The sequence below is a fragment of the Nylanderia fulva genome, unplaced genomic scaffold, assembly GCF_048542155.1.
Source record: "Nylanderia fulva isolate GAGA-0341 unplaced genomic scaffold, ASM4854215v1 Scaffold636, whole genome shotgun sequence".
Classification (NCBI taxonomy): domain Eukaryota; kingdom Metazoa; phylum Arthropoda; class Insecta; order Hymenoptera; family Formicidae; genus Nylanderia; species Nylanderia fulva.
In genome coordinates, this window is record NW_028190738.1 from 1 (window position 1) to 59,125 (window position 59,125).

Here is a 59,125-nt window from a genome sequence, read left to right on the forward strand (position 1 = left end):
AAAAAAAAATAAAAAAATTCTCATCCCCACCTTTCGGGGCCAGTCGCCATTTTTTTTTCCCCAACACCCTCTCCCCCTACACCCACACTCGGAAAAACCAGACGCCGGTGGTGGGGGAAAGATAAGATAAGACTCGGCGCCAGACGGGTCGGTGGTGGGGGTTTGTTATGACGGGCCATAGTGCCCACTATACTACTGTCACGGTTATATATAGATAAATGAATAGAAAAAAATATTTATAAATATGGATACTTACGTTGAAATTTATCTTCTTCCATTTCTTTTAAAACTGCAGGCTGTGGATTGTTAGTAACCACCTCAGGTTGTATATTTTCAACAGCCACCTCAGGTTGTGGATTATTATTAACAGTCACTTCAGGTTGTAGTGGCTGTTTGGCCAAAGCAGCGGTCAGTTGCCGTTGCAACTCCCGTAGTACCTTTGTGTTCAATATATCATTTTCGGCATTAAAATCTTCGCTACCGTTATTCTAAAAATAGATAAATTAATAGATTAATCATTTTCTCTCTCTCTCTCTTTCTCTTTAACACACACAAACACACATGTCTATCTTTTTCTCTCTCTTTCTCTTTTACTATCCCTCCCCCCTCTCTCTCTCCCCCTCTCCCCCTTCCTCACTCTCTCTCTCTTTCTTTAAGACACACGCTCTCTCTCTCTCTTTAAGACACTCTCTCTCTCTCTTTAAGACACACACGCTCTCTCTCTCTTTAAGACACGCTCTCTCTCTCTTTCTCTCTTTAAAACACACGCTCTTTCTCTCTCTCTCTCTCTCTCTCTCTCTCTCTCTCTCTCTCTCTCTCTCTCTCTCTCTCTCTCTCTCTCTCTCTCTCTCTCTCTCTCTCTCTAAGAAACGCGCTCTCTCTCTTTCTCTCTCTCTTTAAGACACACGCTCTCTCTCTCTTTCTCTCTCTTTCTCTCTCTCCCTCTTTCTTTCTTTAAGACACACGCTCTCTCTCTCTCTCTTTCTTTAAGACACACGCTCTCTCTCTCTCTCTCTCTCTAAAATTAAAATCTACTTACATTATGCTGATTTGAACTGCATGCATTTTCGCTGCTCTCTTTAGACATGTTGGTTAAGCCGTATTATGTGTCACATTGATTTAAAAAAAGTTGAAGGAAATGTATATATAAAATAAGAATATTGAATTTAAATGTTACTATGGTCAAGGCATATAAATTAAAGGTTTATTTACACGAATTGCACACATAATCACAAACACGTACACAAATTTTTTTTAAATTACTTCTTGGTGTGACCAAGTCAATAAATGCGTATGCACATGGGTGCATGGGTGGATAAATAGGATGATAAAAATTTGTTAAAATCATAGTAGCCATCCCCGACAAAGTTTGAGTACAAATTTCGAAAAAATCTGTGAATAAATGTGTGAATGCGTGGGTGGAGGTGTAACACTTGAAAAACCACATCGTCACCATCTCCACAAAATTTGCAACATTTTGGTACCAATTTAAGAAAAATCGGTTCATAAATATGCGATTGCGTAAGTGGGTGTGTGGGTGGAGGCGTAAACTTAAAAAAATAAAACAGCAGTTTTCTCAGAAAAATTTGCAACATTTTGGTACTAATTTCGTGAAAATTGGTCCATAAATGCGCATGCGTGTGGGTGCGTGGGTGGGGGTGTAACACTTGAAAAAACCGCATCGTCGCATCTCCAAACAATTTGCAACATTTTGATACCATGTGTTCAGAAATATTGCAAAAAAAGAAACATACCCTCCTCTGAGGAAAAAAAGAAATTAAAAAATTAAAAAAAAAACCCACAGCAGCCACCCCCGAAAAATTTGCAACATTTTGGTACCAGTTTCACGAAAATCGGTCCACAAATGCGGAAGTAGTTCGCGTACATACATACAGACAGACGGTGCTTATATATAAAGATAGGAATATATGTATATGTTGACAACTTTTCCGCTCCGCATTGAATGTACCCATGTGCTACCGGCTTTAAAGTGGAATAAATTAATATAGAATTTATTTATTAACATTATTATTTAGATTAATTTATATTAATACTATTATTTAAGTAATACTATTATTTATTATTGAAAAAATCAATATTGTTTTAAAATATTAATTTTTTAAATGTATATTATAATTGTTATCTAAATATATTTATATTTAAATATTTTGGTTTTAGATAACAATTATAATATACATTTAAAAAATTAATATTTTAAAACAATATTGATTTTTTCAATAATAAATAATAGTATTAATTAAATAATAGTATTAATATAAATTAATCTAAATAATAGTGTTAATAAATAAATTCTATATTAATTTATTCCACTTTAAAGCCGGTAGCAGTATTTAAATATATAAATTGCTAAGCCGTATTTTCTTCAGTATATTGATCTGATTAATAATGTAATAATAAATATTTTACATAAAGGTTCAAGTTTTAAAAATACTTACGATTAGTAATATTTTGACTTTCCATTGGAGAGCGATCATTATCTGTTAAATATAAGGAAAATTAGTTTTTGAAAATAAAATGAATTCTTACTAGAAAAGTATTTATCTTATACCGTGTCTCTTGCCAGAAAGTGGTAATGTAGGGTATGTGTTGCTATCTTCATCAGATATCGATTCATAAGATTTATCAGTATCTGAGTAATCCTTATGTCCTTTACTTTTGCCTTGTCCCCGCTTATGTATTTTATTATTCTTTTTCGTTAAAATCTCCGTATGTGATGAAAGATCATCTGTACGTTGGGCTTTAATTGCCTTTCTTTTAGCAAGTTTTAAATCACCTAAATAAACATTACTTATTATATATCCAATAACAAAGAATATAACTACCATATTGTTGTACATTATAGAATTGCATATTAAATAAATGTGTGGTACAAAATAACAATGTAATTATTATAAGTTTATGATAATTACAAATAAAAGAAGATATTCCATGATTAATAACAGTGTGTGTGTGTGTGTGTATATAATTCTTTATACATATATTAATAAATTAATAATTTTTTTTATAAAAATGTTATACAATTTTATATAATATAAACAATAACATATTTACCATATGTGCCTAAAATAATTGCTCCGTATTTCATCCAGTTTGAATCAGGACTATATTCATTTTTTATAGCTGCTTTAATAGCTGTAGTATCATAATTTTGTGGTGGCCAATAGCATGCAGATTCTTTTAACAAAAACCATTTTTTCGGTATTGCCTCAACAGTGTCATCCTCTTTGAATCGAACGACAAGCCAAGTCATCTATATACACATATTAATCAATTCTTAAAAATTCCTAAAACTCAAATTCAATTATTAAAAACTTCTCTAGTAGACAATGAAATAAACAAATAGAGATATGTCATTTGAGAAAAACTATGATTTAACAAATAGATCAAGATCACTTAAAGAATAAAATAAATATCATAACTGACTCTTCTTTGAAATCTTTTTCGTTACTTTTATTCTCAACGTGCTAATTTTTTATTTTAAAATTTTTATGGGCTACAGATATTCAGATTTAATTACTTGATAACCTGATAGTAATCAATTTCGGATCTCAATCTAAACTGAACTTTTATCTATCAACGAATAAATATATCTCAACGAATAAAATTCAGTGAAAAAAAATTAGTTATAAAATTTACACAATTTAACAAGAGGGTTTTTTAAAATATAATTATTGAAAGACTAGAGAAAAGGAATATTTTTTTAAACAAATAAAATACATATGTAATAAAAAAATTAATAAAAAATAAAAAATTCAATGCAAAACCGATCAATTAATTATTATATTATAATACATCTGAATTAAGTATATTTTGAGACTTTATACTAATTAAATAAGAAAAATAACTTATAACATTCACTTTTCGTTAGCTTGTATGTTATTTTTCTTTTCTAGCTAGTATAAAGTTTCCAAATATTTAAATTAAAAATTATCAAATATTTTATGTTTAACTAACTATTGAAAAATGTGATCGATTATTATTTATTATAAAATTATTTTAGACAATTATAAATGCAGTAGAGGATATGCAATATATTGATCATTATATGGTAAAACTAGTAATTTTCTTTTGATCTTGTCAAATCTCCACATTTGAAATATAGTATTATATTTTATAATAACTTTAATATCAAATAATGAAGAAAAACATGGTTTTGAATAAAAATCTTTGTGAGGAATATACTTGATACCTATTAAAAATATTTCATTTTGATATGATGCAAAATTTAGTATTTCAACGATAGTTGAATCGGTCAATTCGACAAATCGATCAGCTACTTTTAAAATATTTAAGCAATAATTAATCGTTTTAAGTTTCCTGTACTGCGGAGAAGTGCAATTATTTATTAATGGACCATTAAAATGTTCTTGCAATAATGTTATGGAATTATCATTTACAAATTGTATTGGTTGCAAAAAATTATTATCCTCACTAACTCTACACACAACTTGTTGGAGCTGCTGCGAATGTCTACGGATATACTTTTTCAACTTTTGCATATATGATTTTCAAATGCAAAAGCACTGAATTCATCAAGTGAACCAAATAAACGTACACAATCACTTAAATGCAATAGACTATGTATGTTGTGTGAAATAAAATCGGGTCCATAAATTTTAATTGAATTCTTAATAAAATATTTTATTAGGTCTTCGGCATATGAAATATAATTTTCAAATTTTGTGTACTGATTACTTATCAATATTGAGCTAGCTAAACTTAGCATAAGAAAATTATTATACTCTTTTAATGGTATTACTTTCTTCAAAACTATTGGGCCTGTATATAATAGAAAAAGTCTAAATTCGGTCGCCTTAAATCTTTTACATTCGTTTATTGGCCGAGTTTTTCTTACAAATTCACAAGGAATATATTTTTTTTAAACCTGAAGATTATTGTTAATTTTATTAATATTTAAAGCACGTAATTTATGAGGAGGCTTGCCAAATATCCATCCATAACGCTTACAACATAACAACCTTTTTGTTGCACCCAATAGAAGATTATGCATATAATCTAAAGGTACATTATCAATCATATTAAAATTGGGAATTTGAAGCCAAAGTGTTTCTCCTGTGTGGTGTTCGATTTGAAGGGTATTTCTAAATGAATGATCTGTTCTTTTTTTTAAATTTTCAGTTTCAACGAAGCATAAAACGTTATTAACCATATCCCCTTCCTGATCACACTTCGTACATGAGAAATAACCTGAATGACTTTTAATAGATAAAATGTGAGATTTGGCCGGGGTATCACAAATTAACATTGAAATTTTGAATTTACATAAAACAGATTGTATCATTATTCCATTTGATAATTTTATACATTCTTCTACAAAATCCTTTAAAAATTCATTGGCTTTAGGTTTTTCATTTCCATAATGTAAAGCTATTATAAATACTTGATTTTTTAGATTTTTAATTGATTTAACTGTACCCAAAATTGGCCAAAAGGAACTTGATGTGCTTTTTGTTAAAGGCAGCCCGTCAATATTAATTGCAAGAAAAAATTCTGTATTTTGATCGACAGTTATATTATGTTTCAAAGATAAAAAATTTAGTGACTTGCGTATACCAAAATAATGATATGAATTATTTAAAGAATTAGATTTGCGGGGTGTTTTCAAAATAGTACGTGGATCAGCTGGCAAGATATTAATTAATGATGGTTCTTCGCGTAGTATATCTAATAACTGTTTAAATGCAGTTAAACTAACATTTCTGTCAATAGACCATTTTCCTAATTTTGTGGAAAGAGATTCCTTAGGCTTAGCAAATAATGGAGGTGAAATATTAGTATCATTACGTTGCTGTAAATCATTAAGAAAAGAATAATCATTCTGTTCCAAATTATTGCTTTGATTATTTAATAAAATGTTATCATCATTTAAAAAATCATTATCATTATTATCATTATTATCATTATTATCATTAAAATCATTATTATCAATAACAATTTCATCAACACTATTATATAATTTTTTACAATTCTGATTATAATATTCATCTAAGAATATTTCATTGTTTGCTAATTGATCCGTTTCACTAATTGTTGCTAATGACAGATAAAGTTTTTCATTAACTTTCCGACATAATTTTTCTCTTTGACTTTTTTTATTAGGCATTTTGAATTATATTCAGAGAGACACAAGAAAATTAAATAGATAAAAAGTGCAATAAAGATTTATTAGATCCGAATGATTGAATCGAAGTTGAACGTAATATCCAAAAATATAAAATAATTTATAAAGAACCTTTATACTTTATAAGATAGCTGAAACAAACAATATTAGAAAGAAAATTAAAACTTTATATATAGCAAATTGTTTGAATATGTTTAAACTTATACTATTTATAAACTATAAATAACCAATATATATAGATTTTATTCATCACTTACATGTAATGCAAATGTATATTATAGAACTATATATTTTATATTAACAAATTTGCCCATACAGCTTGCATATTGAAAAGACGTTCAGAAGATATCTTCGGAATATCTTCTAAACGTCTTTTGAATATGCATGTTGTATGAGTAAATTTATTTATATAAAATGCATAATTCTATTGCTTTTAAAAAGTTGTACTAACTTCTCAATTTTTGTACAAATATATATTATTTTCAATTCTGTTTAGGTCCAATTTTTAAGTTATTTTATTTCTTAAATTTATTATTTCTAATTTAGTACCCTAAAGATATCCCGAAGATATCTTCTGAATGTCTTTTGAATAAGCATGCTGAGTGGACATATACTAAATTGAAATTTATTAAATAAAATAACTTCAAAATTGAACCTAAACAAAATTGAAAATAATATTATATTTATATAAAAATTGAAAAGTTAGTATAGCTTTTTAAAAGCAATAGATTTATGCATTTTATATTAACCAAATTTATTCATGCAGCATACATATTTAAAAGACATTCAGAAGATATCCCGAAGATATCTTCTGGATGTCTTTTGAATGAGCGTGCTGTATATATAAGTACTATAAATTAAAATTTAAAAAATAAAATAACTGAAAAATTGGACCAAAACAGGATTGAAAATAATATTATATTTATATAAAAATTGAAAAAATTAAATTTATAAAAAAATTGAAAAGTTAGTACAGCTTTTTAAAAGCAATAGATTTATGCATTTTATATTAACCAATTTACTCATACAGCATACATATTCAAAAGACGTTCAGAAAATATTCCGAAGATATTTTCTGCATGTCTTTCGGATGTGTTGTGCTGCTAGATTATATTAATTAAATTATTGGACTAGCATGTTATATTAGTTTAAGAAATAAACATATGAAGAAAAAGTTTATTGTAACTATGCTTAATTATAAATAAAATAGTAAATAAAATAATATAAGACATATATACGAGACTTACCGCTTTAATATTAATAAAACTATATGTACTGCCTGCTGCTACTCCACGAAATGTTGTTTTCACACAACGCACAATCACTTTAGACAAATTAAAACGTCGCAAGTCGATTTCTAGATTTTTCAAAGCGTGGTGTACTGCATGAAAGATGAACAAGAAATGAGACAGTAATGATGAGAGCCAAGAAGAGCAGTGAAGACAAATGAAAAATGTCTAGCCGCAGTGTCGCACAACTCACGCAGTGCAATCAACTTATCTACCATTAGTGGAGTATGCATTGTAATTGATTTATAATTTTTAAGATGCCAAAATTAAAAGAATATTATTAGCGTTATTAGCGCATAGTTCGCTCCAATACTATACTCAACGTATATTACTTTTTAATATTTGCAAAATATTTAATATTTGCAATATATATATATATATTGGCAACAAGCGCAGAAGCTATTAATTCTATATTTTTTGCAAATATTAAAAAGTAATATACGATCAGTATAGTATTGGAGCGAACTATGCGCTAATAACGCTAATAATATTCTTTTAATTTTGGCATCTTAAAAATTATAAATCAATTACGATGCATATACTCCACTATAATGGTAGATAAGTATATATATATATATATATATATACACATATATCAGCACAAAATATAAATGTTTTCAAAAATATTTCTAAATATTTCTATAAAATATTGCATAAAAGCATTTTAAAATGGTTTTAGGAATATTTTAAAATAATTAAAAAATTTTTTGTGATAACATTTTAAAAAACTTTTAAAAATATTTTCAAAAATGTTCTTTTTATCGTTCAGATAATATTTTCTTAAATACAATATTTGATACATATTTTTGAATATTAGTTTAAAATGTATATTCAAAATATATTTCTGAAAATATTTTTAAACATCAAAAAGCGGACATAAAAACATTTTAAAAATATTTTCAAGAATTATTTTATCTTTTAAAAAATATTTTAAAAAGATTTAAAAAATTTTGTGTATATATGATAAATTTTGTCAAATATATTAAATGCGTATGTATATTAGATGTACAATAGATATTCAATATTCGTATATCCGTTTTTGTATATCCTATGTATAAACGTTTTTGGAGTTCCTAAGAATATCCATTGTGTATGTACATAAGATGTACTATAAATATTTAATATTTGTATATCCGTTTTTGTATATCTTATATGCGTATGTATATTAGATGTTTTTGGAGTTCCTAAAAATATCCATTACGTATGTACATAAGATGTGCTATAGATATTCAATATTCGTATAAACGTTTTTATATATCTTATGTGTACACGTTTTTAGAGTTTTTAAGAATATCCATTGCGTATGTATATAAGATGTACTATAGATATTCAATATTCGTATATCCGTTTTTGTATATCTTATGTGTACACGTTTTTGGAGTTTCTAAGAATATCCATTGCGTATGTATATAAGATGTACTATAGATATTCAATATTCGTATATCCGTTTTTGTATATCTTATGTGTAAATGTTTTTGGAGTGCCTAAGAACATCCATTGCGTATACATATACATAAGATGTACTTTAGATATTTAATATTCGTATATCCATTTTCGTATATCCTATGTATATGCGTTTTTGGATCTTCTACGTATATCCATATGTATGAACATAAGATATATTACGAATGTTCACTATTTGTATATCCGATTTCATATATTCTATGTATATACGTTTCTGGAAGTTTTGCACCTGTAAAATGCGTATGTATATTGCATGTATTATGGATATCCAATATGGGTATATCCTTTTTTTGTACATTCTACATATATAAGTTTTTGAAGCTTCTATATCCATATTTGTATGTACATAAGATGTGCTACAGACATCTCATTCACGAATATACACTTTTGGATATCCTATGTATATATACGAGATTCGAAAGATGTACTTTGAATCTTACGGATGTCCTATGTACATTCAAGGCGACTTATGTGCTGACTGGGATGATGCTTTTATTTTAAAAAAAATTATGACATTCATTTTTTCATGAAAACATTTTTTTACAAATTTTTCTGTTACATAATAGCCTTGAAACAAATTAATTTGTACAATATAAATTTTTTAATTATCAGAAACGTCTCAAATATCATGCGCACTATTATAATATATATATATATATATATATATATATATATATATATATACGTAACAGAAAAATTTGTAAAAAAATGTTTTCATGAAAAAATGAATGTCATAATTTTTTTTTAAATAAAAGCATCATCCCATATATTATATATATATATATATATATATATATATATATATATATTATAATAGTGCGCATGATATTTGAGACGTTTCTGATAATTAAAAAATTTATATTGTACAAATTAATTTGTTTCAAGGCTATTACGTAACAGAAAAATTTGTAAAAAAATGTTTTCATGAAAAAATGAATGTCATAATTTTTTTTTAAATAAAAGCATCATCCCAGTCAGCACATAAGTCGCCTTGAATGTACATAGGACATCCGTAAGATTCAAAGTACATCTTTCGAATCTCGTATATATACAGCATACATAATACTGTTACATACAGCACAAATACACAAAATATTACATACCTATTTATTATGCACATAAATGTATATAACGATTAGATAGACAAAAAAAAGAAATAGAAGAAAAAAGAAATAAATAGAAAGAGAGCGAACGAGTGAGCCTTTTTATAAACGTCGACAAGCAATATATTATTATGTATGTATACATGTATGTGTGTATGTATATATACATATATATATTGCTTTATGATATATATTTATAATGTAAAGAGGCTAGAGAACTCATACTCACTATCTTTCTCTTTTTTTTTCTTCAGTTTTCTGTATCTGTTAATTTATTCATTATATCCATGTATGTGTATAACAAATAGATGTATATATAATTAATGTTTGTAACGGCGTGTCCGTTACTAACGCCTCGCGGGCCGATCACCCGCCCGCTACTTGAGGCTATGGCGCCTAAGGCGCCCCTAAACACAAAAACATAACTGATACACGGGTCACCCTACCCCAGGGGCGCCCCACTACAACCCCCAGAGGCGCCCCACTACGACGCCGGCATTACCCCGACCACAGCCTCGATGTAGAGTGGGGGAACCGCCGGCAGGGTATATAAGCCGGCTCGACGGATGAGCCGGCACCAGTCCTGTTCCGGACCTCCTAGCCAGGCAACGGGCTTCTCGTTGTTACGCCGGGTTTCCCGGTTTCCAGTCTCTTCCTGCTACACGCCGGGCAACGGGTTTCTCGTTGTTACGCCGGGTTTCCCGGTTTCCGGTCTCTTCCTGCTATACACCGGGTGACGGGTTTCTCGTCATTACGCCGGGTTTCCCGGTTTCCGGTTTCTTCCTGCTATAGGCTATACGCCTCCGTACACCGTATCTCTAAGTTATACCGGGTAATTTGTAAATCTTTTCCGGACACCGCTACAGGCTATACGCCTCCTTATTTTGTTTATACCGAGTAGTCAATAAGTTTCTCTATTTAGGGCTTTATGCCAACAAACATTTCGTTTATACCGAGTAGTCAATAAGTTTCTCTATTTAGGGCTTTATGCCAACAAACATTTCGTTTATACCGAGTAGTCAATAAGTTTCTCTATTTAGGCTTTATGCCAACAATCATTTTGTTTACTTGTTTCTTTTTGAATAAACCAAAGCATTGTTAATAAGGAATAAGCGAGTCTGAATCTCCCCCTTCCTCCCGAATCCTGGAACCGGCAAGCCGATCCGCGGCGTCGGGAAAGGTGAACCGTTACATGGCGCCCGAACAGGGACCTGCCCAGTGGAGATCCCGACTTGCTTAAGCCTATCCAGATGCCCGCGTGGGTAAATCAATTATCAAAATCCGAAGCTATTGCCTTGGCCAAAAGACACGGAATCGATAGCCAAGGAACTTTAGACGAGGTCCGCCGACGCCTCCGCCGATTTGTCGGGCAAAACCCCGCGCTATTTTGAACTCACCTACCTGTGCCCACTATCAACGTCGAAATGGCCACCGGAAGCCCAACCAAAGACGAAGAAGCACCCCGACACCTGTTGAACCGGCCAGGATCATGGATCAGATCCGAAAATGGGGGTGCCACTTCGAGGGCAAGGACCCCCTGGCATTCCTCGAGCGTACGGAAGAGCTGTGCCTGGGCTACAGCTACACCGACGCCCAGATGCTGTTAGGGCTACCCGAACTCTTACGGGGAGACGCCCTGCTGTGGTATCGCAACATCCGCGATACCATAGCCAGCTGGGCCGACTTTCGCCAAGCTGTCCGCCAGCAATACCTGCCAAGCGGGTATGAGAGACAGATGAAAAGGACGATCCAGGGACGTCAACAACGCCCTAAAGAGTCCTTCCAAAAGTACGCCACCGAGGTCCTGACCATGATGCGGCGCGCCGGGGGATATTCACCCCTAGACCAACTGGAACAGCTCTACGAAAACATGGATCCGGAGTACCAATTGTACATCCGTCGGGCGGACGTGCTCAGCGTCGGGGATCTGAGCATCCGAGCCACCGAATACGAAGAGGCCGACCGCCGGAGACAGGAACGACGAAGGGACGTGCCGCAAAGCCACACCCCGGTCGTAGCTTCCGCGGTCTACAGTCGGGAGGAATGTTGCTGGAAGTGCAAGCAACGAGGACATACACGCCTGCACTGCCAGCGACCTCCGAAGAAATTCTGCTCGAGATGTGGCAAGGACGGGGTCCTCACCCGTGACTGCCACCCCCCGACGGGAAACGGGGTGCGGGCCGGAGACGTCGCGGCCGTCGTCCAGCCCGACTCGGCCTAAAATACAACCCGAGACCGCACCTCCGGATCCAGATCGCCGGACAACATTTGTGGGGCCTCCTCGATTCCGGCTCAGAGATCTCATTCGTAAACGCTGAAACGGCCCGCCGAATCAACCGCACACCGTCTAGCCCAGATCTCAAGGCAGCCCAGATACGCCTGACCGACGGGACGCAAGTCCCCATTGCCGAGACCATCGAAGCAACGGTCAGGTTACGAGGAAAATCGTACCGCCACCGCTTCTCCGTACTACCACAACTAGACAACGCCGTACTAATAGGCATAGACCTCTGGGCGAAATTAGGAGTCGAGCTGCGCCCGCCGCCCAGACCTGTCACCGAGACAACAACCAAAGATGGAATCGCGACAGCCAGTATCAGCCCAGGAACTACCAGCAAGGCGCTAAGGCTACAGGCCTTTCTAAATAACGAACTTCCAAAGTTCGAATCGGTCCGCGGCCCGACCGACAAAGCCACGCACCAAATTCGGCTAAAACCGGGGCCGCCCATTAAACAACGATATCGGCCCCGTAATCCGGCCATGCAAGCCGTGATCGACCAAGAGGTCCAAAAGATGGAAGCCGAAGGAGTCATCGAGCCCTCCACCAGCGCCTGGAACTCTCCGATAGTGCTGGCAAAGAAGAAAGACGGGACCTACCGATTTTGTATAGATTTCCGCCGATTAAACGCGGCCTCCGAGAAAGATGCATACCCGCTGCCTCACATTGCCGCCACCTTGGATAAGCTACGAGGCGCACACTACTTGTCCACGTTGGACCTACGCAGCGGGTATTGGCAAGTGCCACTAACTCCGGAGAGCCGCCCCGCAACCGCCTTCACGGTGCCAGGGAGAGGGCTGATGCAGTTCCGCGTCATGCCATTCGGACTGCATTCAGCACCGGCCACCTTCCAACGGCTGCTCGACACCGTGCTAGGACCCGAGTTAGAACCACACGTCCTCGTCTACTTGGACGACATAGTTGTCGCATCCCGTACTTTCGAGGAGCACCTAGGCCACTTGGCCGAAGTCTTTCGCCGCCTCCGTGACGCCCGACTCCGCCTCAACCCAGAAAAGTGTCACTTCTGCCGGCCAAGTCTTCGGTACCTCGGACACGTTATCGATCGGCACGGAATCCGGACGGACCCAGAGAAAGTGCAAGCCATTACCGATTGGCCTGCCCCCACGACCCTCCGCAGGGTTCGGCAATTTCTGGGGGTAGCGTCATGGTACCGCCGATTCATCGCTGACTTCTCCACTATCGCCGCCCCTCTCACTCGACTCACTAAAAAGAGAGCGCGCTGGACCTGGGCAATAGAAGAAGAAACCGCGTTCCGGAAACTCAAACAGGCCTTAACCACCGCACCTGTCCTCGCCTGTCCAGATTTTGCGCGACCATTTCTACTACAAACCGACGCCAGCGCCCACGGGTTAGGGGCCGTATTAACCCAACACCTCGGCGAAGGAGAGCGGGTTATCGCGTACGCCAGCCGGACCCTCAACGCAGCCGAGAAGAATTATAGCGCTACCGAACTAGAGTGCTTGGCTGTCGTGTGGGGTATACGCCGAATGCGGGATTACCTCGAAGGCTACCGATTCACCGTCGTGACCGACCACCAAGCTTTAAAGTGGTTACAACACATCGAGGCCCCTACCGGACGACTAGCCCGCTGGATGTTCGAATTACAACAACATGATTTCGACATCCAGTACCGGCGCGGGACACTTAACCAGGTGGCAGATGCCCTCTCCCGCCTCCCGGAAGCTTTGGCGGTGACCCGGCCGAAATGCCGGTGGTACCACCGTAAACTAGCCGAAGTACGGAGACATCCGACCGATCACCCGGACTATAAAATCCAGGATCAACGATTGTACAGGCATGTACTCCACGATCTGGACTTCCGGGAAACACCAGCCGAGGAGCAATGGAAGCAGTGCGTGCCTACAGACCAACGACCCGCCCTGCTTCAGCGAATGCACGACGACCCGGCCGCCGGGCACCTAGGCATTTCCAAAACATTGGCTCGTGTGGCCCAGCTATATTACTGGCCCGGCATGTTTCGGGAAATTGCCCGGTACGTCCGAGGGTGCGCTAATTGTGCGCGGCACAAGGCCAGTCAACAACGACCGGCTGGTCGGATGATGGCCACCTCCGTCCGCGCACCATGGGAACAAGCCGCCGTAGACCTGATCGGTCCCCTGTCTCGATCCACTAGCGGCCATACCTGGCTATTAACCATACAAGACCGGTTCAGTAAGTGGATCGAGATGGTCCCGCTTAGAAAAGCCACCGCCGTAGCCGTAGCCCGAGCACTCACCGACCGCCTGATATACCGGCACGGGTGTCCGGTCGCCCTGGTGTCCGATAACGGGACTTAGTTCGTCGCGCAACGCATTAAGGCCTTGCTAGCTTCCTACGGGATGCAACATCGGACATCCCCCGTGTACACTCCGCAATGCAATCCGGTAAAGCGAGCGAACCGTACGGTTAAAACAATGATCAGCCAGTACGTAGGCCGGCGGCACAAAGACTGGGACGAGCGAATCCCCGCCTTACAGTTCGCCATCAACACCGCCCGACATGAGGCCACCGGATACACTCCGGCCTACATCCTGCACGGCCGAGAGCTCGCCCGCCCACATCCAGAGGATCGACCAGGAACCGCACCAGCACCAGGACCAAGCACCCGCCAGACCCAGTTGGAGGACGCCTACAAGGTGGTCCGAATCCACCTCGCCCGGGCCTTCCAGCGGCAAGAGAAGCCGTACAACCTGCGGCGACGAGACTGGCGACCGCAGCTGGGCGAACGCGTCTGGAAACGCGACCGCCCCCTGTCCAGCAAGGCCAACGCGTTCAACGCCAAGCTGGCCCCGAAGTACAGCGGACCGATGACTGTCCGGAAGATCGTATCCCCCGTAATTGTTGACCTCAAGGACGCCCGAGGACGATGGCACCGCCACATCCATGTGCAGGACCTCAAGGCGGCATCCGAGGAAGAGGACGAGGAAACCGTCGGAGCGTAGGACAGGGCCAGCCGCCGTGATTCCTCCAGCGCCATACCCCCCACGCCATCTCGCGGCTCCCTGTATCAACCTCCCGACTCGGCCGATAAGATCGCCGGGCGAAGGCCCGAGCCCGCCGCTACGGGCCCCCCAGCGCACCGCGCGCCATCTCGCGGCGCTCCCGCGACTAACCACCGACACAGACGGGCCACGAGGTCCGACCCCCCGCCGCTAGGGTCCGCAGGGGGAATTCGGTTTTCTCGCATTCAAAGACCCCCCGTAGGGGTATATAAGGGGGGCCGGGTCAATGACCCGGCTCATATTGCTGCGATGAGTCAACCGACCATCAAAGCGCTTTTTGGTGATATCTCCTCCTCGGAGGAGAGTGAAGGAACGGCTGACGAGCCAAAGGGGCCGCCTGTCAACCAGGCCCCAGCGGCGTCGGTCCGGCTCCCTCGACCGGGGGTCTCGGTCCAGCGGTCGGACGTGCAGCAGGAGCGCCGAAGGGCTATCCTGCTGACCGCGCCGCCGCCACCGCCGGGTCCACGGCCGAGGGGAGTTCGGGCCGAACTACCGCGGCGTCCCGCCGTTCCTCGGGCGCAGCCAGCCCGGGCCCTCCCCGAGAGGGTGGCGGGGGTGGGCGCCGTCACAGCAGTGGCGGCACCCTCCTCCCAACCACCAGCTCGGGAGGTCCGCAGGCCGCCTCCCGCGTCGCCTGTTGTCATGGTTACCCTTGACGACGGGCACGTGGTGGCGGTCCCGTGGCACTGCGCCCACGCTATTCGGAAGTTCCGAGCCACCTCCCCTACTGGACGGTGGATAATACGGTTCGACCGATTCGGCCGACCACGTACGATCCGCCGTCTAGAGAGGGGGTAGTGTAACGGCGTGTCCGTTACTAACGCCTCGCGGGCCGATCACCCGCCCGCTACTTGAGGCTATGGCGCCTAAGGCGCCCCTAAACACAAAAACATAACTGATACACGGGTCACCCTACCCCAGGGGCGCCCCACTACAACCCCCAGAGGCGCCCCACTACGACGCCGGCATTACCCCCACCACAGCCTCGATGTAGAGTGGGGGAACCGCCGGCAGGGTATATAAGCCGGCTCGACGGATGAGCCGGCACCAGTCCTGTTCCGGACCTCCTAGCCAGGCAACGGGCTTCTCGTTGTTACGCCGGGTTTCCCGGTTTCCGGTCTCTTCCTGCTACACGCCAGGCAACGGGTTTCTCGTTGTTACGCCGGGTTTCCCGGTTTCCGGTCTCTTCCTGCTATACACCGGGTGACGGGTTTCTCGTCATTACGCCGGGTTTCCCGGTTTCCGGTTTCTTCCTGCTATAGGCTATACGCCTCCGTACACCGTATCTCTAAGTTATACCGGGTAATTTGTAAATCTTTTCCGGACACCGCTACTGGCTATACGCCTCCTTATTTTGTTTATACCGAGTAGTCAATAAGTTTCTCTATTTAGGGCTTTATGCCAACAAACATTTCGTTTATACCGAGTAGTCAATAAGTTTCTCTATTTAGGGCTTTATGCCAACAAACATTTCGTTTATACCGAGTAGTCAATAAGTTTCTCTATTTAGGCTTTATGCCAACAATCATTTTGTTTACTTGTTTCTTTTAGAATAAACCAAAGCATTGTTAATAAGGAATAAGCGAGTCTGAATCTCCCCCTTCCTCCCGAATCCTGGAACCGGCGAGCCGATCCACGGCGTCGGGAAAGGTGAACCGTTACATGTTTATATGTACTGTTTATAATGTTATATATATATATATATATATATATATTTCTTTTTCTTTTTGTCTATTTAATCGTTATATACATTTATGTGCATAATAAATAGGTATGTAATATTTTGTGTATTTGTGCTGTATGTAACAGCCCAGATAGCACGAATGTCAGAAAGATCTCAATTAGAAATCTTATCAAAGATTGCTTTCCGAGCTCTCAATATGATTTCTAATAGATTTAAATTTGTAGAAGTCTGTTATAAGATTTCTTTAAGATATCTTGTTTGAGAAATTAATTTTACGAGATCAGTAAGAAATCTTTTTCCAGCTAATTTTATGGATTTCTTATTGAAGACAACAGAACGTTATCTTGTATATGATGTATTTTAGATTTGTTCGCGCGCTTGCGCATTATATTAATATGTATAGTGTGTTCCAGTGTATAGTGTATACTCAATGCTTTCACGTGTTCTTTATATGCAGCTACAATTAACGTATCGTTGTCGTGTTGTCGATTGATTTATGATTCAGGTAAGTTTATGATGTAAATATTAATTAAACAATAAATGCTACAAAAAATACAAGATGTAAAATATTAAAGTAATGAATATAAAACCAATTTTTTGATAATATAATCGATTCCAAAATTAACACAACCAAAAATGTTTAACATATGATCAAATTGCATTTATTATAAATTAATTTTATAATATCAACAAAGAATATGAGATACAAAATATTCATAATAATATATATAATGTATTTATACACATATAAATTATAGGACTGGATATTTTATCAAGAAGAAGAGAGACTAGTCCATAAACTGTCTCAATAAAACTGATTCATTACTGTACGTGGAAACAGAAACTTTTATTGAAAAGATAAAACTTATCGAGACGTTATCGTGTCTGCAGATAAACATATATACATATACAGGTGAGAATAATTTAATAATTATATTTATTTATTTTTTATAGATTTATATGAATTTTTCTGTAGTAAATTTTTAAGTAAAAATTATTGAAATGCAGCAGTAATAAAACACAAACTAATATAATAACAATAAGTGTTATATAATATCCATGTTATAATTTGCCACTCAATTAGTAATATAAAACTGTTTCAGAGATTATGATCAATTCCGGGTAATTGTACAATCTTTGACGTACAAGAAACAATTCAAAAATGGCTACAACATGCAAGTGATCGAGTTCGTTATATAGAAAAAAAACACGCTCAAATATAATTTTAAAATTTTGGCATAAAAATTATATTATTTTTTCTATTTCATAATATTTTATTTTAATATTATTATTTTTTTCATAATAGTTTATTTTTCTTCTTCACATTTTTATTTCTATTAAAGTTTTATTATATTTACGATCTTAATTTAATATATATTAATCTATAAATATATATTAAAAATGTTTATTTTATTATAGATTAATATTTTTTTTATTTAATCAAATAATTTAAAGTTTAATAATCATTTTTTAATTATTATAGTTAATTAAAAATCATAAAAAGCATATTAGCATTTTATATTATAAAAATATATTATATTATATTTTATATATTAATATAAATATAATGTTTAAAAAAGTTTATATTTGTATTTAAGTATTCAAAATACACACACACACACACACATATATATATGTATGTATGTTTATGTATATATAGTAACCCCTAAATGGGCATAATATTATCGTATATTTTTATTTGTGAAGATTTCTCATATAAATAAGAATTTTCCTTTAAGCTTCAATATTTACTCTCAACATATTTAAAATCCCTGGTAAAATATTTAGCAAATAAACTCTCGGAAGAGAAATGTATGTGAATGAAGGATGAATATAATATGAAAGAAAATTAATTGTCTCTTGTCTTTCATCAAAAAATTCCCTTTGGGGATCTTGCTAAATATTTTACCAAAGGCATATTTTTTGTGTCTCGAATGTTTTAGAATAAGTTTTATTGGCATCATCAACATAAACTTCTAAAAAGATCTAATTTAATATATCTTTTTGATTTCTATTACGAGATATCTCAAAAAAGTAATCTTTTTGATTTCTATTACAAGATATCTCAAAAAAGTAATCTTTTTGATTTCTATTACAAGATATCTCAAAAAAGTAATCTTTTTGATTTGTTTTATAAGATATCTCAAAAAAGTAATCTTTTCGGTGACTTCAGAAGAAATCTTTTTTTTCTCTAAATACGACGCATAAGAGCTCTTTCTGATCTCATTATGTTGGCTTTCGAAACCAATTTTTGGATGTCCAAATCTTGAAGAAGAAAACTTTAAGAATTCTTTCTGATATTAATTGGCTATCTGGGATGCTCCCTTTCTACTCAATCTGCGACCAGATAGGGGCAAACGTTTATTTTTGTTTGCACCCATTATACACTATATATTTAATAAATATAAAAATATCACTTTTAAAATATCACAGTATGTCTATCTATCACAATATTCGACACGTTATCACACGTTATAACGGTCGAGTCGCGCACTGCGTGTAAGCACGTATAGTACGTACCGCGTCACAAGTGAACCATCCCGCGCAAATATATGTCATTGCGCGCACACGATTTTGTTTACAAATATGTATATATAGGGTGTCTACATGCTACATTTTTAGCATGTACCCAATTTTTGTTATATTTCGCAAAATTATAATTACACAATTATTTAATATAATTATATATAAAAAATTTTTTCCCGGGTTGTATGTGTCGTAAGAAAATATATGTATAATTGATCGTTTGCATTGAATGTCACTATTTTCTGAAAAGTAAAAAAGAGAGCTCTCTCTCTCTCTCTCTCTCTCTCTTTCTTGATCCTTTATGCTTATTGTTAGTATTCTATCAATTAGTAATCAATGCAATCAATCATATCGTTTTACGGCAACAGCCAGTTACTTGTTCACTCACTCATTCATTCTTTTAAAATATGTCCATTTTTATACATAATTATGTAAATTTATATATAAAAAATAAGGGTGCATATATAATCATGTCAAATTTGTATATAAAATATATATATTTATATATATAAATAAATAATTATTTATTACACTTGTATATATATATATATATATATATATATATATATATAAATTTATATAATTATATATAACAAGCACTTTTACTTAATTATATATAGACATATTTCATAATATAATTCTGCGATTATACGTATACTTTTATATATTTCTATATAATGTTATATTATATATTATATACACAAATTTTTGTCCCGGGGTATTTTAAACTTTTATTTTCTTTTTCTTTTCCCATTCTTGTCTGTCTTTACATGCATGTTATTATGTTGTATGTGTATCATGTATAATTTGGATTTGTATGTATGTTGAGAAGATTGGAATAGATAAAATTTTATTACTTCATGTTTTTATATTATAAATGCAGCTTTTTGTAAATATCCGAAATAAATAATTTTTCTACAAATATTTTAAATTTATCAAAATATTTTTTTACTGCACAATTAGACTAATATATTTTGCATTATTCTATCTTTATTAATTTTTTTCATAATAAAATGGATTTTATTGAACAAATAATAAATAGTAAGAGAATATATAAAACATCTAAAAGAATATATTTGTATAAACTAAAATATTTGTGAAATCTAAATTTTGTTTAAATTAATTTTCATAAAAATTGTATTTTAAAAATTTAATTTAAAAAAGCTGCATTTATAAAATAATTTATTCTAATCTTCTCAACAAACATACAAATGCAAATTATATATTATGCACATACAACACAATAACATGCATATAAAGACAGACAAGAATGAGGAAAGAAAAGGAAAATATGAGTAAAAGTAAAATCTCCCGAAGAAAAATTTTTTATATATAACAATATAAAATTATATAGAAATATATAAAAGTATACATAGAATCGCAAAATTATATATGAAATATGTCCATACATAATTAGATAAAAGTGCTTTTTATATATAATTGTATAAATTTATATATATATATATATATATATATATATATATATGTTTGCATAGAGTATTTTAGCGAGACCGGATGAAATGTTTTAATATCTTTGTATACATAGGTTTACATTGGTCCATAGATGTATACATAATGCAAATAATTTGTTTACATATGTTATTAATAAAGTTATTGCGAAAATTAAATACTGTATCTGTAGAGTATTTTATTGGTACCGTTTTTTTTTTGGTATCGTATATTAACGGTACCTTATATTCATATATACAGAGTGTCCGAAAAATCGCCTACTCTACTTCGGGAGGTGATTCAGGACAAAAAAAAAAGAAAAAAATGTTATATAAACATAGGTCCGAAAATAAGTCGTTCCCGATTTATAAACACTTTTATGTTAAAAAAATCATTTGTAGTACGCTTGGCAACCCTCTTTCTTAATTTTTTCTTAAATTAAGAAATTCTTAAATTAACGAAAAGCGCGCGCTTGTGTTGTCTAGTATATTAAAACATGGAATAGTATATTTTTATGAAATAACGCGAGCAAGCTTTATGGCGCCACATTTTTGTTATTGGCGTAACTGTTAGTATAAAACGTATTTACATTATATTATTATTAATTTCATTGTAAAATGATTAATGTTCACGATACGTGTAGCTTATTTTATTTTACTTATAATTACAATTTATCAAATTATGGATACAATAATACGAGTAAGTTGTATGACGCCTAATTTTTGGTATTAACGGGACCACACAAGACATTTTCATTTTGCATATGTATAAGCTGATTGGCTACTCAGCTTTTCGTTGCAACATAAGTCTTTTGTGCGAAGAAATCATAGTGTGGCAATTGAGGGCTAAAAGCGAATTGTAAAAAAAATACATTAATATTTTAATGAATATATGACATCAAACTAACATCATTTTGAATTTTCTGTTCTTCTTGGGTATTTCAAGAATCTTATTATTTCTACGTAATTTAAAAAATTATATTATAACAAACTTTAAGTAATGTTATTTTTCTGGAAAATTTGCGTTAATATGATGTAAATGCGCATTATATGAAACGGTCCTGTCAACAAAATTTTGGCGCCATAAATCTTGCTGACGTAATTTCGCAAAATTGATCAATACTATTCCATCTTTTAACAAATTCAAATATTAATATTATGAATATAGAAAATGAAACATGGGAGCATGTGATAGGAGAATGTGGGGGAGAAGGGGGGAAGGGAAACTGGTGGGAAAGAATGAAGGAAATACTGCAGGAAGGAGGAGAAGGGGAAGGATGGATGAGAGAAATAGAGAAAAAGAGGGAAGAGGGGAGAACGGAAGAAAGGAGGGAGGGAGGGGAAAAGGAGGAAGGAAGGATGAGGAGGAGAATGAGTGAGGTATGAATGAGGTGGTGGAGAATGTATGGGGAATCGGAAGCCGAAGCGAAACGATAGGTAGGGACGGCTCTTTCTCTCTCTAAAGTAGTAGATAAGTAGGTTAAGGTAGAATTAAGTTATTTGTAAATTAGATGTAAGAGTAGAGTTAAGAGTAGATATAAGTAACATTGTAAGAGGTTGTAAGGTTGGGGAACGCTCCTTCAAAAGCGCCTTCAATCCCTTAGGGGACGAATAAAGAATTGAATTGAATTGAAATTGAAATATTAATATTTAATTAGATAACAAAATGGATGTCTTATGTTGGTGCTAAATATACGCATATTTTTTAATATGGTGTAAATAAACGCATTATATCAAAGGTCCCGCCAATAACAAAAATTTGGTCCCATAAAGTTTGTTCGCACTGTTTTGTAAAAATTCTCATTAATACAGCATTTTAGCATACTATTCGAATATTAGAAATAATTATTAAACAAATCGATTTTCTTATGTTGATACTAAATACGAGTTAAAAATACGTTGAGTTTACAATATCAACTTATGAGAAATTCGCTATATTGTTGGTATTATAATTGTGTTATTTCCACGAAAATTTAGAAAAATAAATTAAAAATTGAAGCGAACTTTAAGTTGTATTATTGTTTCTCTTGAAATTAGACGTTAATATGTTGTAAATGTGCATTATATCAACGGTCCCGCCAATAACAAAAATGTGGCGCCATAAAAGTTCGCGTTACTTCGTGAAAATTAATACTATTCCATGTTTTAGCATATTAACTAAATATTAATAACAAAACGTTGGTAAACGTATTGATGAGATTATTTATTTTGAAATACTTTACAAATAATGTATATATATTTAAAATCGACTTATCTGAAGAATTTTTATCTTCGGGCGAAGTTGCGTGGGGGGAATCACAAAAAAAATAGAAACTTGTTTCAGTGAACAAACAAATATATATATATGTATTAACCCAACAGTACACAACGTTTTTTTTTTCGCTCTCTTTGCGGTTCAACTAACACTTTGCCAAGACTGTCTTTTCTACCCGAAACGTTCGCCAGGACCGTTGCCACGAGTCTGATACGCACGTACGGTCGCTGCTTCCGCGTTACCGAAAGACGCGCGCGCTGCGCTATCGGTCCTCGAAACCGCGAGCGCTCTTTCTTTCTGATCAGGCGCTTCGCGCCAAGTTCGAATCGGGATTATTTCTTTTCTAACATTATCGATACAACATCAACTTAACAGAAATTTGCTACGTGGTTAAAGTATTATCAAAAAATTTTATACTTCAAAAATCGTTTATTTCCACGAAAATTTGAAAATTTATAACGAAACAAACTATAAATATCATTTTTCTAAGAATTAGGCGTTAATATGATTAAATACGCATCAAACCAACGATCTCGTCAATAACAAAAATTTGTAGACATAATAAGCTTGCTCGCGCTATATCGTGAAAATTGACACTATTCCACTTTTTAGCATATTATTCAAATCTTAATATGCAATTATTTAACAAAATCGATGTCTTAATTTGATGCTTAATAAACGTATGCTTAATATGATGTATGCGCATTATATATTTGTTATTAGCGGGACCGTTGGTGTTTATAACAATTGACCCGTTCGACTACAAACGAATCGAAAATCACTACAAACAACTACAAACGATTCTGAAGAAGACTGCGCAAGCGGATTTGCGATATCTTAATGTTGGGTGCGAGTCATTTAAAAAAATTTTTTTTTTATTAATTAAATTAACTACAAACGAAATTAATGTTACTACAAACAACTACAAACCAAATGCTATCGATTTCTGTATTAAAAAATTAATTTTGAAAAAGTCGGGTGCTAAGTTCACATAGGTAATTTTTTGGCTTAAAATTTTACGAATCAGGAAAAGCAGTCGCTCGGAAAGCAAAAGACTCAAGTTCGTTTCCCGATTCAGCGACATCGGATCGATATTTTTCTCGGCTACAATACTTTAGGGGGGTTAAATGGGAATATAGGAATAAAAATCTCGATTTGAGATTTATTCCTAAATAAAGCCTTAGCAACGGACCAAGCAATCTTCGTGCTTCGTGCACAATTAAGAAGTTATAGCGAAAAATTAATTTTCGCTATCTGACGCACAAACATCCGAATTCGGCTCATATAACCTATTTATTTCAAATTATACATAATGTAATGTTTATGCTATGTTTTTGATAAAATACGTTGCAACAAAAAAATTGCTACAATATACGGACCGTATATTAAAGGGACACGAAATTATACATGGTTCCGATAAAATATAATGCATTCACATCGGCTTTTTCTCAACTGTCTTGATACACTACGGAACATGAAAAGTATTATTAAGACCGTCCTGCTAAGAGCCGAAGGTCCCGCTAAAATACGTTTCAATAAAAAAATGGTCCAGCTAAACTACATAACATAAACATGTATATTTGTATTGAAGAGTAATTATTTATTTTTTATTCTTTTCTCTAAAATATAAAATATATAATTATAAATGTAATAAACAGTTATTAACATATAGAACACATATCATATTGTTACTTATAAAACACATATCACATTGCTACATGTTTTCTAGTTTCTGTACTAATTTTATGTCAAAAATAATTTTTTTTTACAAGCTGATTGTGTAAATTAAGAGATATACATATATATGTATACAAATATATAATATAAAAAATATTTGACAACGCGTATCAAATAAAAAATACATATTGATTTAATTACCTGTAACAAAAATTTGTCTATTATCTTGCAAATAACCATTCTTAAATTATTAATTATAGAAACTTCACGTAGGTTTTTAATAATTAATAACTAAAAACTTTTTTCGTGATTGTTTATATTGTAGAAAGTTTTTGTTCAGGACTTAATCTACATATATTTTATATCCGATACCAAAGATACTCTGTATACATATATATGTAAATACTATATGTGAATATTTATTGTAAAAATAAAATTAGAAGAGAACAGTACTTTTAAGAAGTACATTTATGATAAAAATAAGCTGCATATAACTATTACATATGTACTATTCTATTCTAATGTCATTTCGTTACATTTCGCAAGTAATAGAAAACAGACTTTCATATAAATTCATTGTTATATGTATGTAGCAAATTGTTTTATGTTTGATACTATCGTCAAATATTCTACGTGTATATTTTAAAAATAAAATTAGAAGAGAACAGTACTTTTAAAAAGTACATTTGATGAAAATAAGTTGCATATAACTATTACATATGTACTATTCTGTTCTAATTTCATTTCGTTACATTTTACAAGTAATAGAAAACATACTTTCATATAAATTCATTGTTATATGTATGTAGCAAATTGTTTTATGTTCGATACTATCGTCAAATATACTACGTGTATAATTGTTTTAAAAATAAAATTAGAAGAGAACAGTACTTGTAAAAAGGTACATTTGTGATGAATATAAGTTGCATATAAGTATTACATATGTATTACATATTCTATTGTAATTTTATTTCTTTAGATTATAATCTAATTCTAATTATTCTAACAATAAGTTATAAAAACATACTTTCTTATAAACTTATTGTTATATGTATCAAATAAAAAGAAACATTTTGTCAATAATATCAATTGTGATATTGCATTTGTACTACTTATGTTAACTTTATATCTACATCAACAAGTAAAAAAATAAACTTTCTTCTAAACTGATTATTTTTACATATATAAATGTACATATGTATATGTATATATATATACTGCACATACGTATATTAGCTTTTATTGCACTTCATATAGTACTATATTTCTATCAGTCTTGTATTAAATTAAAAAATACTCTTTTAAAATTACCCAGATAGCAAGTTGCCGGCAGGTTGTTATCAATTTGCTCGAATTATTTTGCTTAAGTTGTTTTCCATATTGAGGAAAGCGGCTTCCGATTTTGCCTATTAGATTGTCGATTGTTATTGCTACCGATAATTGTGAACAACTTGAGAGCAACTTAAGAGCAACAGTTGCTGTCTTCAGAACCGTTTGTATAAAAGTTATTGGAAATTACAGAGCAACATGACAAAAACAATTTGCGGTAACTAGTGTAGGCAACTATTGTCCGTATAATGCCTTTATGTTAATCTAAACGAAATTACTATTATCTCGATGATAGCAACATAATGACAACTGAATGAAAACTTGTGTCAAGCAACGATTTTCTTTCTTATGCCAAGGGACGCTTTGCTATCTGGGTATTTTTATTTATATATATGTATGTATACGTATATATATGTATACTATTTTTATTGCACTATATGTTGTACTTTTTCTAACAGCCTTCATATTTTTTGCAATAGTCTAGTAGTCTTTTCAATAAGTTTTCTAATTGTTTTTTCCATTATATTATAAACGATATGTAGCATCAAACTAAATCAATATTATCTAAACAAACTAAACGTAATAAATGATATACGTATCATTAAATAATAAACTTTAACAAGTTTGACAACTATGTATATAATTATGTTTAAATTTTTATTCGCTTCATTTTAATACGTTTTTGATTGTGTATCCATGTTTTAATCACAGGCACGCTTCGATGTCCCAATGTATCAGTATGCTTTTTAATCAATTTTCCAATTTCATTGAATGTAGGTAATTTGTTGTCATTGGAATTTATATAATGACCAAAAGCATCTATAACGATACGTTTTTCATTTTGTGTCCATCGACTGCGACTAGATACTGGAAATATTAAAATATTTATTACATATATATACACATTATACATAATTTTCTAGATTTACATATAATATTTAATTGACATTTTATAAAATATATCAAGATTTATATTTACAGAGTATATGACGAAAAGTTTTGAATTAAAAATATACATGTAAATTAGGTCATCCAAAGCAAAAAGTTTTTTATTTTGTTTTGCAAACTATGCAAATTTCAGAGTTATTAATTAAAACATTCTTTATACATATATGGTTAAAACTTAAAATTTTTCGTGGCTTGCTAAATAATGGTAGATGACTTTTGTTCAGAATGATCAAATCTACATGTATACTTTTTACTCAAAACTTTTCGATATACACCTTAATATAAATAGAAATATATATACAGAATGGATTTTTTGACAGTTTAATCAATCCACTGGAATATTTCAGAACTCCTAAGTTTAAGACAAAAATGTTTCAAGTAAGAGTTATTTGATGTTGAAATCATCTGACGGTGATCTTTATTTGACTACATGAATCGAAGTCCTGAGGGTTATATTTCAAGGTACACTTTATTTTTTGAAATAAAATCACTATAATTTTATATAAATCGATTTCTTCTATTTTGCATAAAAAGTTATGAGTGGGATGACCATAAAGTGATTGATTAGTTTACAAGATATTTTGTATTTTATTGTGACATAATTTTTCATCAACTATGAAATATCTTGTAAAATATTTATTTTCCGATACTCTTTCCTCAATACTTTTATGCACAAAATAATAAGAGAAATTAATTGGTGCAAAGAAAGCACTGTTGTTTTCAAGAAAAAATATATAGCTTCTAGTTACAAATAACATATTTTTAAAAAAACGACTATGTATTTTTTTTACACCAATTGACTTCTATAAATAAAATATAAAATCATAACCTTTGTACATATATGTATATTATTATTGCAAAATAATATTTTACTTACTCTTTTTGTTTTGTTGAAAATTTTGTAAACGACGTTTCTGATCAACCACTTTTTTCTTAATATTTATCATGTTTTGATCATTTTGCATATTATCATCTAAATGATTAGTATCTGACAATATATCATTCGATGATGGTTCATCAACATCTTCATCTACATTTACATTAACAGAAATTTACATTATATTTAAGTTAACAGAATTTATAAATTCTAGCACCGGTATTCATTGTACAATGTTATATGTAAAACTGTTTTAATTTTATCTTTAGATACTGTAAACGCTGTTTTATTATATACTACATATCATCTGAAAATAAACTTAAGACAGCCTTAAATATAAAATCAAATTACGAATGTTCTCTTATATCAAAGAAACCAATATGACCTTAAGTTTTAAATTAGATTCATTCTTTAATCACTACTTGACTAAAATGTGATTTAAAAAATTAAATTTTATTTGTGAAGGAATAAAGTACCTTGTTGAAAATCTCGAATGACTTTTCTAGATGCAATTTCTTTATTAATTGTATCATCGTGAGTTTCTGTAGTCTTCGCTGTATTTTCAACATCTGAAAGTTCAGAGTCAGAATCATCATTACTATCACTTTCATTTATATCGGCTCCTTGTGCGGCTTCCAGATATTGAGATATTTCTAAGATTTCTTTTTCAATAACAGGTTGTCTATAGTGAGATAAATGAATTTTATCGGCATGGCCCATAAAATTTGCAAGCGTTGAAACTTCATTTTCAGATAGATTATAATGAACACAAATTGTTGCTATATGCTTCCGTAATTCAGTCGCACGAATAGTTTTCTGGATTTTCTGCGCCACTATCTACTGCATATTGCCGTAATAAATCACACGCTAAAAGATATCGGTGTTTATCTTTTTGAAGCGAAGGAAGACCAAATAGGTATGGATTCTTCGAAGAAACTTTTGCAGCCTTTCTATGCTTTAAAATCATTTCGATGCAGTCTCTTAATTCTTCTGTTAGTAAGACTGGTACCGTTCGTCCAAGTTTACCTCTGAGGGTAAATCGCACATATCTTTTAGCAATTTCTTTGGCACGTGCTGAAAGCGCTTTATACATGTCGTTTGTCTGATAATTAATACCTTGATACGCCTTATAATCCTCGATTAACGTCCTTTGTATCTCTCCGGCTCTACGACGATTAAACACTTGTACTGAAGTCAATGTAGATTTCGTAAGCGAAAGCCATGCATCATAGCAGAACTTTTCTTTCAAAAAATTATAAGCTGTTTTCACGTTCTTGTTTTAGAAAATTATGAAGCTTAATAATATCTGCTTTACAGGGGTAACGTAATCTTTTACGTCTTAGATTTCTAGTCATTGTTTCTGATATTGTTTTTGATATACGTGTTGCAAAATCTTCGGTAAATACTTTCAAAAAGTCTTCAGCCACGTAACTTCCTTTCCTTGTCTTCTTTTCTAATACATCGATTGATTAAAAGTTTACCCACTTCTTTTAGTAAACCTCCAAGTCCAGAAGCCAGTGAAGGAGTTTTGAAAAATTTTCCACATAAAAATAAACCGGCTAACGTATTAATTGCTTCAATGCAAGTATTGCTGTATCGGGGGAAGTAAATGGAAGCAAAATCCGTAATATCAGAATTTTTACATTTTATTACTTGAAGCAGACGACCCATCCTTCTTAATTTTTGTCTAATCAATGCATCATTGTGTTCAGATGTTTTATATTTTTCGCACTGTTGATTACCAAATGCTATTATTAATTCGTCGTAACGGATATTTCTTACTATATCATCTTCTCGTAAAAGTGGGAAAACTCGTAATCTTAGAGCATTGCTTGCCTCATTATGTATACGTCCTATTATTTGTCTTCCTAAAATTGATATTGATCTATTATCTTTAACTTTAATCATTTCTTTAATGCATCTTTGATAGTGATGTCTGCTTGTAACTTTTAGAATGAAAGCTTTACATTTTGGACATACGACGTATTCAGAAGGTATCCTGTTGTATTCTTTCTTTGAACGTCTTTCTACTAATAATTCACCATCATTTCGTGCACAATCGGTATTAAAATAGAAATCTCCACGTCTACGTATCGTTTTCTAAGATCTTTCTTCGTTCTGCATTCCCTTTTGGCATGTGTTTAAATTTTTGAACTTCTAATTCATTCGCATGTACTCTCTCAAGATGACGAGCTATTTTGCTCTGAAACGTATTGCAATACATACAGAAATGCTTCTGTTTCCTGCACCAACTGATGTAACAAACATTCAGTGTCATCCCGAGCACATTTCCCAGATACGTTAGTGACATTGATATGTCTAATCCACTAGAAAGTATTTGCCGAACTGTTAGTTTCTTTAGCAAAAGAATTTCTTGTCTGATTCATCACAGGTTGAACGAAACTTTCATTAGACGAAGTGTTGATGGTACGTAAGATGGATCCTCATCGCTAACATTTCAATGTTGTTTTCCCATAGTATTATTATCAAGACACGCTAAAAGAAGAGAAAAATATGCATGTTAAATAACAAAAAAAAATTATAGATTTTTTAATACGTAAGAAATTATACAGAATGCTTCGTTAAAAAAGATTCACACAAATATTTCAGAAACTTTGTTATTTTAAAAAGTAATTTAAGTAAAAGTTATTTGTTGTTGAAAGAGTCATCTGATGGTAATATTTATTTGATTTTGCATCAAAATCCAAATGTTATTTCAAGATAAACTTAATTTTTTTAAATCACTGTAAATAATTTTTATATCGATTCCTTCTAATATTTGGAATAAAGTTGAAGGATAATGTGATCAAAAAGTGAATAATTGAGATATGTTGTACTTGTATATGACAATTTCACATAAACTATAAGTTCTCGTAAACTATTAACTTTTTGGTCATCTTACTCTCATAAATTTTTTATACCTAATATTGCAAAAACTTAATTTATATAAAAAATAATAGTGAAGTCCGTTTTAAAAAAATTAAGTTGACCTTGAACTAAACTTCTGGATTTTGATCTAAAGTCAAATAAAGATCATCAAACGAGTTCCTTAACATCAAATAACTTTCACTCGAAATATTTTTTAAGATTAAGCAAAAAGTTTCTGATATATTTCTGTATATCTTTTAAAATGGGTTACTCAGTATGATTCATATAGTTAACGAGATGCTAGACGCCAGTATAATTGCTTTTCTAATTTACTCTTTATTTATTATTGGTTAAACATACCATTAGAGGAGGTGAATAGTTTTCAATGTGAAAATATAAATGCAAATGAATGGAAGGCTATCTAATATTATAAAACTCAACAAGAGTTTTCATGTAACTTTGGGCAGTCTTCCATTCATTAGCGTTTGTATTTTTAGTGTTAAAAAACCAGAGTAACTTTAAAAGCAGTTATTTCTGAGTTAGCATCCCCTTTAAAGTTTCAAGATATTTACTATAACCGTCCTCGTTTGATGACGTCAGAAACGAGAAATCGCATTCAAAAGTATTGCAGTATATATATCTAATAAATAAAATATATATATAGAAATAAAAGGATATATCCATAAACATTTGCAATCGATTTAGCAATTTGTGAAATGTTCTTATGAGTATCTTTTTTGCTGTGTTAGTCAATAAAAAATTGTAAAATTAATGTAACATCAAAATCATGCAAAAAGATCAAACAACTTTCACCTGTTGTTATTTATTGATTCTTATAGCAAAAATTACATCTTACAGTAATGAAAGTTTTTGGAGCATTTTATAAATTCATTGAGTTGATCACATATCGTATTACGGATATACTTTTTTATGTCAATGTATACAGTAAGAAGTTCCAGCATGTAATTTCTTGCTTCTGACGTCATCAAAAAATAAAGAAGCCTTAATTACCAATTAAATATATGTATACATAAGCATTTTAATTATATTAAAAGAAGATAATTTATAAATGAAATATACTTATATTAAAACAACAAAATTTGTTGAAAATATTGAATAAATATAACAAGATCGTATCTTCTTTAAAATTAAACAGGTGCAGACAGATTCTAAGCAAAGTCTTTTATAAATTTTTGATGTCAAAATGGTAACTTTAACATAAGATCAGGTTCTATCTGACGATTTTGCAAAACTGTTGCCAAAAATCTGACATAGCCAGCTGACATTTTAAGTGCAAATCAAGCAAATAGTTATAAAAAATATATTTTTTTTCTAACCTTCATTGAGATTTCCATCGTCATCCTGAATGCCTATATCTGATATGTTTAATGATGTAGATGACATGTTATATTCTTTAGTAACATACTTTGTTGTCTCATCTACAGATTGAATAAACTTTTCTTCTGTGTTTGATACATAAGGTGGATTCTTATCATAATATTTTTTGAAATGTCTTGTATAATATTATTATTATTGAGGTATGCTAAAAAGAGTAAAGAATAAGGATTAAATATCACAAAAATTATACATTTGATTTTAATATATTAAAAAATTGATATTAATATATAAAAAAATTATATTATTTACATCAATAATTAATAACACAAGTTGGACAATTAAAATTTTTTTGGACTATCTCAAATAAGCAGGATATCTTAAAAAGATTTTTGCACAATGAAATCAAATTCAAATTTGTCTATTAGACGTAACACTTTTGACTAAAATTTCGTCGAAGGTTTCAATGATTTTGAGATAATTTATAACATTATAAATAATAACAAATAATTTTTAGCGCTCTGCTATGTTAAATAACAAATTTAAAAGATAGTAATCGGCGACACAGAGCAACCGCGGATGTCAGTGCGCGAAGACCGCGAAAATTTTGATTTTTCGCTGTCTTATACCTGTGCACAAGGCACGAAATTTCTTAGCAATATATCGAAGAATTATTTAGGAACAATCTCTTGGTTTTTGAGATCTTAATTCCTACGTTCTTTTTACCCCCCCTAGAGAGATGTAGACGAAAAAAATATATCGGTCCGAAAAAGTCGCTGAATCGGGACATTATAAATAATACTTTTGCGTGTGGCATTGATTAAAATTAAAAAACTTCTCTTTTAACGAAATTAATAAATTCGGTTTTCAGCGCGCAAATATCCTTCAGGTTTACTATATCCAGTACGAGGATAGTACGAATAAATAAAATTTGTTGCCTTGTGTAACCAAATACATAAAAATTTAAGTTATATTGAAAAAGATTTAATAAATAAGTTATTTTTTTATATTTAAATTTAAATAACAGAATAAATTATACAAGATCGCATCTTGTATATTTTCTGCGTTTACATTATGTGTTATTGCAATTTAATATAAATAAGAAGTCAAGAACGATGGAAAATTACTTTGATAGATTGATGATCAGATGTATCATGTATTTTTCGTCCTTTGTTGAAATGGTTTTCTTTGAGACTATATAGCTTACTTAAACAACATAGAATTAAAGAGAAATTTAGAATTTGCAAAATATCTAAAATAATTGATTTTATATAGTACACATCTGCATCGTGCATGGAATGTATACAAAATATATCTATATATGTTTATTATGTTAAAACTAAATCAAGTATAAATTCTTAGGTGTACAATAAAAGAAATATAAAGAGATAATTATATTTACCAAACTATTTAGAGATGTATTTTACATACAAGTAATAATAGCTATTATAATTATATTTTCAATATAGAGTGAGTGAGCAGTTTTTAAAAACATAATGTGTACATTTGGACAAGAAACTTATAATTATTTTGAAACAATAACATACCTGTAGTGAAACAGGTGCACTTATTTCAGAATGTTTAGAAATTTTATCTTCTACAATGGTGGGTTCAAATATAGTCGCAATCTTTATATACTTCCAAGACATTGCCATGCCAGTTACATGAACATTTATCTAAAATTATATATATCATATACAATTCATATTAAAAGATAAAAGTAAAGATATAAATATACTGTTAATCTATAAGTAACGAAATAAACATATTGTTATATAACAAAAGGATCCACTACAGCTAAGTATAACTTTTTACAAAAGAAAAACTATATAAAAAATTACGTAGAGAACTAAAACAGAGTTTATTTTTACAAAGATCTAAATATCTAAATCAATCAAGTCCAATGCAACAATGGTATGGATGTTCTGACATTAACATTCACCAATAATCTTTAGATGTATTTTTTTGAAATAGTACAGTCAATTAAGCGGTAGGGGAAACAGACCCATAGATATTCTATTTTATTTTAAGAGCAGGCTGAATAACTCAGTGCAGTTTAAAAATAATTTTGTTTATTACATACCTTCATCGAGATTTCTTACTTCATCCTGGATATCTATGTCTGATATATTTACTGACGTTGATTATGTCAGATATATTTAATGACGTTTACTATGTCTGATGTATTCAATATTGATAATAGACTAGAAATATTTGCTGAGCTATTAGTTTGTTTAGCAACAGAACTTGTTGTCTGATCTATCACAGGTTCCAACAAAATTGTTATTTGATGAATTATTTGATGATTCATAAGATGGATCCTCATCGCAAACATTTTCACTACTGTCTTCCATAGTATTACTATCAAGACATGCTAAGAAAGAAAAAAATAGTTATGAATATAAATATGAAGATAGATATCTCACAAAACTATAAATTTTGTTCTAATAAGTAAGAAAATATGACCACATTATTCGTATCATAAATTATTACAATAATTAAATATATTAGCATTTCAATTAAATTAAGAAATATTAAACATATACATATATAATATAAACTAACTATGACATAACTATGACTAACTATGGCATAAGAAATATTAAGAAACGTCGTGAAAATTAATAAAGTTTATTGGATGTTTGGTCGATTATTTGATATTCCTTATTTTATTGACTAGCAATTGCGAATATTTATAAAATATTAAGTTATTTAAATATGGCTGCTTTTGCGAGAGAATGATCATGATCAACTGCAGCGCAGGATTAAAATAAATCCAGATTAAATTGATCAATTGCAGGCGCAGGATTATTTTAATCTGTATTTTAAATCTATCGCAAAAGCAGCCACGATGATTAACAATAATAATTTGTAGTAATATAAAATAAACTATACAAATTATTATTCAAATAAATTCCACCTTACCTTCTTGATTCTGGATTTGAAGCAAGTTTTGTTTTTTGTGCCACATTGGGCAAAGTAACACGTTGTAATATAATTTTAGGTACACACAGGTTAGTTAAAGAATGCTTAATATCATTAAGTACAGTAATATTTTCTGTAATAAACAATAGAATATTAAAATATTAATAAAAGATTTTCAAATAATAATAAATTAATGATTGAGAGAGAGAGAAAGAGAGAGAGAGAGAGAGAGAGAGAGAGAGAGAGAGAGATACGACAATCAAATAGTTTATTTGGCTATTTCTAATCTCTTTTATGATATATATAGGATACATATACTTACTATGTTGTGCTATGATCCGACAAGTATACTTGACATTTTTATATTTTGCCACACATTCATTTTTATTATTTTTAACGTTTTCTGATTTACAAATATGATAGATCCCATCATTGAATAACACGAGAGCAAACATTGTGTATGTTTTCTTAATACATAGTACGATACATGTGGCAATATCTATATATTCCTTTTCCTCCTTTTTTATAAGCACCTATTTTTTATATTGTAATAAATGGTATTGAGAGTATTGCACATTGTTATAAAACATTTACTAATGTGATAAAGAAGTGTATATGAAAAAAAGAATAAAAAAGAATGTAGATATTTCCGCGTGTACTATATTTATGTATTAAGAAACACACGCAATGCTTTTTCTATTTGTTTTATAACATTAATACTCAAAATAATTGTAAATTAATTACCACTTCAGATACAAAAATTTATTGAAATCGTTATCTAATTATTAGATTACCTTCATATAATTTTAAACAACACTAAATGACCGTTACCACCGACGATGAGATCTCTTGTCTCTCGTCGGTGCCGTTACTAATTTGTTATTAAGGTCCGGTTTTCATAGACCGATCTCAGAAACCTATGTGAACTTGGCATCCAATTTTAAGACTCGTATTCATAATCCGTTCTTATATTTAAGATCGTCTTAAGACATCGTTCAACCAATCAAGAGATGCTATGCGGCCATTTGATTGGTTGAACGAGGTCTTAAGACGATCTTAAATATAAGAACGGACTATGAATACGGGCCTAAGAAAATGTATTTTTTAGAAATGCATTCGATTAAGGATGTGTAGGAGATACAATCGGAGACAAAAGCACCAACACTATTCATCTTATAGAAAATCTGTACATGTTATAAGAAATTGCTATAGTTTAATTGCCTAAGTTTAGTTTTTAGCTGTTTCCAGCGTTGACATAACGAAATGCTCAGAAATCGGAGAAAAGCCAGAATGTCAACAAATTATTATTATTTTGTTCTAAATAATTTAGTAAATCCTATTAAAATTTTGCAACATTATCCCTTAAAATCCAATTATACATGTAAAAAATTTTGAAATACATGGTATCATTTTTTCCATATTTTTGACGTAATTTAATAGATCCTAATAATGATTTTTTATAAGATATGTAAAATTAGCAAAAATTTAAATTACAATAACTTTTAAATGAGTTAGTAAATTAAATTCAAATTTTAACAGTAGCTTTAGTATTAAAGTGGAAACGATTTATATATTTATTTATATTTTGATGAATTTTGTTCCATTTTTAAATGTCTCCTATACATCCTTATAAGCATTGTTTGCACCTGTTTGTACCGTCTTTGATTTCGTTTGTACCCAAAAAGATTGCAAGTTATAAGAGTTAAAAAAATCGTCAGCATCTCATTTTGAGATATCGTAATTTTTTTAATGCAGGTTGATTCAGCATTATTTGTGCCTGTTTGTATTGAGTTTCGTTTTTCTCACCCCATGGGGGTGAAAGTACCAAATTTTCTTCCATAACCATAGCATAAAATTAGCGTAGACCCTGCGGACAATAGGCAAAATATTAGAAATAAATATTAAATATTAGGAATAAGAATTATTTTTAATATTAGGAATAAGAATTATTTTAGAATAATAAAATCAAAAAGACGGATATAAAAATACAAATTCGGGTATAAGGACTTTTATTAGCTTATATAGCTCTTTTACTAGTCCTTTATATTTGAATTTGTATTTTATATCATTCTTTTCGATTTTTTACTCCACAATATTTCTTATTCTTAATATTTAATATTTATTCTTAATATTTTGTTTATTGTGCGCAGGGCTTAATCTAATTTTATGCTATGGTCCTGGTAAAATACGTTGCATTAAAAAATTACTAAAATACGCGGACCGTATATTAAAGGGACACGAAATTATACATGGTTCCGATAAAATACAATGCATTCGTATCGGTTTTATCTGGACTGGTCCTGATAAACTACTGAACATGAAAATATTATCAAGACCGTCCAGCTAAGAGCCGAAGGTCCCGCTAGAATACGTTTCAATCAAAAAAATGGCCCAGCTAAACTACGTAACACAAACATATATATGTATATATATACAAAATAATTAACAATAATTATTAAATTACTAAACTTATTATATACATTATTTAATTATACTACATATATGTATATATGTATATACATATAATATACTAATTATATACTATTAAAATTATATATATAAATGATTAAACTATTAAAATATTAAACTATAAAATTATTAAACTTTACACTATTTATAATTTTTGCTTTTTGTTACTTAATTTATATATTTTCTTATTATATTATAATTATTTATCTCAATATATCTTTTTTAATATTCCGTAATTTTATATGTTTGAGTTGAACTAACATGCAATAACTTTTTGGAAATTTATAATTGATTTGTTTACAAACAACATTTGTTAATTTATCAAATATATTAAATTCTTGATTTAAAAATTACCATGTAAAATGTGGAGTATAAATAAGAAGATAAAGTGATAACATTTCTTTTGCTTGCAGAAGAAAGAAGAGTATTTGTACTGTGAATTTCGAGCAGATTTTCTTCTAACATATTTGTACTTATATACGCACTTCTCTGCTAATTACAAATCTATTATCAAATTAGAAAGAATTATTATCAGAAATGAAAATACGAACGTTAATAAAATATAAGTTTAGTAAACTGCGTCACTTGTCTGTAAGTAAAAAATGTTCCTTTGTTCTAGAATTTCTCATTTTTTATCCAAATGTGTCGAATAATTATAAAATTAAATTATACATTTTTTTATTTGTTATTACTTTAATAAGTGAGTTATTACTTAAGTATAATAGTAAATAAAAAATTTAATATAAATACATATATTTCTATAATATAATTTATATATATAAATTATATTTTGCAAATATAGTAATGATTATAAAGCAATGAGATTATAAAGTAAATGAGAATAACTCATCCTACATTTTCGTGTACACATGCAAATGTAGAATGAACTACTCTCGTTTACTAGGCTTCCAATTGATATCTAAACATTCAACTTATATTTTTTTATCCAATGTGAAATCCGGTCTGGTCTAATTTTAGGTAAAAAGCAATCCGTATATATATTTTCACAATTATATTTTCATAGTAAAACGCTTGTAACATATGCTACACCGCCAGACAAGACCGCGCGAAAGCGCTCGCGGGAAAACCGTCCGTAAAGTCGTGCACTCATTCGTGCCTTCGCCGCTACGCGGCGTCTTTTCTCGCAGTTAGAATTCCGCTGAGTGAGGATATAAGGCCACGCGCTGCACTGTCAAAACATATTTGTGAATATATACGTATATATGTATACGACCAATGGGTGTCATTAAATTGTTATTGGACACTGTTTAATAGCAAGTATTTTATTTTAAATATACTTGGAGACATTTTGGTCAACAAGTATGTCGGAAAACAACTGTGACTTTTGCGAAAGTAAAGATTTTAGCTAACTCTTTTTAAATTTAAGGATAACACACCACTGTAACGGCCCAAAAAATTGCACTTTTTCGACATTTTTTTTTAATAAAAGGAAATGAAATAAAGTATTAATACTCCGTGAAGTTAATAAGCATATATTGAAGTACTTGTAAAAATTTATTCATAAAATAATATTACAAAATGGCGGAATGGCAGCCATATTCCCGATGCTCCTTTAAAATAAAGGGGTCTGCGGCAAGCAGTGTAGCCGTTGGAAATTTGAACCTAAACAAATAAAAAAATTCCTCATGATCTTCAATGGTATATCTAGTACAATACGTATGGGATTTTAGAAATATTGATTTTTGAGTGATTGGCGAGCATTTGAATAAAGTCGTTCATTTTTCGACAAAAAAAAAGTGACATTATTTGGCAATAAAAAATGTTTAGAGCAACGTATCAAAAATTCCATACGTATTGTACTTCGAAATGTTGTTTTGAATGTACAGTAAAAAATTCAAGTAAAAATATTAAAAATTGTTAGAGTTATACTGCTTGCCGCGTTGAAAAACGTGTTTCGAGAAAAACGCGTTTAAAGTTTGGAGTTGTATTATGAACATGAAAAAATTTTAAATTCGACTCAAAAAAAATTTTTACCATTAGTCTGCAATCCCAGCACCGTAAAGCTGCCCTTCTAAGTTGGAATATTCGTCCTCCATTTCTTTCCTCGCAGATGTTATGCCAGAGCGCGCTTTTTTTGCCGCATCTGATAATTGTGCCTCTGAGTGCTTGATTCGTTTTGCATCGGATTCGATGCAAAAATTATATGCTTCGACGCCAATTTCCATTTCCAGAAGCTGCATAATACGTAAAATATTAGTTATTCCATCATTAAAGACGCATGTAGCGATATCCGCTGCTATATTTAGGACTGTCTTGCCGCTTGAATACGATTTAGGAGCCAAATTCCACACTGTCGCATTAAAACTTTCGTTACTATTTTGCGTGTAACCGCCCAGGCAACGGTTTAGTAACTCGTCCCGACTCAAATCTTCATAAATAGGTTTTATGGCTTCGTAAACTTCCTCGGAAAGCGGTGACTTGTGACGGAAAGTGTCCAAGGTATCTGCTTCTTGCGCCTTCTTCTAATTGCACCAAGATTTCGAGCACTTCTCGTGTTGCGGATTTTCGTCAGTTGATAACTTATGAAATAAGGTCGCCCAAATTTCATTTTTCATGTCATCTAAGGATGTTGGGTTCCGACGAATGGCCAAACCATAATAAATAGTCAGCTCGTCTATTAATTTGGCACTTAATTTTCCTTTTCCTCCGAGGTTTTTCGATGATTTTTTAAGATTACGAAGTCGCGTTCCCATTCTTTTCTGTACGTGCGAGATGCATTCTTTCTTCTGTACTACTAAATCTTCATACGGTTCAGAGTCGATAATACCTTTAAATGTTTTGCTATCACCATCCCCGATGTAGCTTGAATATTTGAGATCGTGCAAATCTTTTGAGCGATGGAACATCTCGATGACTGCGTCAACTTCCATTTTTCCCGATGATCCTTCGTGGTTTGTTTTACATACATCGGCGTGCGTTTTATACCATTCGTCATAGTCACAAGTGTCCAATTTTTTCTTCTACTGTTCGCAACTTTTACAATATTTAGATTTTACCTCAACATCGACAATTTGCCCAGAAAACCAACCAATCAATGACGTGATCCCAAAAAGCGAAGAAAATCCGCGTTTTCTCCAAGAACCATCACCGGAAACCGTTATTCCTGCAGATTGTCCATGTTCTTCAGTCATTTTCTTCTCTTTTTGTGCTGCTTTTTTCAAACTGGAATCTTTTACTGCTGATGTTGCGATTGAAATCATACTCACTAATTTATCGTAAAAAGATTGGAATACTGGACGTGGTAATTCCATGAAAGCACAAAACTTTATAATTCCATTTAGTCCAACTCCTATTAATCGCATAGCTAGAACGATTCGACGATTTATTTCGTATGCGTTTCGTATATATTTACAACTAGGAATTACAACTTCCGGGCAATTAGGACAAGCGATAACTATTTTGAAGCCTAAGCCACGAGGATCTCTTTCACGAAAAGTAATATCGGAATTACAGTTTTTACACTTCACATGTTGTGAAATCACAGCAAAAACTGCCAAAAAATTTATAATTCTGTACCTGAAGTCATAATTTACGTCAAAATCTTCACTCGTTTTCAACTTCTTGGCAGACGCACTCACGCCTTCCGCGTCACCTTCAATCTCGAATCTGTTCTTCGGTCGTCTTTTCGACACGTTGCTTCGACGCCGCGTTGAATGCAATTCTTTTGTGCCTTTTTGTCGCAAATACATTTTTTTTTTTATCACTCATTTTGCTAACACTCCGAAATTACACAAAAACTGCTCAACTCGAAGCGCACACGTACAACAATAAACGACGGTTATTGATTACAAGGGGGAAAATCATTTGTTTCGTACACGAAATAATGCAATACAGACGCGTAAACACGTGTTTCTATATGAAAATGCTTCTAAAACTACCTCTAGAGACATCTAGTAGTGTCTCACATAACTTAGAAATTAATAAGCAAGGTATTATGTACTACTCTCTCGACAGGTTTCCACCCGGAGCAGATAGCCGTTTCGGAGTCGCCCGACTCGTTCAGTACATAGCTCGGAATTTCGATGAAAAAAATTAGTTTCACGTATAAAGTTTTCCCCTCGTATTCTACAGGGTTCAAAGGATTTTTTAAGCCCAAAAAAAAAAATCGATTTTTTGAAAATTTACAGTGGTGTTACCCTTAAATTCTCATTTTTCAAAATAAAGGACGGTATTCCATAGTCCGTTCTTATATTTAAGACTGTCTTAAGTACAAGTCTTTTAAGATGCTTTTCTCTTCTTAAGCTTAGTCGGATTCATAATCAAATCTTGATGGTCTTATTTGAATCAAATAAGATCGTGTTTATTAGAAAGTAAGGTTATGTTTTCAAGTCAGTCCGTACATGACTTTAAGATAAGCTTATTATTAAATATTATGGAATTAATGGAAGAAAATTATTGATGTTATTGAAAAAATATTGATTGATCGTGATTTTCAAGTAGAGAGAGATCGTGTACGAAAATGATACATTCGTGATGGACTTTTTAAAAACCCTTTTATAATAATTTACAATTTAAAAGACGCTGTAGATTAATAAGGATTCCTCCTATATGGAATATTACCAAAAATTGAAGAAGGATTTTAGCAAAAATTAACAATCGTGGTCTGCCGATTCCACCAGTACAATACAAATTGTTAATATGCTTAAGATACTACGCAACACACACACACACACACACACACACACACACAGAGAGAGAGAGAGGGGTGTGTCTAAAAATAAATATATTAATAAAATTTATCTTTATTATTTTTATTATTTCATTTACTGGATTATTTTCTTTTTCAGCATCATCAGTCTCATTACTGCTTGAGTCTGTAACATTCAATTGTCATTGTCTCATAAATTCTAAATTCTTATTCATAAACAAATATATTAATAGAAAATATCAATAATTAATTATTTTATCATTTGTATGAAGTGTGACAATAGAATCATTATTAACTTCCTGGAAATCATCATCAATAAAGTCTATGCTCTCCACATTTTCAATTAATTCCTCAGGAATACAATTCATTAATATTCTTTGTTGTCGTTCTGAAAAATATTCATTGTTACTATTTTTTCAATTTTTATTATAATATAAATAAATAAAATAAAGATGAAATTACCTTTTAGTATTTTATCTGATAAATTTGATGAAAATAATGTTGGTGCAATTGTCATTAAATTGGGTGCTATTGCGGCAATGTTCGGGTCAATCTTTGCAGATTTAGGTTCAGGTCCACCACCTGTTGATAAACGTGCATGTTTTTCCTGCGTAAGGATATCTCTCTGTACTGATTTTAAATTACTCCATAATTTTCTAAATTGAACGCTTCTCTGTAATAATTTATTACACATTAAAATGTTAAAAATTAAATTACTTTGAATATAAAAAATATTTAAAATCTAGAAAAATGAAACTATCTACCGCAAATATATTAGATTTTCTTCAGATATAATTAACATTTTTATTTCAAGCATTTAACATATTTAATTAGAAAAAATATATAGATTTTTTACTTTATTACAATAGATATATGCATTGCAAGTTTGATTCCATGCTTCTTCTTGTTTCAAAGTTGTAGCATCACTTTTTTTCAAGGAGAATATTTTGTTAAAATTTTAAGGAAGAATTCTTTTCGGGATCTATATAATGTTTTTTTTTGCTTGATATTTTTTTTACAGTAAAATTACTTTCTAACAATACTTTAGAGTCTGCAATAATTTGATAACATGAATAAATGGTATAGACATACATCTTGTTAAATTTTTCTATATTTAAACATATTTCATTGGCTGATACATCAGTAAAATCCCAAAGATTACTGAAAGTAAATCAGATCATCTTAAGCACTAAATTCAGTAAAAAAATCTTAAATAACAAGAAGTGCTTATTTTTTTATGAAGATCCATTTTAATTAAAACTATGAATACATGAAATCTCAAGTCATACTTATACAAACAAGATCTTAATCTAGAAAATCTTAAGAAAATGTTTAAGCTTGAAAACAAAAGAACTCATCTTTTATATTAAATCAAGTTTTATAAAGGTTATATGAGGATCGCGCTTCGCGCGGTTCGAAAAGCTAGTCTTTATATATAAGCACAGTCTGTCTGTATGTCTATCTGACCGTGAACTACTTCCACATTTATGGACCGATTTTCGCGAAACAGGTATCAAAATGTTGCAAATTTTTCGGGGATGGATGTTATGTGGTTTTTTTCAACAAAAAAAAATTTTTTTCTTTTATAGAGGAGGGTATATGTTTTTGCAAAAAAAATTTTTTTTCAAATTTCTACGCCAAGTGTGTTTAGAATGTTCAGAAACATCGTACTAACATCGTACTATATGGTCTAAAATTTTTTTCTTCCTCAGAGGAGGCTATGTTATCGCAAAAATTTTTTTTTAGATTTCTATGTTAATTCGTTCAGAATGGGTTCAGAATGTTCAAAAACATCGTACTATGTGGTTTTTTTATTGACATACCCATCCACGCATTTACATAATTATTGATAAATTTTTTCTAAAATTTTGCAAATTTTTTGGGGATAGTTACTATATGTTTTTTTGGTTGCTGTGTGGTTTTTTTCAAGTTTCTACACACCCACGCACTCATACATTTATCGACCGATTTGTACAAAATCTGTATTAAAATAACATTTTTAAGAGATGGCGATGATGTTGGTTTTTTTAAGTTTTACAAAGTTTTATAAAGGCTATATGAGAACCGCGGTCCGAAAAGCTAGTATATATATATATATATATATATATATATATACATATGCATATACATATACATATACAGGGTGTTTTTGATACATACACATCATTATGTCGGGTTGCCTATCTGCTTACCGACAGGGGCATGCTTTATGAGAAAAAGAAATCGACTTTATTACTTTGTATATACAGTGAACATTTGTGGAATTGGACCATATAGATAAAATATATATTTAATAATATAGATAAAATAACATATAAGTATAAAATTTAATAATCCAATTGTATTAAATTTTACTAAAAATATTTTTTTAATTTATCTTTAATATAATTTTTATCTATAAATATAATAAGTCATATAATAAATTTATTATATGACTTATCATATTCAGAGATTAAATCTATTATATGACTTATATTTACTAAAAATTTATTATATGACTTATGAATATTATATTATATTGATAGATAAAAATTATATTACAGATAAATTAAAAAATATTTTATAGTAAAATTTTAGTAAAATTTGATTATTAAATTTTACTTATGTTATTTTATTTATATTAATAAATATATATTTTATCTATATTATCCAATTTCACAAGTGTTCACTGTATATATAGAGTGATAAAGTCGATTTCTTTTTCTTATAAAGCATGCCCCTGTTGTAGCAGATAGGCAACCCGACATAATAATGTGTATGTGTTGGAAATACCCTGTACATATATGTATAAATGTAAAGTACTTAACATTGTTATACTGAGGAAGACCGCGTGCGGTTGAAACGTTTATGGAAGGTTTTTTTGTAATTTTAATATATTGTTTATGGAATAAATTTTAATTGGATACAACATTTTAAATATTGCTCGATAAGTTCGTTTTTTTTTTAATACATTTGTTGTTTTAGTTATTATTTATACGATATATACATATATATATATATATATAAATATAAAAATATAAATAAAATTTATATATATATATATATAAATATATATATATAAAAATTTACAAAAACTATCTATTTCTTGACCTCACTAAACATAACGTATCTTTAATATATTATTAATTTATATATATATATATATATATATATATATAAGCTGTAAATTGTATATCATTATATACACGTGTTTTATATATGAATTTCATACGTATAGTAGATATACATATATTTATACACATATACATTTAGATGTACGTATATTATAAAAATATAAAACATCTTAAAATAATATTGCATATTTATTAATTACATTTATAATGACGTATTTTCTACAATTAATATACATCTATAAGAAAAAAATTATTTAAAAACTACATTTCAATATTGCTTTCAATTAATACACATTTATAATATTTTTAATGAATATACATACGATATATTAATTATTTACAACTAATAGACATCTATTAGAAATATTTCACAAATTTCTTTTCTATATGTATAAAACATATTATATATGACTATTATAAGCATATTACATATTTATGAAATGCATATTTAATGACGAATGATATAAGTCTAATAAACATCTATGATAAGTTCAAAATCCGCGCATGCGTTATGCTGCGGACCATTGTGCGGACCATTGCCTCAGTGCACGCGCGTGACCAGAGCAAGCGGCCACCGGCACGGCAAGGTGTTCTCGCCCCTGACGAGGCACAACTGGCTTTCGAGAATGGCTCCACGAGTGGCCCACCATTTGGGCCGTGGGCTGAGGTACTGCAGATACTCGCGGGTCCACCGCTGCCACAGGTGGTCCCGCATCTGCTGCAGGAGACGCCACCGATTCAGCCGATTGGTTGGGAAGTCCAGGAGTGACGGCTCCGGGATGGCGAAAAGAGTGTCTCCCACCAAGAATTGCTCAGGCGTCAGGGCATCGAGGTCGTCCGGGTCGTCAGTCAAGGCCTCTAACGGCCTTGAATTGAGGCAGGCCTCGACCTCTGTGAGAAACGTCGACAGTTCCTCAGAGGTGTCTGGCCTCGCCGATGGTGCGTCGCAGGTGATGCTTGACAGCCTTGACAGCTGCTTCCCACAGGCCGCCGAAGTGTGGAGCTGCCGGTGGATTGAAGCTCCACCGTACTCCTCGGTCTGCAAGGTGCCCGACAATAGTGTGGATCTCACGGCCAGCAGCCTTGAAGAGGTCCCTGAGCTGTCGGTCCGCGCCTACAAAGTTAGTGCCGCAGTCGCTGTAAACGACTGTGCCCTCGTCGAGACACGAACCGACGAAAGGCCGCTAGAAATGCCTCGGCGGTGTAGTCGCTGACGGCCTCAAGGTGTACGGCGCGGGAGCTGAAACACACGAATACAACTAGGAAGCCTTTGTAGGCCTTGTGTCCTCGGCCTCTCGTCGTTCTGAGCCACACCGGGCCGGCGAGGTCCACGCCGGTGTGCTGAAATGGACGGCTCGGAGTGACGCGCGCTCTCGGCAGGTCGCCCATCTTTGACCGTGGAGTAGCCGCCCGCCATCGGACGCATGGGTGGCAGCTGTGGATGTGGCGGCGAACCAGTTGGCGTCTTCGCGGAATCCAAAATCGTTGCCTGATGTGAGCTAAGGTGGCCTGGACTCCTCCGTGAAATGTACGTCTGTGGGCGGCGTCAATCACCAGGTGAGTCAGGTGAGATTGTGGCGGCAAAATGACTGGATGTTGTTGGTCGGCATCCAAAATTGCATGTTTTAGGCGCCCGCTGACTCTCAGGGTGCCCTCGTCATCCAGCATGAAAACCATCTTGCGGAGCGAGCTTCGGGCAGGCAGCGTCCTTCCAGCACGGATGTCCCGCAGCTCTGCATGGTATGACTCGACTCCTGAGCTAACCGGATCCATCTCGACAGGCCTCCAGCTCCTTAGGTCCCAGGAACGCCGACACAGCTTCACCATCTGTCGAACGAAGTCTTCGTGGCCTCCAGCGCCAGATCCAGGCTGACACGCAAAGCAAGCGACGAAGGCAGAAGAAGCGGTTGAGCTCCTCAGGTTCTCGCTTCTCGGTGGCTGCATGGCATCGTAACGGTCGCTGCTCCGGTAAGTCAGCCGTTTCCAGGTGTCCGACGTCCTTCGGCCAAAAGTCCGCGCGATGGCGGAGATATTCCGGCCCTCGCCACCACAGAGGATGTTGAAGGAGCTTCTTCGGCGACACTCCCCGGGAGACACAGTCTGCAAGGTTCTCCTTACCAAGTACGTGCCGCCATCTTGCATCCTGGTCGTTGCGGTGAATTTCTGCAACGCTGTTAACTACATATGTATTCCATTTTGAAGGATGTCCACGTATCCAGCCAAGCGTCACAGTAGAATCCGTCCAGAGGGTGATCGTCGACTTCTCCAGATTCAAGGAGAGCCGCACATGTTCGGCTAGTTTGGACAGAAAGGCCGTTCCTCAGAGTTCCAGTCGCGGAAGCGATACACGCTTCAACGGGGCCACCTTGCTCTTAGCGACCACTAGGTTGATGTTGAGCAGTCCGCCACTTTTCACTCTGCTGTAGACCACGGCAGCGTAAGCACGTTCGGAGGCATCCGAAAAGCCGTGGAGCTCCACGGAGCTGTATGGTGTGTCGCTGTGCAGTTAGCGTGGCAGTCGGATCTCCTCCAGCGACGGCAATTCCTCCTCGAGGACTGTCCATGCAGCGGCGTCCTCGCATGATAGCGGCGCGTCCCACTCTAGTTGCTGCAACCACGCCGATTGGATCAGCAACTTCGCACGTACGAGAATCGGTGCTAGCCAGCCCAGCGGGTCGAACAGGCGAGCGGTCTGTGCCAGTACGGTCTGCTTGGTCGGTAGGGCCGCTGGAGTCAGCCGGACAGACAGCGAGAAGGTGTCCTCGTGCGGATTCCAGCGGAGACCCAGCACTTAGTGCTCGTCTGCTGGTAGCCGCGCGCCGGTCGTCCCGCCCAGCTGATGCTCGACCGGGATGGTCTCCAGAAGGCGGTTGTATAAAAATATTAATTGTAATATAGATGTATATTAATGCAATATTTATGTATATTTTACATACGTGTAACATTCATCTATCAGTCATCAATAATATGTCAGCATAAGTACATTTTACGTATACGTAGTATATAATTTCAAATATATATATATATATATATGTATATTATATATGTATATTAGTAGTAAATAATGCATAATTTATGTATATTATACATACGTATAATATACATCTATTCAGTCATTAATAATATGTCATTATATATACATTTTACATACGTATAATATACGTCTATCAAGTCACAATATATATATATAAATTTATATAGACACTTTTTCAAGTGCGCTGCGAAGCATTCGATTTTGCTGAACGTTACAACATCCCTCAATAATTTTAATAAAGAAAAAAAGTGTGCTGGCCTAGTGGCTGCATCAGGTGAATGTGATGTCGCTGACTTAAAAGCGGGGGAGATTCGTATGTCTCCTAAATCTAGAGTTGGGTCTCTCTGGATCCGTTGTTCAGCTGGAGCTGCGCGCAAGCTAGGGGTTTTGGGTAGCATTGATATGCGGTGGACGAGGCTGACGGTTACTCCGTTGGCTCGTCGTCCCATACAATGTTACAGATGCCATGCCTTTGGACACTCGTCCAATAGATGTGGCTCTGAGATCGTTCGCAGCAATTGCTGCTTTAGATGTGGGAAAGAGAGGCATTTGGCAGCTAAATGCGAAGCGCCGCCCCACTGTGTGTCCTGCGATATCAGCGGGAAGCAGGCGAATTATCGTGCGGGTTCGAGTGCGTGTGCCAAAAAATACGTACCTCCTCGTAGGTCAGATGGAGGTAGGGAAAGCGGTACCTCCAAGCGTAGGCAGGCTCCGGGGCGCCCTGACGGGGGGATTGAAGAAAAAGTTCACAGCCCAGTATTGGGCTCGTCGGGGAGTGTGGGGGGGGGGCGGTGGAGTGTGCTGAGAGGCGCGTCTGAGGCTTCCTTCTGCGCCCCGACAGCGTTTATGTTAGAGTAGTAGTTGTCTAATGTTGCTATGAGGACTGCGGCCGTGCTGTTCCCTAGTAAAATGGGGACTTCTGGTCCGGTTACGCCCTCTGTCTTAAGTAAGTTTTCTGTTTAATAGGTAGCGGCGGGTTGCGGGAAGTTCCGGGGAGGTTGCCGTGAGACGACTCCGCGACCTCTCCGCCCCTGCCAATTCAATGTTGTGTTATGTTTCGTATATTCTAGGTGGATGTCCATCTTCCTACCTTTTCGTTTGTGGATGGCCATTGTGCCGTTTTAGGAGCCGGGCCTGTGGCCCTTATTTGGTCTTTATTTATTGTGGTTGTGTATACATTTATGTATTGTACACGTTGAGTTCGTGATGTCCTGTGACGTCAATTTATGTGGGTTGATGACTGCGGTCATCTCACCACCCAGGTCGGCAGGGAGAGAAGTGGGGGCTCCAATTGCATTGCACGTTGGCCTCGGGATGGTCGGGGGTGAGCTAATAGCCCGGCTTACTCCTCTTTACCCTTTCAGGGTGAGGGTATTGGACGGGTCAACAATGTTACCCGGGGATGTGTCCTTTTACAGGATCAGGTTGTGACCGAACGGTGTGAGAGAAATGGCCCTCCGTCCGACTTACCAGCCAACAGACGTCCCGCTTTCACCTTTGATGGTCGCCACTTACTTTGACCTAAACAAGTAAGAAGGTGGAAGTAGCCAAAGTGTTCCTTTGATGTAGGTACGCTCTGTGATGCCGCCAGGCTCGAGCCGTCCTTGATGTGTGCCGCGCCGTCCTTTGAAGATGGCCGCCGCTGCGACGCAGGTCGATGTTGCGTCAGGTGAGTGCGAACAATGGAAATTCGCAGGAACTTGACTAATTGCTTTCTCTCCTTTGATTTCAGGATACCGACGGACTATTTCTACGTCCTAGGAACGGATTCACACCCGAAGGAGATACAACGTGGGAAACGGATACGTAGGTAAGTAACAGATCACGGTTTTTTAGGTTTCACTAAGAATGTTTATTCAATAGCGTCCTCCGCTTGAACTCTGAACAATGGCTACGGATTACACACGTTTGATATCCGCACGACGGTTTATTTTACCGTTCACAAACACTCGCGATCAGTTCGCTTGCGACAAGCGTTATGCCGCCTATTAGTTTGCGCATTCGTTAAACGGTTTCGTATCGATTGTGATTTTATCGCGGACTTAGATTTGCCGTGGCTTGTCTAGCAGTTGCACGCGAATACACTGATCGAACGAAATTAACGAGACAGTATTGTCCCGGACAAGTCGCACAACTTTCGCACGCAAAGATGCTACTCGCCTAGATACGGTATAAACACGACTGCCACTCGCGTTATCCCGAATCACGATAAGCGTAAGACAAAGTCGACGCTTTCGTAAGTACGACTGTGTTCGAACCGTGCAGACTGAGTCTGACTGTGCGATTGAGTCCGTACCGTGCTGACTGTGTCAACTGTTGATCGCTCCCGACTTATATAGCCGCTTCGCCCCTACCTTTGGCCCGCCGGCCAATCGCGGAGCGCCGCCCCACCTCTGGGCTCAGCGCGAATCGCTGCGCGGTAGTGTAGCGCGGGTTCAGCGAGAGTTCCTATTTCGCATTTTATTAATGTAAGGAGCGTTCGACAAGAGTTCCTATTTAACCAATTTTTGGTTATCGCTCTATTATCGTGTCCTGATGCTCGGGACAGGATCGCTGTTACATAAACATGCTAAATAACTTATTAAATAAATAATAACATAAATTATTCTTGTGGGTGTTCCATAAATAACTAAAATAAATTATTATAATAATTTTATCGCCACAAGTTTCTCTACGATTATACGAGTGTCTCGAATGATCAACTAAAAAATGCAAATATAAATAAATAATTATTTACAAGTAAACAAACATAAAATTAATGTCTCATCATTCGGGAGGCTCGTTTATTCGATAGTAAAAATTAGCCTACGGGCTATCTACCTAATCTAGTTAAGAGAGTATATTTTGTAACGGCGTAGCCGTTACTAACGCCTCGCGGGCCGATCACCCGCCCGCCACTTGAGGCTATGGCGCCTAAGGCGCCCCTAAGCACAAAATCATAACTGATACACGGGTCACCCTACCCCAGGGGCGCCCCACCACAACCCCCAGAGGCGCCCCACTACGACGGCCGGCGTTACCCCCACCACAGCCTCGAGGTAGAGTGGGGGAACCGCCGGCAGGGTATATAAGCCGGCTCGACGGATGAGCCGGCACCAGTCCTGTTCCGGACCTCCTAGCCAGGCAACGGGCTTCTCGTTGTTACGCCGGGTTTCTCGGTTTCTGGTCTCTTCCTGCTACACGCCGGGCAACGGGTTTCTCGTTGTTACGCCGGGTTTCCCGGTTTCCGGTCTCTTCCTGCCACACGCCGGGCAACGGGTTTCTCGTTGTTACGCCGGGTTTCCCGGTTTCCGGTCTCTTCCTGCTACACGCCGGGCAACGGGTTTCTCGTTGTTACGCCGGATTTCCCGGTTTCCGGTCTCTTCCTGCTACACGCCGGGCAACGGGTTTCTCGTTGTTACGCCGGGTTTCCCGGTTTCCGGTCTCTTCCTGCTATACACCGGGTGACGGGTTTCTCGTCATTACGCCGGGTTTCCCGGTTTCCGGTTTCTTCCTGCCATAGGCTATACGCCTCCGTACACCGTATCTCTAAGTTATACCGGGTAATTTGTAAATCTTTTCCGGACACCGCTACAGGCTATACGCCTCCTTATTTTGTTTATACCGAGTAGTCAATAAGTTTCTCTATTTAGGGCTTTATGCCAACAAACATTTCGTTTATACGGAGTAGTCAATAAGTTTCTCTATTTAGGCTTTATGCCAACAATTATTTTGTTTACTTGATTCTTTTTGAATAAACCAAAGTATTGTTAATAAGGAATAAGCGAGTCTGAATCTCCCCCTTCCTCCCGAATCCTGGAACCGGCGAGCCGATCCGCGGCGTCGGGAAAGGTGAACCGTTACATGGCGCCCGAACAGGGACCTGCCCAGTGGAGATCCCGACTCGCTTAAGCCTATCCAGATGCCCGCATGGGTAAATCAATTATCAAAAACCGAAGCTATTGCCTTGGCCAAAAGACACGGAATCGATAGCCAAGGAACTTTAGACGAGGTCCGCCGACGCCTCCGCCGATTTGTCGGGCAAAACCCCGCGCTATTTCGAACTCACCTACCTGTGCCCACTATCAACGTCGAAATGGCCACCGGAAGCCCAACCAAAGACGAAGAAGCTACCACCCCGACACCTGTTGAACCAGCCAGGATCATGGACCAGATCCGAAAATGGGGGTGCCACTTCGAGGGCAAGGACCCCCTGGCATTCCTCGAGCGTACGGAAGAGCTGTGCCTGGGCTACGGCTACACCGACGCCCAGATGCTGTTAGGGCTACCCGAACTCTTACGGGGAGACGCCCTGCTGTGGTATCGCAACATCCGCGATACCATAGCCAGCTGGGCCGACTTTCGCCAAGCTGTCCGCCAGCAATACCTGCCAAGCGGGTATGAGAGACAGATGAAAAGGACGATCCAGGGACGTCAACAACGCCCTAAAGAGTCCTTCCAAAAGTACGCCACCGAGGTCCTGACCATGATGCGGCGCGCCGGGGGATATTCACCCCTAGACCAACTGGAACAGCTCTACGAAAACATGGATCCGGAGTACCAATTGTACATCCGTCGGGCGGACGTGCTCAGCGTCGGGGATCTGAGCATCCGAGCCACCAAATACGAAGAGGCCGACCGCCGAAGACAGGAACGACGAAGGGACGTGCCGCAAAGCCACACCCCGGTTGTAGCTTCCGCGGTCTACAGTCGGGAGGAATGTTGCTGGAGGTGCAAGCAACGAGGACATACACGCCTGCACTGCCAGCGACCTCCGAAGAAATTCTGCTCGAGATGTGGCAAGGACGGGGTCCTCACCCGTGACTGCCACCCCCCGACGGGAAACGGGGTGCGGGCCGGAGACGTCGCGGCCGTCGTCCAGCCCAACTCGGCCTAAAATACAACCCGAGACCGCACCTCCGGATCCAGATCGCCGGACAACATTTGTGGGGCCTCCTCGATTCCGGCTCAGAAATCTCATTCGTAAACGCTGAAACGGCCCGCCGAATCAACCGCACACCGTCTAGCCCAGATCTCAAGGCAGCCCAGATACGCCTGGCCGACGGGACGCAAGTCCCCATTGCCGAGACCATCGAAGCAACGGTCAGGTTACGAGGAAAATCGTACCGCCACCGCTTCTCCGTACTACCACAACTAGACAACGCCGTACTAATAGGCATAGACCTCTGGGCGAAATTAGGAGTCGAGCTGCGCCCGCCGCCCAGACCTGTCACCGAGACAACAACCAAAGATGGAATCGCGACAGCCAGTATCAGCCCAGGAACTACCAGCGAGGCGCTAAGGCTACAGGCCTTTCTAAATAACGAACTTCCAAAGTTCGAATCGGTCCGCGGCCCGACCGACAAAGCCACACACCAAATTCGGCTAAAACCGGGGCCGCCCATTAAACAACGATATCGGCCCCGTAATCCGGCCATGCAAGCCGTGATCGACCAAGAGGTCCAAAAGATGGAGGCCGAAGGAGTCATCGAGCCCTCCACCAGCGCCTGGAGCTCTCCGATAGTGCTGGCAAAGAAGAAAGACGGGACCTACCGATTTTGTATAGACTTCCGCCGATTAAACGCGGCCTCAGAAAAAGATGCATACCCGCTGCCTCACATTGCCGCCACCTTAGATAAGCTACGAGGCGCACACTACTTGTCCACGTTGGACCTACGCAGCGGGTATTGGCAAGTGCCACTAACTCCGGAGAGCCGCCCCGCAACCGCCTTCACGGTGCCAGGGAGAGGGCTGATGCAGTTCCGCGTCATGCCATTCGGACTGCATTCAGCACCGGCCACCTTCCAACGGCTGCTCGACACCGTGCTAGGACCCGAGTTAGAACCACACGTCCTCGTCTACTTGGACGACATAGTTGTCGCGTCCCGTACTTTCGAGGAGCACCTAGGCCACTTGGCCGAAGTCTTTCGCCGCCTCCGTGACGCCCGACTCCGCCTCAACCCAGAAAAGTGTCACTTCTGCCGGCCAAGTCTTCGGTACCTCGGACACGTTATCGATCGGCACGGAATCCGGACGGACCCAGAAAAAGTGCGAGCCATTACCGATTGGCCTGCCCCCACGACCCTCCGCAGGGTTCGGCAATTTCTGGGGGTAGCGTCATGGTACCGCCGATTCATCGCTGACTTCTCCACTATCGCCGCCCCTCTCACTCGACTCACTAAAAAGAGAGCGCGCTGGACCTGGGCAAAAGAAGAAGAAACCGCGTTCCGGAAACTAAAACAGGCCTTAACCACCGCACCTGTCCTCGCCTGTCCAGATTTTGCGCGACCATTTCTACTACAAACCGACGCCAGCGCCCACGGGTTAGGGGCCGTATTAACCCAACACCTCGGCGAAGGAGAGCGGGTTATCGCGTACGCCAGCCGGACCCTCAACGCAGCCGAGAAGAATTATAGCGCTACCGAACTAGAGTGCTTGGCTGTCGTGTGGGGTATACGCCGGATGCGGGATTACCTCGAGGGCTACCGATTCACCGTCGTGACCGACCACCAAGCTTTAAAGTGGTTACAACACATCGAGGCCCCTACCGGACGACTAGCCCGCTGGATGTTCGAATTACAACAACATGATTTCGACATCCAGTACCGGCGCGGGACACTTAACCAGGTGGCAGATGCCCTCTCCCGCCTCCCGGAAGCTTTGGCAGTGACCCGGCCGAAATGCCGGTGGTACCACCGTAAACTAGCCGAAGTACGGAGACATCCGACCGATCACCCGGACTATAAAATCCAGGATCAACGATTGTACAGGCATATACTCCACGATCTGGACTTCCGGGAAACACCAGCCGAAGAGCAATGGAAGCAGTGCGTGCCTACAGACCAACGACCCGCCCTGCTTCAGCGAATGCACGACGACCCGGCCGCCGGGCACCTAGGCATTTCCAAAACATTGGCTCGGGTGGCCCAGCTATATTACTGGCCCGGCATGTTTCGGGAAATTGCCCGGTACGTCCGAGGGTGCGCTAATTGTGCGCGGCACAAGGCCAGTCAACAACGACCGGCTGGTCGGATGATGGCCACCTCTGTCCGCGCACCATGGGAACAAGCCGCCGTAGACCTGATCGGTCCCCTGCCTCGATCCACTAGCGGCCATACCTGGCTATTAACCATACAAGACCGGTTCAGTAAGTGGATCGAAATGGTCCCGCTTAGAAAAGCCACCGCCGTAGCCGTAGCCCGAGCACTCACCGACCGCCTGATATACCGGCACGGGTGTCCGGTCGCCCTGGTATCCGATAACGGGACTCAGTTCGTCGCGCAACGCATTAAGGCCTTGCTAGCTTCCTACGGGATACAACATCGGACATCCCCCGTGTACACTCCGCAATGCAATCCGGTAGAGCGAGCGAACCGTACGGTTAAAACAATGATCAGCCAGTACGTAGGCCGGCGGCACAAAGACTGGGACGAGCGAATCCCCGCCTTACAGTTCGCCATCAACACCGCCCGACATGAGGCCACCGGATACACTCCGGCCTACATCCTGCATGGCCGAGAGCTCGCCCGCCCACATCCAGAGGATCGACCAGGAACCGCACCAGCACCAGGACCAAGCACCCGCCAGACCCAGTTGGAGGACGCCTACAAGGTGGTCCGAATCCACCTCGCCCGGGCCTTCCAGCGGCAAGAGAAGCCGTACAACCTGAGGCGACGAGACTGGCGACCGCAGCTGGGCGAACGCGTCTGGAAACGCGACCGCCCCCTGTCCAGCAAGGCCAACGCGTTCAACGCCAAGCTGGCCCCGAAGTACAGCGGACCGATGACTGTCCGGAGGATCGTATCCCCCGTAATCGTTGACCTCAAGGACGCCCGAGGACGATGGCACCGCCACATCCATGTGCAGGACCTCAAGGCGGCATCCGAGGAAGAGGACGAGGAAACCATCGGGGCGTAGGACCGGGCCAGCCGCCGTGATTCCTCCAGCGCCATACCGCCCACGCCACTCGGAAGTTCCGAGCCACCTCCCCTACTGGACGGTGGACCGATACGGTTCGACCGATTCGGCCGACCACGTGCGATCCGCCGTCTAGGGAGGGGGTAGTGTAACGGCGTAGCCGTTACTAACGCCTCGCGGGCCGATCACCCGCCCGCCACTTGAGGCTATGGCGCCTAAGGCGCCCCTAAGCACAAAATCATAACTGATACACGGGTCACCCTACCCCAGGGGCGCCCCACCACAACCCCCAGAGGCGCCCCACTACGACGCCGGCGTTACCCCCACCACAGCCTCGAGGTAGAGTGGGGGAACCGCCGGCAGGGTATATAAGCCGGCTCGACGGATGAGCCGGCACCAGTCCTGTTCCGGACCTCCTAGCCAGGCAACGGGCTTCTCGTTGTTACGCCGGGTTTCTCGGTTTCTGGCCTCCTACCTTTAGTATCGGGCAACGGGTTTCTCGTTGTTACGCCGGGTTTCCCGGTTTCCGGTCTCTTCCTGCTACACGCCGGGCAACGGGTTTCTCGTTGTTACGCCGGGTTTCCCGGTTTCCGGTCTCTTCCTGCTACACGCCGGGCAACGGGTTTCTCGTTGTTACGCCGGGTTTCCCGGTTTCCGGTCTCTTCCTGCTACACGCCGGGCAACGGGTTTCTCGTTGTTACGCCGGGTTTCCCGGTTTCCGGTCTCTTCCTGCTACACGCCGGGCAACGGGTTTCTCGTTGTTACGCCGGGTTTCCCGGTTTCCGGTCTCTTCCTGCTACACGCCGGGCAACGGGTTTCTCGTTGTTACGCCGGGTTTCCCGGTTTCCGGTCTCTTCCTGCTACACGCCGGGCAACGGGTTTCTCGTTGTTACGCCGGGTTTCCCGGTTTCCGGTCTCTTCCTGCTACACGCCGGGCAACGGGTTTCTCGTTGTTACGCCGGGTTTCCCGGTTTCCGGTCTCTTCCTGCTATACACCGGGTGACGGGTTTCTCGTCATTACGCCGGGTTTCCCGGTTTCCGGTTTCTTCCTGCCATAGGCTATACGCCTCCGTACACCGTATCTCTAAGTTATACCGGGTAATTTGTAAATCTTTTCCGGACACCGCTACAGGCTATACGCCTCCTTATTTTGTTTATACCGAGTAGTCAATAAGTTTCTCTATTTAGGGCTTTATGCCAACAAACATTTCGTTTATACCGAGTAGTCAATAAGTTTCTCTATTTAGGCTTTATGCCAACAATCATTTTGTTTACTTGTTTCTTTTTGAATAAACCAAAGTATTGTTAATAAGGAATAAGCGAGTCTGAATCTCCCCCTTCCTCCCGAATCCTGGAACCGGCGAGCCGATCCGCGGCGTCGGGAAAGGTGAACCGTTACAATTTTATATTAAATGATATATCTAATTATATTTATCTTTTTGTGTTCGACTCAGCGGGCATCCGATGTAGGTCAAGTATATTTTATTATTTTATCCCGTCTTTTGGGCGTATGTCCAAAATTGACTTGGGATGCTGTTCAACTCCTAGATCACTTATGTTTGAACAACGACTCAGATCTTGATTGAGTGTAGAGTTCCAGATCATCGGGAACTCGATTTAGACTTTTATTCTTTCGGATGTTCGCTGAGACGATTTTCGTGTTAGTTTTTATTTTATATTTTTGTGTTTTTATATTATCTTATATTATGACTTATAATTAAGCGTCCAAGTCATCGCTTGACTTTTCGGTAACTAAAATTGATAAAACTAAAAAAGGCTTTGGAGAGTCATTTGCTCCGGGTTCGCACTTGTATTTGACCTCTTAATGATTTGGACTAATGATCTCAGTTCCAACATACTTCTATCGCATCTTGCGATTTTACCTTAGTTAGTCAATTGCGTTGGAGTTTTAGTTAACGCGGTTTTTAGCTTATTAACTCACTGCAAGTGTGAATCCAGTGCGAACACTCCTCCAAGATGCATCGTAAATAAAAACGTCTGGACGCGATCGCTTAACCTAAACTTACAGATTTAATTATGCTATGTACATATTTACATCTTTCAGGTGACTGCCGTCCCTGATGTGATGGGATCTCTCTGGGAACCTTGCTGGTTGCACGGAGATGCTCATCAGTCGCTCATCTGGTAGGTTTATTCCTGGGTTGTTAAGGTACTTGCGATCGTTGTCGTCTCACCTTCAGGATCATTTGGGATGATGTCTTTACCTGCTTCGACTGCAGCGGACTTCTGCGGATCGCGACCAGTGGTCGGTCGCAAGGTCATGGGTGTCCACCGTGAAGTAATGCGTGAGCGGTTCCGCGGTGGACAATACCTGTTAACGACCAGGGGCTATAGTCAGGTTTTAGGTCGGTCTCCCGTCCGATAATCCATCGGGATAGGGCGGGAATCCACCACAAAGCTCTCAAGGGTCGGGACGGCGATGTTTGGTCAGCAAATTTCCTGACTTAAAAAAAAAAAAAAAATAAAAAATTATTCATAAATGAAAAGAAAGAATTTTAAGTTTAAAAATTATTGTTAAATAAAAATTAAAAGTTGAAATATTTTGATTATTAATTAAGAAAAAATTATTAATAATTAATAGAAAAATAAAAAAAAGTGAAGCTAATACCTGAATTATATAAAATAAAAAAATATTTTTTTTTTATTTTATTTCTATACATATAAAACAAATAAATATATAATTATTAATTTCTATAAAAAATCAGATAATTATAAGATTATGAGTAAATAAA

At 36.5% G+C, this 59,125-nt stretch overlaps 3 protein-coding genes, 1 long non-coding RNA gene and 2 pseudogenes across 4 annotated transcripts; 3 read left to right on the plus strand and 3 right to left on the minus strand.

Moving 5' to 3' along the window:
- Positions 1 to 2,442: 2,442 nt before the first annotated feature.
- Positions 2,443 to 7,540, minus strand: LOC114930785 (uncharacterized). Its single transcript, XM_029302623.2, has 4 exons — positions 7,411 to 7,540; positions 3,073 to 3,271; positions 2,570 to 2,794; positions 2,443 to 2,498 (listed from the first exon to the last, which is right to left on the minus strand). Exons 2-4 carry the CDS (start codon positions 3,269 to 3,271, stop codon positions 2,443 to 2,445), a joined length of 480 nt encoding a protein of 159 aa, XP_029158456.1. The 5' UTR covers positions 7,411 to 7,540.
- A 7,192-nt stretch (positions 7,541 to 14,732) lies between these two features.
- Positions 14,733 to 15,260, plus strand: LOC146720693 (uncharacterized). The gene has a single exon (XM_085488126.1). The coding sequence runs from the start codon at positions 14,733 to 14,735 to the stop codon at positions 15,258 to 15,260; it is 528 nt and encodes a 175-aa protein (XP_085344252.1).
- A 2,186-nt stretch (positions 15,261 to 17,446) lies between these two features.
- On the plus strand, positions 17,447 to 18,126 carry LOC114930776 (uncharacterized). Its single transcript, XR_003819534.2, has 3 exons — positions 17,447 to 17,509; positions 17,763 to 17,917; positions 18,108 to 18,126. It is a non-coding gene; the product is annotated as an uncharacterized LOC114930776 (long non-coding RNA).
- A 10,390-nt stretch (positions 18,127 to 28,516) lies between these two features.
- LOC146720694 (uncharacterized) lies at positions 28,517 to 29,971 on the minus strand (annotated as a pseudogene).
- A 9,275-nt stretch (positions 29,972 to 39,246) lies between these two features.
- On the minus strand, positions 39,247 to 41,485 carry LOC146720695 (uncharacterized; annotated as a pseudogene).
- A 4,375-nt stretch (positions 41,486 to 45,860) lies between these two features.
- LOC146720696 (uncharacterized) lies at positions 45,861 to 47,211 on the plus strand. Its single transcript, XM_085488128.1, has 2 exons — positions 45,861 to 46,999; positions 47,072 to 47,211. Exon 1 carries the CDS (start codon positions 45,925 to 45,927, stop codon positions 46,654 to 46,656), a length of 732 nt encoding a protein of 243 aa, XP_085344254.1. The 5' UTR covers positions 45,861 to 45,924; the 3' UTR covers positions 46,657 to 46,999; positions 47,072 to 47,211.
- Positions 47,212 to 59,125: the final 11,914 nt, after the last annotated feature.

What these genes read in the sequence shown, in the direction of transcription:
- LOC146720696 (XM_085488128.1), top strand. Translation starts at nt 45,925, where the DNA reads ATGATAAGTTCAAAATCCGCGCATGCGTTATGCTGCGGACCATTGTGC.
- LOC114930785 (XM_029302623.2), bottom strand. Translation starts at nt 3,271, where the DNA reads ATGACTTGGCTTGTCGTTCGATTCAAAGAGGATGACACTGTTGAGGCA. An exon ending in AATTATTTTAGGCACATATG is followed by an intron (nt 2,795 to 3,072) that starts GTAAATATGTTA and finishes ATGTTTATTTAG; the next exon opens with GTGATTTAAAACTTGCTAAA. An exon ending in ACTTTCTGGCAAGAGACACG is followed by an intron (nt 2,499 to 2,569) that starts GTATAAGATAAA and finishes TATATTTAACAG; the next exon opens with ATAATGATCGCTCTCCAATG.
- LOC146720693 (XM_085488126.1), top strand. Translation starts at nt 14,733, where the DNA reads ATGATCAGCCAGTACGTAGGCCGGCGGCACAAAGACTGGGACGAGCGA.